General features: G+C 35.0%; 4 protein-coding genes and 1 pseudogene across 6 annotated transcripts; 3 read left to right on the top strand and 2 right to left on the bottom strand.

Moving 5' to 3' along the window:
• Positions 1–10,931: 10,931 nt before the first annotated feature.
• Positions 10,932–14,608, bottom strand: LOC141658978 (serine/arginine-rich splicing factor SR45a-like). The gene is made up of 7 exons (XM_074465686.1): positions 14,525–14,608; positions 14,173–14,205; positions 13,655–13,756; positions 13,458–13,560; positions 12,250–12,398; positions 11,409–11,475; positions 10,932–11,234 (listed from the first exon to the last, which is right to left on the bottom strand). Exons 2-6 carry the CDS (start codon positions 14,193–14,195, stop codon positions 11,424–11,426), a joined length of 429 nt encoding a protein of 142 aa, XP_074321787.1. The 5' UTR covers positions 14,196–14,205; positions 14,525–14,608; the 3' UTR covers positions 10,932–11,234; positions 11,409–11,423.
• A 2,563-nt stretch (positions 14,609–17,171) lies between these two features.
• On the top strand, positions 17,172–23,843 carry LOC141587246 (ferrochelatase-2, chloroplastic-like; annotated as a pseudogene).
• A 7,234-nt stretch (positions 23,844–31,077) lies between these two features.
• On the top strand, positions 31,078–39,106 carry LOC141587245 (uncharacterized). 3 transcript variants are annotated; one of them, XR_012519734.1, is made up of 8 exons: positions 31,078–31,248; positions 31,347–31,368; positions 34,416–34,472; positions 34,581–34,662; positions 36,178–36,273; positions 36,363–36,491; positions 38,232–38,548; positions 38,874–39,106. XR_012519734.1 is itself a non-coding variant. In XM_074408696.1 (8 exons), exons 1-8 carry the CDS (start codon positions 31,149–31,151, stop codon positions 38,516–38,518), a joined length of 771 nt encoding a protein of 256 aa, XP_074264797.1. In that variant the 5' UTR covers positions 31,078–31,148; the 3' UTR covers positions 38,519–38,586. The 3 variants fall into 3 exon arrangements, 2 of the variants coding, with proteins under 2 accessions (XP_074264797.1, XP_074264798.1); XM_074408696.1 differs by lacking the exon at positions 38,874–39,106 and adding an exon at positions 36,598–36,616 and having other exon boundaries at positions 36,363–36,487; positions 38,249–38,586; XM_074408697.1 differs by having other exon boundaries at positions 38,232–39,106.
• Positions 39,107–40,653: 1,547 nt separating this feature from the next.
• On the bottom strand, positions 40,654–41,472 carry LOC141658977 (brassinosteroid-responsive RING protein 1-like). Its single transcript, XM_074465685.1, has one exon. The coding sequence runs from the start codon at positions 41,356–41,358 to the stop codon at positions 40,831–40,833; it is 528 nt and encodes a 175-aa protein (XP_074321786.1). The 5' UTR covers positions 41,359–41,472; the 3' UTR covers positions 40,654–40,830.
• A 14,505-nt stretch (positions 41,473–55,977) lies between these two features.
• Positions 55,978–57,167, top strand: LOC141588645 (uncharacterized). Its single transcript, XM_074410078.1, has 2 exons — positions 55,978–55,998; positions 56,592–57,167. The coding sequence occupies exons 1-2, from the start codon at positions 55,978–55,980 to the stop codon at positions 57,165–57,167; spliced, it is 597 nt and encodes a 198-aa protein (XP_074266179.1).
• The last annotated feature ends 4,623 nt before the right edge of the window (positions 57,168–61,790 follow it).

Below are 61,790 nucleotides of genomic sequence, written 5' to 3'. Positions count from 1 at the left end.
TTATTTTTAAATTAAAAGTATTATTTTCATTATTCTACTACTCTACTCATCTCCATTTCCTAATATTATAAGTCATAACATAAGCAAGAAAGACAAAATAAAGAACAATAAAGAAAGCAACGCACATATTTACGTGGTTCACTAACGGTGTGTTAGCTACGTCCACAGGGTAGAAGGGAGAGAGTTTAATTAATGTATGAGGAGTTTTTATATTACAGATTCAGACGGTATGATAAGCATGAGTGAGTAGTGGCATAAGTCTAGGGGTGTAAACGAGCCGAGCCGAGCTCGAGCTCGGGTGGGCTCGAGCTCGGCTCGAATTTTTTAGCTCGAGCTCGGGCTCGGCTCGAAGCTCGTCGAGCCTAAAAAATTGAAGCTCGAACTCGGCTCGGGAAAAGCTCGAGCTCGGCTCGAGTTCGAATCGAGCTCGTTTTGTCATTATATATTTTCACTTTCTCACCATTTAAATTTAACAAAATATAAATATTTTTAAAAAACAAATAAAATTATAAAATACTAAAAATTATTATATTATAACATACTTATATAAATGTCTAAATAAAATATAATTTGAAATAATAATAATATTACAATATAAAGATTATACAAAAAAATTATAAACGAGCCCAAACGAGCTTTCGAGCCGAGCCTTGCTGAGCTCGGGCTCAGCTCGTATTTAACCGAGCTCGAGCTCGGTTTGACCGAGCACGAGCCGAGCTTTGACCGAGCCGGCTCATATCATTGACAGCCCTAAGCATGACTGTTAGGGAGAGGCTTATAGAGTTTATATAATACTCTATAAGACCTAATACAGAATGATCTAATAAGGCCCAACACAGATCCTAGCCCAATACAGAACGAGACCCCCGCATAATCGTTCGAAGTGGCGACTAACAGATTCAAGGCACAAACCTAACACCTTATACAAGTATTATTCTCACAATCTCAATATTATAGAATAATAAAACTAGTCAAATAACACCGCATTTGTATAGATGAGACAAATCTTTTGCTAATCTAATACGAAGTACATTTTATTTTTGTCTTATGTATAATATTTGATCCATCTTAAATGAGAATTTGTTTGACATACGAAAAAATCTTGAAAAATGGGAAGGATTGGCATTTAGAAGATGTTAAAGTATGGTACCTCTATTTCACAAGTTAACACGAGGCTTTGATGCGATGAATTGAATGAAATCAGACGTCTTTCAAATGAATTCACGTATTATATCATTTCCCTTTGAATTTAATGTGCTCCATCGACTGCTTTCGTTACTATAGTACTGTGTATTTTCGAGTCAAAGGGAGTAGCTTATATTGTACGAACAGGGGCGTCTTAAAACATAGGGAGTCCCGGTTTCCGCGCCCGTAGTCGCATGTGGCCTTAGACGCCCCTATGTACGAAGTACACGATTTATGATTATGGGTTAGCTTAACCATTGGTGGATGCTGATTGGTCAGCGCTCAATTTCGAGCTTGATGCCAATTTAGTGAAGTTGAACTCTCTTTCGTCTTCAAGTTACAATTTAATGAATCGGAATTAAATTGTACTCCGTATAAAGAAAATGAATCATGAAATGAGCTCAATAATCAAGTAGGTCTTGCATCATCTTAAACTGTCGTCTCTAAGGTAATTTAGGTGCTACTAAATATCAAGTCAAGTTATTAATATTTCTTTAACCATCGAACATTGATTACTAATAATAGTAGTAGTTAGAATAGCTAAGATCAATAGAAACGGTTGAAATTACTTCCAACTTTTTTTCGCTCCTATATTATCACATATGAAACTTCTTATTTCTCTCAATAATGAAAGTTCTGTTTTGCAACAAATTGATTTCATATGAGGAACTCAATATTTCGTAAGTCAATTGTAAGGAGTTCTTTGTATGACAAAATTACTAATTTTTGCATATTAGTATTTTTTTTTTTCACTTTTTATAGCATATTAGCATGGCTAAGCTAAAGAACAAGCCAACTTTAGAACGTAAATCTCGGAAATAGATTGGAGACTATTGCATGATACAATGTCACTTAAAGACCACAATATGATTAGAGATATTATAAATTCTCATTTAAGACGGTATTATCCGTCTTAAACTTCAGATATATCAAGTATCATATCACTTGTGTATATATATAAGACAAATATATTATTTTTCCCTATATATTTTAATATACACAAGTGATATGTATTTGACCTATTTTAAACTTAAGATAGATATTTCCGTCTTATTAAGGGAAACTTTATAAGGAAAGATAGTCAATCCCCTCCCGGCCCCCTCCAGTTACACAACTCTAACAAGTTAAATAATCATCCTCCTGCCCTAGGTAGCACACTAGCACGGACACTCATCCTAATTAGCCGTCCCGTGTTCGACACCCGGACACCCGACACTCGTCGGACACATGCCAAAAAAAAATGTTATAATTTAGACGAGGAATAAATTGTCAAAAGAGCTTGATTACAAGATTGGTTTGCTGAGAAATGAGAATTAGTTATAATTAAGATCGAATTTTACCTTCAGTTACCTAAATTTAGTATAAACTAGTTTGAATGCCCGTGCGTTGCAACGAGGTAATTAACTTATTTATAATGGAAAAAAAAAAACGTTATAAGGGTTTAATGTTTACATTCTATGTCTAATGATTTGTTTACATATTATTAAAATATCTCTTTCAAAAAAAATAAAAGATTAATATATACGTGGGTTAACTCTTATTTATAATCATATAATCACCTCACCTTATACTAATCTTTCGATGTGGGACAATTCTACTATTTATAAGTAATATATTCACCAAACTTGGATTTTTTTTCTGATGTGGGACAATTCTACTATTTATACGTAATATATATTCATCAAACCTGCATTGTTTTTCAATGTGGGACAAATAACATACCCAGAATTACACCATCTTTTTTGCACTTAGTTCGACATCCAACCAGATCTCTAATACCGAATACAGACAACTGCTACTCATTATATCTAATAGTTATATTTAAATTTAATAATATGATCAAATACTTTCCATTAATATTTGTACGTTGTTTTTCTTCAAAAAAAATTTAACATAATTTAGATACGGAAATTTTCCGTGGTACCCCTTAATTTTGTCAGATTTTCTATGTTACCCCTACTTTTAAGAATCTGCCTATGGTACCCTTGAGGTTCCATTTCTTTTGCCCATGGTACCCCTAATGTAAAGGCTGTTAAATGGACGTTAAGTTTGATGGCGTGGCAATAAAATAACAATTAAAAAATAATACCCTCTTTATTGTTTTATTGGTACGGATATCTCTCTCTTTTAAATGAAAATTTAATTAACTATATCATTATAATATTGAAAATTTCTCATGGTATCCTCTTTGATAGATTACACATGCTACCATGGACGTTTGTTTTCTATTTTTTTTATCATAATTAAAATATGTGCAAATGATAGGAACCTATACTCTAATGATAGAATATTTTTTAACACAATTCTAATTATATTATTTAAACGTGGTATATTTACCACACCTACATTATTTTTCAATATGGGACATATAAAATCTATAGGTAGAAAATATAATGATATGAACTTTTAAGAATTCTCCAAGACAATACTTCAGAGACTCAAAAGATTTTGGGTTGATGCCTAAGTTCCAAGGATGCCTCTTATTTATAATCATAGAATCACCCACCTTATGCTATATTTCGATGTGGGAAAATTCTATTTTTTTATATGTAGTAAATTTATCACACCTATTTTATTTTTCAATGTGGGACATATAACATACAATGAAATACACCATCTTTAATTTGTGCAAATTATATGAAATCTATATATACTCTAATGATAGCATTTCTTACCATGAATCTAGTAATATTATTTTCATAATTTTTTTACCGACATTATTTTGCCAAATGAAATGTAAAAGTTTTTATATAAAAATTAGAAACATCACTTGAATATAAAATAAGAAATACAGAGTATATATTATAATAACTAAAAGATTTTCCAAAGATTAACTTAGGTTAGTAATCATTATTGTAGAGACAGTAATACAAACTCTTTTAAGAGCTCTCTCTGACGACAATACTTAAGAGAATCAAAAGATTTTGGGTTATGACTTCTATTTATAATCATAAGATCACCCTGCCTTATGGTAATCTTCCGATGTGGGACAATTCTAATATTTATACATAGTATATTCACCAGACTTATATTACTTTTCAATGTAAGGCAAATAACATACTAAGTACACCATTTTTTTTTGCACCTACTTTGACATCAACCCGATTTAATAATGAGAAAATACAATACAATACAATCTACACTCTAATGATAGCATTTTTTTGTCACAATCTAATTATATGATTTTCATACGATACTTTTTTGTCAAATGAAATATAAAGTTTTTATATCAAAATTATAAACATCACTTTAATATAATATAGAAAATGTATATATATGGGACAGTTCTATTATTTATACATAATATATTAATCACACCTACATTATTTTTCAATGTGGGACATATAACATACTGTACTAAAAAGTACATATCTTTTATATGAAAAATTTTTGGGTTAATACCTAAGTTTCAAGGATGCCTCCTATTTATATTTATAGAATCTCCCTACCGTATACTATTATTTCAATGTGAGATACATAATTTAATTATTTAGACGTAGTATGTTCATCATGCCTACATTATTTTTCAATGTGAAAGATATAACGTACCAAGAAGTACATGTCTCTTCTTAAAAAAGCTACTATTGTATACATATTATTTTTCTTTGAAGGTAAAACCACTTAGTCTCGATTATTAGATAGGGATATCTACATCGTACATATAACGACTCATTAACGCTCTATTACTGCATTCAGAAGACAACCATAGTTTTGTACTGTGTCAGGAGACTACCATTAGTAAAACCTTTAGTTTTGTATTTTTTGATTTTCTTGTTCATGTTCTTAACTCTTTCCCGGGTAGTTCCCTACAACGATTTCCACTTTATTTTTTATATCATATCGTAGATAATGATAGAAAATCTTAAGAGCTCTTTAAAACAATATTTATGAGACTCAAAAAATTTTGGATAGATACATAAGTTCCAAATATGCCTCCTATTTATAATCATAGGATCACATCACCTAATACTAATCTTTCGATGTGGGACAATTCTACTATTTATATGTAGTATATTCACCACACCTACTTATTTTCCAATGTGGGACAAAACATATCAAAAAGTACACAATTTTACGTATTAAGAAGTACACCATCTTTAATATGTGCAAATAATATGAAATCTATACTCTAATGATAGCATTTTTTACCACAAAGCAAATTATATTATTTTCATAATTTTCTTAACGATATTTTTTTGCCAAATGAAATGTAAAAGTTTGATATAAAAATTGGAAATATCACTTGAATATAATTTAGGAAATATACATATACATATTATAATAATTAAAAGATTTTCCACTTTATTTTTACATGAAAAATTATACTTTCCTAAATTGATTTTTGATGATGTGGACGCTCTCAGATCGCTCGAAAAAACTCTCTTTTATATATATATACTAGATTTAATGCCCGTGCGATGCACGGACCAGTTTGTAATATATTTTAGTGTAAAACGTAGTACTTCGTGATTGTTAGATATCAAGGTGTATTATCGATTTATTAAGAAGATGACCTTGTATTCTGCAAATAGTTTTTTATAAAATTTAAAATCGAAACATAGTTCATCAAGCTCATTTTCTAAAATAAAAGCGTGCCTTACATTGTGTCCACACCTTCAAGGACTCTATATAACTATGGATGTATCACGTATATGATAATTAACTTATTATTGGTGATTGTAATTTTAGCAACCGATCCTACTGATTGTATACATAGGTTCAAGTGGAAGGAATCCTAGAGATTTTGTTTTATTGAAGTAAATAGTATACACACTATATACGTATATATTATCAACTTAAGAGTTTCATTTAAAAAAATCGGACTATCTCCCCTATATTGCAGTCGGTTAGCTATTAGTGATGTAATAAAAGTGTTATATTAGAAAGCTTATTATTAATTAGCTACTTATCCTAATAGCTAACTTGATACTTGGGGGTTGTTTGGTTACCCACTAAAAAACACAGGAAATACAATTCATGTGAATTGCAAAATGAGTGACTTGTTTGGTTACCTCAATTCACATGAATTGGAACTTCCCATGAATTCTAATTCCTCCATAATGGAGGAAGTTGCTTACCTAGGTCCCCCTAGGTAAGTGGGAATGCCTACATGAATTCCAATTCCTATATGCAACCAAACAACATTTTATAATTCACATGAATTCTAAAATCATGTGATTTATCACTTCCTAGACAATGAAAATTCCTACATGTAACCAAACGACTCCTTGGTGGCTTAGTACATTTAATTAAGCTAGAATAAAAAATATTTAATTAATTGTGATAATAAGTTACCCAAATCAAGTAAATTATTGGAATATTTTAATATATCACTTTTTATCTCCAAGTCCAAGTCCAACTCTTGTGATTTATTAAAATAAAACTTAAGAAATTTCAATAATATAGACTCTCTACTATTACGTGGATACCCAATTTTCAATGAGACCTAGAGCTCCCAAAAAATCATTTTTTAATGAGAATATGGATTATCTCTAATAAAAATAGTACAATTTTGCTCTTTGCAGCTTCAACACCCACCTAACCAGCCGCCAAAAAAACATCCATTTAACCAAACTCTTTCATATTTTCTTACTCAACCAGGTTAGTATATGGGAAAAATATACGAAAACTTGAACTATTAAACAAAAGGCCCTTATTGTTGAAGGATTCATCGAAGATCTTCAAAATTCTGATAAACAGAAACCAAATATATGGAATCCTTATTTCAAAAAAAAAAAAAAAAATTACATTTGAATTCACGCCCAAATTTCAACTTATTGATTAAATTAACATGTAACCAAAAAAATTACTCAAGCATATTCATGGATGTGAGTATGGGACATAACTGTACAAAAACTTATACTTCATATTGTACTTCGTATTCACCTTGTCCAGCAGACTCATAATTGCAAGGGTGTATTATAGCTTGCTAAATGCTAACAAAACCAAGCTTCACTTAGGCCAACTTTACGTAATAACTTGCGTCAATAAATTTGTAACGTCATATTAAACTTGTTTACAACACAAATCTACACTAATAAATAATTTAAATTAGAAGTTAATGACCTCCACACTTACCAGTACCGCAAATTCACAAATTCAGTGTGCACAATTTTGGCATCGTAATTTTGTAAATTGATTTATTGCTTATCTAGCCTTCAAAACAAAGTTTGAGTCAATAGAAAACAATCATAAAAACAAATTTAAGGCAATATAAACTTTATAAATTATACGGAGTATGAACAAATGCAGAATTAAGATCTGCATGTTAACATTACAAAGTACGTATAAACAAATTTAAATCATAGGTCTTTTACCTTATCTTTTTCATCTTATATGATAACGAAGTCTTTACTTGTCTCTTCAAACCCCATCCACACTAATTTTAGCGGCTTAACCAACCCACTTGTAGACAAATGAATTTCATGGGAATCAATCTAATGAGCGACATAATGAACCCAATGGAGTGAGGCTGAAGAAGACCATTGTGTTGTTTGCAATAGGCGCTTCGAATTTGACACGATGATGCGTCATTGGGCTTAGTTTATGGGGTAGGCCGATGGGTGAACAAAGGCTTCATTCTTCATAATGTTCTCAACACAATGTATCATCAACATGCAGTCATATACATACAATAACGTTTGTTAGTGAATACGATACGATAAAAAGTATAACAATAATAATTAATAATTAATTACTCATAAAAACAAGTTCTATAACATGTGGCTAAACGAACATGGTAAAAGAACACAACGAAAAGAAAATATTTGAATCATGGAATCACGTTTGATATCCATAATAAAAAGATGCTATATATATGTGTATTATGTATAAGTGTTCTAATTGTCTTGGAATTGGTCTGACATATGTATACACACAAGGTAGCAATAACCATAAGTATGTTAATTATAGGATTGTAGTAGTACTCAATTGCTTATTCGGTGGTCTACTAACAACCAAACAACTATTATTGAGTTTTCTATATTTAATAATTTATTTTAATCTATTTTAGGTAGTTCGTAAAGGTTGGAGACTCTATAATTGCTCGAAAAAAGCTTCCTTTATTAATATAGATAGATATAGATTCATTAAATTTAGGATCAAATCAATACTATATATTAATTCCAGAAACCAAGGGACTTCAATGTAATTAAAGAAAGTTATACAAATTAATTATACTATATAGTTTTAAATCACTAGCACCGTGTGATGGACCCGATTAAGGGATGTCAATGCAAATATTATATAGTCTGGGTTAAAATTAAATTATATAGAAGTTTGATAATTTTCCTAAACATTTATAAGAGACTAAAACATGGTCAATTTCCTTAAAATAAAATAATTAATTAAGATGGTCAATTTCAATGAGCCTAAAAGAAAGAAGATGCTTCGTAATTTTCATAAATATTTATAGAAGACTAGAAGATGGTAAATTTCTTAAAATAAAATAATTAATTAGTATAAATATGCACACTTATGATATTAATTATTATCATCATAAAATTATATATTAAATTTAAAATATATGCAATTTTATTAAACTTTATAGTTTATTAGATGTATAGAGATATTAATTATTTAACATACAAAAATATAATATAAGTAGGTTATAAATAATTCAAGTTAGATTTCATAATATAAGCTGGTTCGTTATTAGAAGGTATGATGCTTAGGTTGAATTTAATTGAGATTATTGATAGGATGAAGTGATTATTGCAGACCACCAATAGGATGGATTATTGTTATGAAATAACCCTATATAATATTGCATAATTTTTTCGATTTGATTTAATGCATATATGTAATATATTTATATAAATATATAATCCTCTTAAAATTGCATGCCTAAGTAGTAAAAGTAATTTCGTCAGTAAAGAAAAGAATTGTAGTAAAATTGGATATAGTTATATGATAGTAATCACTCATTTAAATAGTAAAAGTAACAATATTATCAGCGAGATTAGTGAAAGTGGTAGAAACAACGGGAGTAGTGAGATAATCAATATTAATGCGACAATAGTGGAAGTAACAATAATTACGGCGGGAGTAGTGAAATTATCAATATTAATGCGACAGTAGTGACAGTAACAATAATTACGTCGGGAGTAGTGAAAGTAACAATGATTACGAGCAAGTAGTGAAATGTTATAACTATTATTTTATTAATAAGAGTAAAATATTAATAGCGGGAGTAGTGAATTTGTCGTAAAATTTATTTCATCGTAATTTTAGGATATGTCATAGAAAAATATACGAGTATTAATGATAAATTTATGGGTTATGCAACTTTAAGTAATTTTATTTAATGAAAAAAAATTAATGGTAAGTAGAGGTATCCCGGGCGAAGCCGGGCACCAATACTAGTACATTATAAAAATAAAATCATACGTTATTTATAACCATAAAATATGTTTTTTTATTAAATATAAATAGCGTGTCCCGTGTCCTAAATTTCATGGAATGCCGTATCACGTGTCCGTGTCGTGTCCGTGTCCGTTTTGGTGCTACCTAACTCCTGCCTAGACATGTCAAACAACGAAACAAGTACGGAATAATGGGGGAGTCAAACTTTGCAAAAGTGTTGTCATTTTGGATATTAGTTTAATGGAGTTTTATTTCTCAAGCACAAGTTGAGTAAGGCTAAACTTATGCTCGGCTCGCTTCGTTATCACCCCTAAATAAGACCGGGCTGATATAGAAATTAGTGTATGAGGGGCCGAGAGGGTGCCATTAGTAATTATTAAGAACTATTTTGGTAATGTTAGTAGCTGTTTAGCAACAAAATTTTATCGAATCGAGTAAATTTGGCTATCTCGAGTCGAAATAGAATTTGATTCTAGTGTATATGAGAGGTACCATTACTCCATTAGTGATAGTAAAATTCTAAGTCAGTTAGGAACAGAATCCTATCGAATCAAGTAAATTTTAATTCGGATTAGTACAAAATTTAAATTATTGCATGTGTAACGGTGTAAAAAGATGATATCAAGACTTAGTACCATTTGATAACGGCATTTCATTTTCCCTTTTAAAAAGTTCAAATATCTTTTGTACTGGTCTTCAGTGTTCTGTAATCTACAGAAACGAGTGTCGGTCATTGGATTTTATCTTCTCTTGTTTGCCAATGAATGTCCTACAGGCTACATCCCTTGCAGAGTTGCAGTTATATCACAGAAGTTTATGGACATCAGCACATTAAAATCGTTAAGCACTACTGTTGCAAATTCTCATGTAAAACATTGTGCTATACATGCATATAAAAGTCAGATCGATTATACGAACACGACATTGCAAAAACATGCGAACATCAAAACGATCTAACACGAGAAATCAAAGTGAAGAACGCAAGGCTACACAACACAATCGAAACATCAGAGCATAACTCTGAAAGAAATTGTCATCGTACGAGTAATCCCGCAATCCCGACTAGGTTAAGTCATATTGAAAATCAACCAATTCCCCATAAGATAACATTGCTGGATAGTTAGCATTACAGCATACAAACTACATTCACTCTGAGGTGTTCGAGTGTTCAAACCTAAGGAACATTGTAGAAAACTAATTGTAGCACAATATCCGATGTGCAGGCAAATAAATTGCATGCTCAATATGGCTCGATACTCGATTTGATGTTCTAAAGAATAGCAACTAGCCACCATGACCTGCCGACAAGTATACGCGGATTATTTCTTTGTCGGGAGTGTCCCGGACTTTGTTGACTTTTAATATTCATATACAATCAGTACATAAATTAACAATTAACCCACCTCAGCTGAAGTCTGAAAGGTAGTGGTGAATATTCAAAACATGAGATCAAGGGTATAAACTCCAAACTCCACCAATGCGAACAAGCAACAGTCCCTAACGTCTCCTGTACGAGTCATAATGACCAGTAGCCCTCCCTCCATAATGATCGTCTACTCTCCTTCCATACGGAGATCGTGATCTCCTTCGCCTGTCTGGAGCATAAGGTACTCTTTCATAATGACCTCTGTCATAACGCTGCCGAGGGGGGTAATCACGAGATTGTCTACGTTCTTGACTTGGGCCTGTCAAAGGTTTAGACTTTAGATACAGTTTGCTACATCTCAGTAAAAATGATACGCGAGTCAACGGAGAATTACAAGCCTTTTCAGACACAGCCTGAACTGTATAACTCTATGACCACTCTATGCGATTAGTTCCAATTTCAAAGATATGAAAAATGAGCACAAGCCTTATACCTCCTCGCTTCTCTTTCAGACCCTGGTATCGACCAGGAGTTGGAGTCCTTCCACGAGACCTTTTTGCCTGAAAATGGAAAATGAAAATCTATCAGAACAAATATTATAGAGGAAGATGTTGCTATACAGCATAACCATTACTCTCTTACCGGTTTTCTATAGTTTACATTAGGAAAACCTAAAATACACATAAGCTCCTGAAAAAGTTTTTACAAAGATATTATTGTCAATGTCATAGAGACATGACTCCTTCACTCAAGTCTCCGTGTTTTGAGTTTTGACCTTTAGAAACAGAGGAAAAAAATAGAAATTCTTCTTAAGACGGGCATATCCCTCTTAAATTTATAACGGGTCAAATAGGACAAATGGGACAAAAGCAGAATGCCTCGGGAGTCGGGCCTAGCAAAAACCTTGTCCCACCTATCCAAGTAGGGTGTTATTTGACTCATTTTAATCTTAAGACGGATATTCGAGTCTAAAGAGAAACCAACTGAAAAACATATCAGCTACTAAAAGTAAGATTGCAAAACGAAGCTACTGGACTTTTTACCATTTTCATGTTTGTTGAAAATTAAAGCAAAAAAATCGATGATGTCGCCTGTAACACTGATGGAGAAATAGTGTTGAGGGCATAAACCCCTTGCAATCAGTTGATTTAAGTCGATAAGCAATGTCGATGGAGAGCTATAGTCACGAAAGATCAAATCCACTGTAAGAGCATGAATGAAATTTGATGGGGCTAGACCGACAAGACTGCTTTGCCGAAATTTATCAAAAAAAAAAACATTCTCGAAGAGGAAAAGCACGCAGTAAATCGATTTTATCAACTATGAAGAAAAACCTTCTCCACTTGTGATTAGTCGGCCTTGAAGAACAGAGCGATTGATTCTTCGGACATCTTTCCGCTCCTTCAACAGTCTCCATAGTGATGAAAGCAAAGCCACGAGATTCTTTGGTATGAGGATCCTTAACTAAATTGCATTCAAGGACCTGAAGATATGTCAATGAGTTATCACAGAGAGCTAATCCACATAGATAGACAAAACATGTAAAAGTAGGACATAGGTCTCAAGATACATTGGTTACGAATTTTTTTAAGCAGAAGTGTTCACAGAAAATGAAGGCATCAATTAGCTGGTGTCACCGTGTAATGAGACTGGTGGGTTTACGCTCCACCAGTCTTCCTTTCCACGATTTTTACATTTTCAGGAAGCATTATAACTCTGTAACTCACATCTAGTAGCTTAGTACTTAAATAGGGAGGAAAACATACTGAAGCCGAGAGATCTAAAGCTTTTAAGACCAATAAAGCCTCAATTTAAAAGTTGTGCCCAAGATTGCCACATAGCAGGGGGGATTATACCTCAAACGGATCACATAAACATAGATATGCCTGGGTGAAAATTATACCAAAACGCTGGTCTAAAATCTAAGCCTCAGAAAAAGACAAGCACCAAATGTTTTAAAGAGACACTTATATTAAGGCATTGTTTGGAAATGAAATTATGAGGGAGAGGAAGGGGAAGGAGGGGACATGCACCAGTGATGTTTTGCTCCCAAATCTTTCCTACGGAAAGATTTAAATTTGATTAACAGGGAGGAAAATAGAACCTCTGCCACCAACCACACACACACAAACACAACTCGTTAGCCATTGTGCATTTGTACCCCTTCTCAGTTCTCACTCCATTCAAAACGGGGTAACTGGGTAAGCAATTGTATGGAAACATAGCTTGGTAAAAATGGCACACATGTGATGGACTGTTGGTGATTGGTGATTTGCACTGAAAATGGAATGCATACATCATTAAACAGCTTAAAGCATCGACTAAAGAACTCAATATGATAAATGTCGATGTAGTTGCTCATGGGTTTGACATGGATGACAGCATATTCTCTGATACAATATCAGTTTAACCCAAGCAAGCAAAACAAGACGTAAGATTTACAATACCGCCATATGCAGGGCACTTTGTCTCATAAACAGGCGAATTCAGAACAATATTCATCTTAAACAAGACTGTTTCAACAATTAGAGCAAGGCCATACCTTCCCCTCCTTGCTAAAGAACTTCTCAAGATCATCGCTGGTAACCCTCATCGACAAACCAGTCACATACAAGTTATTTCCGGGATTCGAAACATCAACACTCCTAACAGTACAACAGAAACACCACAAAATTAAACCCTCAATTCTCAAATACCCTTGCCCAAAAAATAAAAATTGATTATGTTGCAAAGCAATACCTAGAACGACTGCGTCTGGGCAATGACTTTGACCTAGACCTAGACCGAGGTCGGTGACAGGTAGTGCCTGGGGAGGCAGACGCATCTGGTGAAGCTGACCTACTAAAATATTATTCATCCAAACAAATCAGTTTTAGAATCAATTCCAATACCAATCAAAAAGGAGAAATTATAGGGTACACCTGCTGTACCACGTCATCGTACACCTCTATTAGTCTATTATAATCCGTCTTGCTTGAGTAAAGCATTTTCCGCACGAGTGGGTCTTGCTTGAGACCCTCTTACCATAAGACATTTCACAACCTCCTTTTATTTCCACCTCTATTATAATCTGTTGTGAGAGTGGTATTTTAAGTTAAGACGGTCTTAAACAAGAATTGGTGGTTCCGCAAATACCCAAGTATATCGAAGGAGAATAAAAAAAAAGGAGAGATCTCATTCGTTAAGGTGTACGATAAAGTGGTACACTGGGTGCGATTTTGTTTCAACATTTAGTATAGTTTAAATCAAACACTAACCTTTCATCCCTTGAATGTGACATCTAGTCTACTCTACAAATCAACAAAACAAAACAAAACAAAAACAAATCATTTACTAAAAATATTCATAAGCTCTAAAATTTAACAGTAACACATTATATCACTAATATCACATACCGAAATTCACCCAATGGATTATTATTGTCTCTTATTGTATTTAAAGCAGGAGAAACAAAGTGAAGGTGATTACAAAATTCAGGAATTCCCAAAAAAAATAGAGTTAGGGTTCTGAATGAGCTCCGGATTTAAGCAAGAAATTACAATAAAAAGAGAAAAGAGGAAAATCATGGCAATAAAATCAATAGAAGAAGAGCAGAGTGAAGAAATTCACCAAAATGGAAGCTCACCGTGCACTGTTTGTATCCAGAAATCTGGGGAAGATGAAGGTTCAAAACTATTGTGGTATCTAACCATTTACTTTCTTTTAACATGTCTACAATTTTTTTTTTTTGGCCGGTCGGCCGGTCCGAGTGACAGGAGCTCTCATTTCTTAAATACGAGTTAGAAATTTGAAAGAGAGTCGGGTTAAAACACGGGTTAAACCAAATACCCCAGACCGTACAATAAGTTTTGGGTTTTTAATATCGTCTTCGATACGATTTTCAAAAGCGGACAGCTCGGAAGTCCGACAATTCTATTCCGTATTATTCAATGCTAGCGTTTTAAAACACGATAGTTAATTAGTAGTTAGGTGCAATAGTAGCAAAGAATCATATGAACATACGAGCACTTTCCCTATTGGACAGTACGTTTCGTAGCTACCAATACCAACTCCCCTCATTTTAATTAACTTCACTGACTTGAAACTACATTGGCGCGACCGTGATGATAATCGTTTCACGCTGGTAGTCTCCAAGGTTAACAATTAGCACCTGGACTCGACCAATCGTGTAAGGAAGGTTTGGAACGAATGGAAACAGGACCTAGAGAGGAAAAAAAAGAGATTATTTAAGATGGGCACAAGCTAGATCTAGCAAAAGCAATCCGATCCGAATAGGTTGATCCGAAACTGACCCGAACTATATCACCCGAATGTGATCTGAAAACCGAACAGACCCGACTCCACTCGAATATGACCTGAGTTTTATTGGCCCGATCCGAAACCATCGAACCCGAAAATGACCCAACAAAACATAACTCTAATTGAACTGAAAAGCTTAAAATGGCTTTTTCTCTCTTATTTATTGACCCGGAAATAACCCGACCCGAAACAACCCTACCTGTTTGACCCAAAACAGACCCAAAGCCTGAAATGACACGACCCAAATTAACCGACCTAAACTGGCCCAAACCGAATATAACCCGATTAACCCGTTTACCACATCTAGGCACAACTCATACCGCAGTTCGTAGGTGCTCTACCAAAGGCCAAACACAAAGAGTCCAAAACCCAAGCTGTATAGTTTTTTTTTTTTTTTTTTTTTTTTTTTCATTTTCCGTTCTATTTTCAAAAGCCCTACACCCGAGAGTCAGACACTTCTATTAAAATGTCTTGCTTGTGACGGACACTATTCGTCATAAGCTGAAGACGGATAGTTGCTCTCTCACAATAAGGCAAGTGGGAGGGCAAGTGGGGGAAATGGAGCACCCCATGGATAGTGTCACTTGCATATTATGAGAGGAGCACTATCCATCTTCAGCTTATGACGGATAGTGCCCGTCTTCAATGAGAATTTGTTCGATTCTATTTTGTAAGACAACAACTCTCCTATAGAACCGTCTTCTAACATAGGAGGGGCCCAACAGAAAAATTAACCCAAAATAAGGAAAGGTTAAAAACAAAATAAAAATTCCTTCAATTCTTCCCTACCTTTTCACGTTCTCATCACCTCCACCGCCTCCCCTACTGCCTCGTCAATCTGCGTCGTCCCAGCCTATACAACCGTCGTTCCCATCATGTTCCTTCGGCTCTCCCTCTGCTTCCATCAAGCAACTGAAACGAAAAAATGAAGATCGCCAATAATCAGAGTCGATAACAATCACCATCTATTAGGTTTGGGAATGATCTTCAAAGTTTCAAATTTTTGTAATTCATATTCAACACTTGAAAAGTTTAATTTATGGTTATAACTTGAATACTCATGGTTTTACTTTGAAAACTTTGAGTTTTAATTCCAAAGTTTTTATCTTCAATCATGATGTTTTTAAGTTAAAATCTTATGTTTTAGAGTTAAAAGGGATCAATTTTACGTTAGATTTTAAATTAAAATCACTTCAAAGTTTTCAAATTAGAACCATGATTTTTTAATTTAAAACCGAACAATTTCAAAGTCAGAATAACTACTCATTTGTCATTTAAAATTCAAAGTGTATAATACAATCTCCCTAGTTGTCTTATTAAAACCAAAAATTAGTATTGTTAATGGTGGTGGATAATATCATAATAAGTAGTAGAATTATGAAGAGGTGCTCTCGGTGGTTATCTAGCTGGGAAGTGGGAAGTTGCAGACTGCAGCAAGTAGTTTTTTTTTTTTTTTTTTTTTTTTTTTGGAGGGTGTAATTTATTTGGGCTTTTATTAGTGGGCTGGTCTTATAGTAAAAGACTGCCTTACTCAACAATTTGTGTTTGTAAGATATTCAATGGTAGCGTTTAATAAAAACACGTTTAATAAAAACACAATAGTAGTTAGGTGCAAATAGTAGCAAGGAATCAATATAAACTCGCACTTTCCCCTATTGAACGAACACGTACGTTTGGTAGCAGCTACCAACTCCCTTCCCTCATTTTACCAAAGAAAAGTCCCAATTTTTCGACACAAACACTACAACCATTAATTCTTCCCTTCCATTTTTTGATCTCTTTGTGTAGACGCCATGGATGCAACTTCTGTTACCATTTCCCAAATCACCGCCTTCACTAATTCCAGCCATAGATTTAATCGGTAACTATGTTTTTCATTTTTTATCATTGATCCTATACTTTTTTTTTTTTTTTTGTAAGTTTAATCATGTTCTTAATTGTGTGTTTAAATAATGGGGTTTCGCTAATTCATCTTTTCAAACCTGTTTTTCTGCATTTTATAGTAGATAGAAAACCCATTTGCCTAAACTGTTATTAAATCATGGGTTCACGTTAGTTTCTCATTTTAAGGTTGTTTTGTTGCTCAAATTTGTCTTAAAACTGTTGTAATCATATTTGTGAAGATGGGTTTTCGTTAGTTTCTGAGTATTTGTCTTTAAAGTTGTACCATGTAACTCCATTTCTGTTTTTTAGCAGCATTTTGGTGAATTCTTTGTAAAAATAATCATCATTCTATAGTAAATGGATCTAAATATTACTGCAGTTTACCGTTAGTTCAGATATAGTAGATGGAAGTTTCTGATTCATTAATTTCATCTTCAACTTCCGATTTTTGGTCCATGAATTTATCTCGCTAATCGTCTTTGTTTGGGTTAAATATGGAGCACAAGTAAGCAAGAGAAGCTTGTAACCTCTTATATCAATTCACTTGATTGATTCTCCCATTCTTTGATTCATTAGTATAGGGTTCATTAAGATGTAATTTCACTTCTCTACTGACCATTGATCAAGACTGACCAAAAATTTTGATCCCTGATTCATGTTTATTCACCAATTGCTTCCTATCAATAATGTCTAAACCGTAAATTTAGTGTTTGCCTCTCGAGTAGCTTTGGTTTCTGAGTCGAGTTATTGGGTCAAGCCTCCTCCATTTCAATAGTTTTGTCAATATAAAAAGAAAAGTCCCAATTTCTCTACACAAACACTACAACCCTTAATTCTTCCCTTCCATTTTTTGATCTCTTTGTGTAGACGCCATGGATGCAACTTTTGTTACCATTTCCCAAATCACCGCCTTTACTAATTCCAGGCATAGATTTAATCGGTAACTAAGCTTTTCATTTTTTATCACTGGTCCTATACTTTTTTTTTTTTTTGTAAGTTTAATCATGTTCTTAATTGTGTATTACTAGTCGGGTTGGTGTCCCAAGATCGATTTTATACTCTTAATAATTACCTATGTTGTATTAGTTGAATTGTGAGCCTGTTGAGTATTGTATACGTTATGAATTATGATCAATCACCAACCTTTTGCTGATTAATCGTTTCTTGATGATGGCCCTGTGCCCCTGGCCGTCTTTTGTTAGCTAGTTTAGCCGGTAAAGTCAAAAGCGGTTTTACTTATGACCTGGGTTCAGTCCTTTTAGTACCAAAACTGCCCTTATGGTTATGGCTCCCTTTACTAAAAAAAACTATGGATTTTCCGTTGGATCAGTCACGATCAAGCTGTCACAGATTGGTGGAGGGGGTGTTGGACTTGACGGAAATATCGAACTTGGGTTGGTGGTAGTTGTTATTTTTGTTCCAATTAGCCTGATGCTATCTGATCATTTTTGTGTTATTCTAACAATGGGTATTGTTTGAAGTATAATAAGAGTCATGGCCGTGTTTGATTCCCCGTGGTCCTGTAGGAAAATATGTTCTAGGATTGCAATTGCGAAAATATTAGATTCAAGCTGAACAAAGCCAGTTACATGCCGGATTTGTACTTACGAAATTTCTTTATAGTCTAAACCATCTAGGTTCTCATTCCTCGAATGTATCTGGGCCTCTTTTATAATTTCGACTAGGTTATAAGTAAACATTCAGTTTTGGGTATTTGTTTTGGACTAGCTGAACCAAATTAAGTATTCTATTCGATGACTTAATGACTCTATGATTTTTGTTTCAATGATAGCAAAATCATAAGGTTATAAATTTCTTAGCCATATTTCTGAAATTTGTTGTCTACATCGTGCTAATTATTCAGTCGGAGACAATTTTGCCATTAAAGGTGTGAAGTAGTTGTCTCCGGAGAGTCATTTGGGTGATTATGTAATGGTGCTTTGTGGGATTTTGTCTCCATGTGGCCCATGTAGGACGATTTAATGACTTATCACTCGGTTGATTAGTTATCAGTGGTAACTCACCTTTCTTGAACTTTGAGTTGTGGTTTCTAATCTACCTATCACACATTCACACCTTAAACTGAGATTCTTATTTGTTCATATCGGTTGATTACATTTTCAATACTCGCATTTCCTTACATGCTACATCCTGTCATTGCTGCTCTTAATTTTTTTTTGGTAAATAAGTTTCCAAGCATCATTTTTTTTTTGTTATAGCTATCAATGTTTCATCTACTGGCATGAATACAGAAATTTACCCAAAAATGAAGGCAAATGTACCATTCTTGATGACTCTGTTTAGCTAATTTTGTGCACGGTGAGACTTTTATAATTCGCAGTTTTCTGATCATCTTCACTAACCATTTACGTTTTCCCTTTTAGGTATACATGTAGCCATTGTTCAGATGGCGTGTCATTCGGTAGATCTTTCCGTTCCTGCAGTGTCCCTCCTTCTCGATCAGTCGATGGTCATATTAGAAATAGCATTGGATTATCTTCTTGCCAGCTAAAAATGAGAAGTGATAGAGTAGGGAATTCTTTTTGCTCTGCAACCACTTACACAGGCACATATGGTGAGGTGGAAGCTACTTCACAAATTGCAGAAGAGAAAATTGGTGTGCTTCTCCTGAATCTTGGTGGACCTGATACGCTTGATGACGTCCAACCGTTCTTGTACAATCTATTTGCTGATCCAGTATGCCTTTTTGACTCTGTTTGTCCGTCGATTCCATTTTTCATATATTGATTTGCTTTCTATCTCCCAAAACATATATACTGACTTTCTTATCAATCATAATTTTGAATTAGGACATCATTCGCCTACCCAGGTTGTTTCGCTTTGCAAAGACCTTTGGCTCAACTTATCTCTACACTTAGAGCTCCAAAAAGCAAGGAAGGGTATGCTTCCATTGGAGGGGGTTCACCACTACGAAAAATCACAGATGAGCAAGTTAGTCATTAGTGGTATTTTTTGTGTGTGTGTGTTTAGTATAATGCTTATCCATAGTTGTTTTTATTTCAGTTCATTATAATTAAACTCTACCATGCTGCCAATTCTAATGGTATTAACTGTCAAATTATGAAGGCAAATGCACTGAAGTTGGCGTTGGAAACAAAGCATAAGAATGTGTCCGTCTATGTTGGCATGCGATATTGGTACCGTTCATCAAGAGGCGCTTCATCGTGTTCGATTCAATTCAATTTTTCTCCTTTGTTACATTTAAATGAAATAAAAGATGCATCTGCTGTTTTATCGGAGGCTCAAATTAAATGTCATGTATTATACTCAGAAGAAAAATAAAATTCTTTCTAGTAGTAGCTTGCATGTTTGCTTGAACCTGTTGGCATAATACTTCCTCCTTTTTGGGTACTATATTTTCTATTCTCCCACTTCTCATGCTTTCCTTATAAGGTAACTATTTCAATTGTATTTACCAAAATTACCCCTGCGGCACCCTTTTTCACCTCATCCAACACTCGGGCCCCCAATCACCAATCCCAACCACCTCGATCCACCCTCAGACCTGGCCTTCCTTGAATCTCGACCCATCCGCCACCGACTCTCCAAAGCGATGACCCGCAAACCGCCACTCTAACAAAGACAAGTCCTAGCCGTTTCCACTGCTCCTCTTCACCAGATACCCAACCAGTGCAAAGCCCACCCAAAACCAGCCTCAGTATCTAACCCTCTATTACCCAAAAACCCACGTCGTTCCTGTCCTGTTCCCATCAATCATCACTATACCACCAACCTCCATCAAAGATATCACCCCTGTTCACCCCCTACCCTAGATCTAGGATTTGGTGGCTAGGTCATGGGATGGCGGTGGCAGTTGAGAGTTGATGCTCGGCGTATTGGGTGTTGAGGGTGGCCGGCGGTGATAGCGTTGATGGTTGGTATTTGTGTAGTGTCGGTGTGGTGGCTGGTCTTGGGGTGGGTATGTTGGGTAGATTGGATGAGGTTAATGTGAGACTGAGAGTAGAGCTAATGAAGGGTAATTGGGCAAACAAAGACCATTTCCTTAAAAAGGTTGACAAGTCAAATGGGAGAATAAAAAATGGAAGGAGTTTAATGTTGCCAACTTCATCTGTGTTAGGAGTAGCGTATTGTTGTTTCATGTAATTGGAGCATGCAATGAAATGGGGACTATTTTACTCTTTCTATGGTTAATTTGAATTGCAGTGCAAAAAACAGTGACTTTCTCTAGGAACTTAGCAGATATAATTTCTGTTTACTTAAAACATTCTTATTTCAAGAATTCGCATTGTCAAGCTTTCCTGTAAACAAAGAGGCAGTAGATCAGGTTCATTTTCAATTAGATTTTTCCCTGTCTGCTGTGTCTGAACAGGAATTGTACATGATATCAACAATAGAAGCTTAATCCTAATCAAAGTCCAAAAGGCGTTGTTATGTATAATGCTTGACTCTTTCCATGGTGTTAGTTTGAATTTTGAAATGAAATTCAAAAGGCATTTTCGAAACCTTTTAACTAGTAAAATTGCTACTACTCGACATTCTTCTTTCAAGCACTCAAATCTGTTGCTTTTATTTTGCATTTGGTCATATAGCTGAGTCGGCAAAGGGTCAATATTATATTTCTTTACCCTTGAAAGTTTTATATTTTGATTTTGCCAAGACAAGGTGGTTGAACTTGTATCATTTGCTCATATAGATTAAGAGTGACAAGATTACAAAGCTGGTTATTCTCCCTCTCTACCCCCAGTATTCTATATCTACAACTGGCTCCAGTCTTCGAATTCTGCAGAATATGTTCAGGTATCCTTGTTTCTAAATCAAGTCGTCGTTAACTTTTTTTTTTTGCTTACTCTAATTCAAGTCTGTTTCAGGGAGGATGCGTATCTTTCTAGTCTCCCTGTAGCTATCATTAGATCCTGGTATCAACGGGAAGGTTATGTAAGGTCTATGGCCGACCTGATTGAGAAAGAGCTACAATCTTTTTCCTCACCAGACGAGGTAGGCACTTTCATTGACTGGCAAAATTGGCCTTTTTTTTCCTGTTGTTAACTATTGTGTTAGATTTTTGTTTTGGATTGGAACTCTACAATAAGTTACATTAGACGGTCTTACATGTGAAGCCAATTCATTAACCATAAAATTAAATGAGGAATACTTTAACATTGTGGTTGGTTTCACATAAACTGTCTCAGACGAAACTCCATGTTGACACTAATTGTCATTGTTGAAATAAATGTTTAGGTTATGATATTCTTCAGTGCTCATGGAGTGCCAGTTAGCTATGTAGAGAATGCTGGCGATCCCTACAAAGACCAGATGGAGGATTGCATCTTTTTAATTATGAGAGAGTTGAAATCTAGAGGGATCAACAACGATCACACTCTTGCTTACCAGGTTTGAAACGAGAAAATCTTGTATACACATTGACTTTCTGAACATATGAACCTTCTTTATTGTAGTTTTGTAGTTACTTTTTCCTAGTCCTTTTGTCTGCATCGTTCTCTTGCCACTAATACTGCCGAGTATTTTTTTTGTTTCCTTTAATTCTTCTCTGTCGTAATTCTTTTCTTGATGCCCTAATGTTCAGAGTCGAGTTGGTCCAGTGCAATGGCTGAAACCGTATACTGATGAAGTTCTTGTTGAGCTTGGCAAGAAAGGAGTCAAGAATCTGCTAGCGGTGCCTGTGAGGTGAGATGTAGATTGATTGAGTTCATTTCCGTCTTTTGTTGTCCTAATGAATGATGATAGAGTAGTTCAATCAATTTTATTTGTCATTATTAATATCAGCTGAAATTTCAAGCATTTTACGTTGGTGCATATTATTATTGTTTCTGAAGATCATGAGGGATAAGATACGTCTTAACGGACAACATACTAGTATGAACTATGAGCCCTGCTGAAGAATTATATCCAATTTTAGAACTTTAATTGGGGTATGGACTACGGACTAAATCCCAAAGCTTTTACTTTGGCATCTTGTACTCCCTTTGTCCTAGCCAGTAGTTTACGTATTCCGTTTTGGTTCATCCCATCAAACAGTTCATGCTCGAACCCACTTGCTTGTTTACGCATAAAAAATTGATCCAAAAGCTAATGCTACTGGTGGTAAGATGAAATCTACTTGTTGGGTTGTATCTTGTATGTTATGAATCTGAAAGTTCTAAAATCGTATTTCTCTTGCAACTTAATGTAGCTTTGTGAGCGAGCACATAGAGACACTTGAAGAAATAGACATGGAATACAGGGAGTTAGCCCTCGAGTCAGGTGTTGAGAACTGGGGCCGTGTACCTGCCCTCAACTGCAACCCGTCTTTCATCAATGATCTAGCAGATGCTGTTACGGAAGCCCTACCTTTGGCCACTGCAATGTCTACAGGTGCATCTGAGGAAGGTGATAACGACCCAATCAAGTATTTTGTCAAGATTTTCTTTGGGTCCATACTCGCCTTTGTCTTGCTTTTGTCCCCTAAATTGGTCTCGGCGTTCAGGAGTAACCTTTTGTAGAGAGTAGCACGATATACCTACTAGATACTTGAAAGCTTACACTTAGAGTGCCTAAATATGTCAGGAGAACCACAATAGTGAGTAATTATGCCAAGTCCTATTCTTCTTTGTGACTAGTTTCGACACGGATAAAGAGTGGAGTTATATTTTGTAGCCTATCCTTTATGGCAATAGCACGTCTGATATAATACATAGAACATAGCATAGTTGCATTTTCTGCAACATCTGAACTCTTATTAATTGTTACGATATCTGCAATCTCCCATTGATCTTTTCTCATAGATTTGTTGGGTGTAAGAGAAGGCACGCGGCTAAGTATCTGGCTCATAAATTGTAGTGGTCTTTGATCATAACTTACAAATGTCTTCTTTAAAGTTCACAAATATAGACCTGGATCATTGCAGGTAGACCTGGTAAAGCTGACCCGATAACTGATTTGAGACCGAAAGTGACCTGACACGAGGAGACCCGAATTGAAGTGACCCAAAATGGCCTGATAAATCTAAAATGATCCGAAATGACTTAATTATGACAAAATCATGACCTGAGTGACCCAAATGATCAGACCCAAAATGACCCGAAAACAATTCGGCCCAAACGCGACCCGAATGACCAATTTACCAGGTCTAATTGCAAGTGTGGACTAAAAGGGGATTATTGATATTTTTTTTTTCGACAATTGTGGGATTATTGATATGTAGAAGTGTAGAACGAAGATGGGTGAAATCTCAACAATGTGCATGCTGTGAAAAGACCATCTTATACGGAGTACTTGTAGAGGTGCAATCGGGTCACTCGGGTCGGTTACGGGTCGGGTCATATCGGGTTCTGGTTGTGGCGGGTTAGCGACGGGTCGGGTCGGTTACGGGTCATGTCGGGTCATCTTCGGGTCGGGTCATCAACGGGTGGCAAGTCGGGTCGGGTCAGTATCGGGTCAGATTATAAGCATATATTTTATCTTATGTACTCCCTCCAATTTCATTTATTGTTCCTCTTTCCCTTTCCATCCATTTTCTTATTGTTCCCTCTTTCCTTTTTTGGACAATTTTGTGTGGTCCAAAATCAATTTGATGTGGGGTCATGTGTATTGTGTGGTCCAAATTGATTCCCTTATTTCTTATGCCAAAAAGAAAGGGGAACAATAAATGAAATTGGAGGGAGTATTTAGTTTTAGATGGGTAAATTTATGTTTAAACAACGTGTAGGTGTATTAGTTGTAATTTTAAGTGAAAATAATTAAGATTAATGTCAATTTGGTCTTATTTACACCATTATTAAGCTAATTCATTATCGGGTCATCTATCGGGTTGAGTCAATATCGGGTCACAGATCGGGTCGGGTCGGTTCAGGTCGGGTTGGAAAAAAATAAGGATGTTATCAGTTATCGAGTCGGGTCGGTTCGGTTTCGAGTCACCCAATTTTCGGGTTGTATCGGGTCGGGTTTCGGGCGGGTCGGATCAGCTTTTGCCAGCTCTAAGTACTTGGTAAAACAAGTTATATTCGTTGGATTTGATTAGAGTTTGGAGCAGTATCAATAGTTTAATTGACTTGTATTCTTGCGATGAGTTAACACCTCGAGTTATTACGTGCAAGCAAATAAGATGATAAATGTAGTGAAAGTCACCACCATAGTGGTAGTATTAAGAAATGGCAATAAGGTGTATTTTAAGCAATATAATCAAGTAGTAAATCAACCCATGTGCCCATATGTATATAATCCTAATATTACTCATCCACTAATAATCATTCATAGATGGTCAATTCCACATTTATTTATTTTTGGTTTTGTCTCAAAGTCCAAGAAAAGAAAAGTGGGTCAATTATTAGATGAGAAGTAAACCAAATTGATTGTGGATGATTATTTGCTGGCATTCCTAAAATAGAATGGCAAAACAATTGCTTGAGACACCCTGAAATGAAGAGTTGAGATCCTATGTCCCACGTTTGTGTCTCATCTCGTGTCCCATTTTCCTTATCTTACGACAAATCATCCCTCACATAATAATTGGGACGGAGGGAGTAGACCAACACAATAAGGAAGAAAGTGTAAGAATCATGAGTCAAACGGATTGTCTTATTATCATAAAGTACTAATATTTGAATTCATTTTACCCTTAAAATGGATATTGTCGTTTTTTTTTTTGAAAGAATTCCGAAGGCATTACTATAACAATGAAATGTCGAATACTACAACACTGTTTGCAAGAGGTGGTAAACTAGCCGCCTATACAACTCTACCAATAACCTTGGAACAATATGAGCTAACGCGTGTACAATATAATTGTTAACACGACTCGTATGCGACCAAATAATAGATTGGAAATTATTACAGAATATTGTCGTTGTAAGCAAGACTAGTTGTTCACCCTACATTAATCCATATATCCATATCATACCTAAATTCATATAAAAAGTATCATTCATATTTCACCCATTTAATTTAAGTATGCAGATATGAGGTGAATTGTCTACCATATGCCCTGCCATTGTCTTAAAAATATCATTTCATACAAATATGTGTGTAAGCCGCCTTATATAAGTTTATTGTAAAACAAATAAATTTGCTACTTTTACCCACTAATAATATAGTAACTAGGTAGTATTCCGCGCTTCGCGCGACTTGTTTTAAAATTTTATTATTATAATTGAAAAAAATAATATAATTGATATATAACCTTTAATATTTTTACTTGCAAATAAAAATATATTAATTTTTCTCAAATTTTATTTTTTTGGTTTAAGTTCAGTGTTTTAAAATAAAATACATATAATTTTGATAAAACTAATAAGTTATAGTTAATTACGCATGATCAACATTTTACAAATAGATTTGTGACTGACTAAATATCATATTAATTAAAATAAAATTTATTCGAATAATGCGACAATCAACATTAATTTCTCAAATTATATAATTTCACGGCATGTTATGTTCCAAATTAATTAATATTTGTTCAAAATGATGTGAATATAATTTTATGCAATTTTTATTTTTTTTACGTATAACGTGTGATATTATTTGAGAATATCTATAAGATTTATTCAAATGCTTTTGGTTGTGTCTTACTTGTGCTATGTGTCAAACAATATCTATAAGATTTTCAACTTTTGTTTTTTTTTAACAACTATAAATAATGATGTTTAAGAGTTTACCTGTAAATAAAATAAGTTGAACGTTCCAAATATCATTTTCATAAGATAACATATAAAATATTTAACTAAAAGTAATATCTAGTTAGTTATAATCAATGTTTTATTCTAGACGTATACATATTTAAATGAAGATATTAAAAAAAAATGTAATGTGTTTTCTACTTTACACGTGATTTGTAATATTATATTACTCCCTTTATTCTAAATAACTTTCCCTATTTCCTTTTTCGTCTATTCACAATACCTTCCCTATTTTCTTTTTTGGTAAATTTTATATTTATTTTAATCACCTCACCCACAATAATACCTACAATACTCATACTTTATGTTATTTTAATCATCTCATCCCACAACAATACCCCACAATATGCAGCAGGAGCTGAGGACCATGGCCTTGACTTTCTAAACAATGACCTAGCTCAGTCCAGCAATGACCAAGCCACAACAGGCCACTGCAACAAAGACCAAGCCAAGACCAGTCCCATTTCTGGAAGCAGACCTAACCAGCATCAGTAAAACCAGCAACAGCCACCCTGGCAAGCTGAATCCCTTTTTAATTAAGTCTAAATCAACCCAAGGAGCCAGGCCAGAAGATCAATGCCATCCACGGAAATTAAACTGAAGCCAAGCTGCAAATTGGGACAGGAAAGCATAAAGCATAAAGCAGCTTTCCATTTCTAACTAAACATTTGAAGATTGTCCTTAAAAGAACCTTTGCCTTGTCCCATACATTTTCAGATAGCACCTAGAGGAAGTTAAGGCTTCAACCAGTCTTTATGCAAGCAGCCAAAGTAGCCAACTGCCCAATGCAAAAAACCTGTCACTTTCACCTGCAGTTACCTTTTGTTTTCACTTCAGTTTACTTACTTTCACCTTGTATTCGTTTTTAATATATTTCCTTATGTTTGTTTGCTTCCTAAGAACATTTCCTGGCCCTTGGATGAGATATCTAGGGTTTATTTGTAAGATCAAGACAAGGAGATGCCTATATAAAGACCTCTACCTCCCACTGTTTCAGGTAGACTTTTGATAAATGAAAAACCTTGAGATTTCTCTCAACAAACCAAATTCTTATTAACTTTGCTGAGTCTTAATTATAAGTCAGGCTTAATAGTGTCTTGTGCTTGCTTAGATACTGATTAAGTACCTAGAGGTGTGTCTTGGACAATCCTGTGCTTGCTGTTGTTTAAGTCACATTGTGTTTGGATTTGTCATAACCTGTGCTTGTTGTGGTTGTGTCAAGTTCAAGTGTACAAATTGTTAAGCTAATCTCTCGTGCTTGCTGTGGTTATTAGTTTGATAATTATATCTGTAACACCCCCATACACCAAGTGCCTTACCAGGACCACATAATACATGGGAATGCAACCATGTCGGTTACCCAAGGCAATGACTATCAAATTAACCATAAAAAAACATACTTTAGATAAATAAGTTTAAAGTAATTACATCAAAACTAACTGTAAAGTAAAGTACAACTGTTCTAAAACCAAACTACCACTAAAGTAACAAAAGTATTATGATAACACAGCAGAAGACTACTATCAGACTCGTGGCGACTCCATCCCCAGCTAATCCCGCGCGCATCCATAGAATACCTGCTAGACAACTGCTCACCACCCCCGAATGGATCACCATAGTTTTTAAAACATTTAAACGGGGTCAGTTACTGATTACACAAAACACACTATATAAGATACAACACACACATTACCCAAACTCAGTCACAACTCCACACACCTGACTACACACTAAAGTGAAAACCCATCGCAACAGATATTCCACACCGCCAGTGGGGGACCGCAACCGTGCCCACCTAAGCCCCGCTCATCAATACCGAGCAAAAATCCAAGTTCCTTAATGTGTACATCCCCTCCTGTGGCGGGTTCCACAGAGGGCGAATCAAGGGCGTGAAGCCACTCCCGCAAGTGACTCCATTCAGCCGAGGACACACCTCGAGAACGACAGACAAACAACAACAACCAACAACAACATCAACAATTACCAATTAAAATACGATATAGATAAATGCCATTAACCATCAACAACCAATCAACCAACCAATTTACATGTAAACAATAACCAAGTAGGGAAACCCTACCTGGAAAAGCAATCACCAAGATCGTCACAATCAGCTAATCAAAATCGTTCTTCAACAAAATCACCTCCTATCAAACATACAATCATATAATTACCATCTAATAAACACAATACTCCCAAAACCCCCAATTTACCCAATTAGGGTTTCAACCAAAATCAATGAAACAACATAAAAACCATACTAGGATCTTACCCACATTACGACGGTCTCAACAGCGTAAAGAACACAACGATCCGACGACTCTAGCCCTTAAGATTTGATAGCAATGAGAGAGAGAGAAGCAACGTAACTTTGTTTTATCTTTGTGAAGTTTAGAAAAGTGTAAAAAAATGAAAAGAAACTGACGGATTAAGTTTATATATCTTTCTCACGTTGTTATCAAAACCCGTAAAAAACAACCAGTAAAACCAACTTACTCGATCAAGTAAGTAACTTACTCGATCGAGTGACCCTTACTCGATCGAGTCCCCAACTTGCTCGATCAAGTACCCATCAACAGAACACTGTTTCGTAAACCAAACTTACTTACTCGACAGAGTAAGCCCTACTCGATAGAGTACCCAAAGACATAGAAAACCGTAGTATTACAATATCCCTCTTTTATCCCAGAAATCAATCATAGTTTCAGTCAGGCAGTCTTCAGTATTGTGTCTGTCAGTCTGAGTTCTTCAATTAATTAAAATTACTTAGACTACTAGTAAAATCTTGAAATTTGGCTCAGTTTTAGTTCATAATTAGGATTAAATTGTCACCAAAATTCAGCATTTTAGAGGGTCATCTACTATTTTTACCAAATTACTGAAAGTCATTGCATTCCAAGCCGTGTTGGGGAATTTGTCAGAATTCTTCTTGAATTTTCTGATAGTCCCTATTGTTTACACTAAACAATACCCCCCTCCCCCCTCTCTCTCTCCCCCACAACAATATTTTATGCTTATTTAAATCAAACCCTTAAAACGTGTACCACCCATAATAAGAAAGATTATCAATACTAGGCGGAAGTACTTAATAACAATTACTTTTGTTTTAATTATTCAAACCCACCCGCGATCAGTGTGTACATACATACCCGTTATCAATTTATTTAAACCTCTCAAAATGTCATACGAAATATGTTATTTAATTTGTCTCACTACTCGTTAATTAAAGCCGTTTTATACACAAGCTAGTTGTCTCTCCCACTTAGGCCCTGTTCTTTTGGACTTAATTTCAGTTCTAATAAGTTCAATTCAGTTCAGTTCAGCTTTATTAAGTTCAGTTCAATTCATTTCAGCTCCATTCAGTTCAGTTCAGTTCAGTTCAGATCAGTTCAGTTCAGTTATTTCAACATTAATATTATTATTCTTATTTTATATTCCTATTGTTATCATTGTTATTATATTAATTTATTTACTATTGTTATTATTATATTAATATTTATTTTTAATATTTATTGTATTACTATTATATTTATTATTATTATTATTATTATTATTATTATTATTATTATTTTATTTATATTTAATATATTTATTTATTATTATATCATTATTATGATTAATAGCAATATTAGTAGTATTAATATTTATATTTATATTTATATTATTATTATATTATATTTATTATGTTATTAATATATTCATTTTTATTAATATTATTAATAACATATTTATTATTACTATTATACTAATAAATTATTAGATTACATCTATTATTATTATTATTTATATTAATTATACATCATGTTTATTTTTTAGTTATTATTATTAATATATTATATTTATTATTAATAATGTTATCATTTATATTACTAATATATTATTATTATTACTATACTATTTAGTATTATATTACTATTTTATTTTTTATATAACTTATTAGATTATTGTTATATTATATCAATATATTATTAATAATAATAATGAATAATATTATTATAATATTTATTATTATTGGTATTATTATTGTTATTATTATTATTATTATAATCTTTTTATTTTATTTCAGTTCAATTCAATTCATTTAAATTCAACTTTATTAAATTCAGTTCAAGTCAGACAATTTCAATTTAAAAAAATATGTACAAACTCGTGACAGATGAGAATTTGAGTAAATCCCGTCCGTGTCAAAATTCATCAAAATAAAGACAGGTCGAGTTTGTCAATTTCTCCCAATAATCAAATAGAGTCCCCCCCATCCTCGTCAAAAACCCCACCACCACTTTCAATTTTTCAACTTCCTTAACTTTGTTTCAAACTACTTTGTTTCAAACTCAAAAGACCCAAACGTTTGGTATTACTCCTCAACAACTTTTCTGCAAATCAAGCAAGCAAAAATGGTGTCAAAGGATTTCATTCAAAAAATGGAGACGAGACAGAACTATCGTAATCTTTGGCACACTGATCTCGTTAACGCTGTTCAAGCCGATACTCCCTGTACTTTTCTTTTTCCTTTTTTTTTTTTTCAATTTTTCTCCATTTTTTTGGTGAGAATTTGTGGTGTTATAATTAATTTTTTTGTTTGACTTTTTCAGATTGCTGCTTCGCGACCTTCTGGTAATTTTGATTCATTGAAGTTTAATTTTATTATGTTTTGCTTTCATTTTTCTTTATTTTTTGTGTTTGGGTGAATTCTTTGCTGTTTGACTTGGTTTACCTAGAGTTGACTTGCTGAGATTTATGATTCCGCTTGTTATTTTCCGGATTATTGGTGAAGAACATTGTACTAACAATTAAATTTAGGATTTTATAGTGATAATTTAGAATTTCCAGATTTTGCTTGTTATATTTTCTTCACAATTAAATTGTAATGTTAAAATTGTACTGACAATTAAATTTAGGATTTCCCGATTTTGCATGTTTTTTTTTTTTTTTTTCTGGTGTGTAATTAGGATTTTCTAATGTAAATGCATATAATGTTACGCAAAACCCTCTGGGAGACGGTATCTTACAATGTTACTAAAGGTTTCAGATCATCTTTTCTGTATCTCTTTGCAAAAACACAATCGTTATTGTAAAACCAGCTTAATTTACTTAATTACCCCAACAAAAATAACCTTCCATTATTTACCATGTTTGGTCGTGAAAGGCATAAAAGTATTTTGTAACTTGTTTTACAATGTCTTATCGTAAGGTGGTTTTACAAGAGACTTACTCTCGTTATTACGCCTACATATTCTCTCATAAATTGCGTCTATTTTTATTAATAAACCATTTTATATTATACGTCCTCATTTGATTACTTTTGGTTTGAGTTAAGGTGATGACAAGGACCTAAACTTTACCATTTTTTTTTACCATCAAGGACCTATACTTTCAAATGTTCCAGTTAAGGTCTTCACACTTAACTGAGTTAACTCCATTATGCATCTCATTAATAAAAAAACAAATTAACATTTTTAAACCTTACTTAGTTCATAACAAAAGAAAAAATACCCAGCAAAAGAGCGATAAATTAACACTTTTAACATTAATTAGGCTCCAATCAGCGGATGAATATAGCCCAGGAAGTTATATTATTGTTCTTTTGAATTTTAATGCTAGGTGAATAATGTTTATGGAAAATTGTTGCTGAAGTTAATCTGTCATGTTTACTCAGGTGGGTAGTGACTGAGGGTTGTAACTTGTAACCACTACGTCTGATTTCGAAAAATGGTGATAGATGAATTCATTCATCAATTAGTAATTTAGTATAGTTCATCATGAATAAAGAGTTTACAGAAGATACTGGATTTGGATGGTGTAGATTTCTATCATGAAGCAGATAAATATTGACCTTGCTTAGGATATTTTTTTGAAAGAATAAACAGTGAAAGTAAGAGAAAGACATGAAATAATTTAGGAGGGGTAGTTATTGACTCGAACTGAAAATTACGACACGAACCTGACAAAAAGTTAGCGGGTTATAGCTTAGGTGGTATTTATTGACTCGTATGATTGTATGTAGTTAGGCCGGGTTCAGTTTGAGATGATAACAAATCATATAAAGTTAATATGTGCATGTAACCGACACAACACTACTTATTAAACAACTCTACGACATATAACGTACCGTCAGTATTTTAAATGACAACATTTCAATCAACAAATATAATCAAGTAATCAAGGAGAGTTGAAGGGAGATCCTCGAAATTAGGTAAAAGAAAATTGCTCTAACTGCTTGCATACTAGATACTCCACTTTTTTTAGATTGCCAATGTTTGTTTTACCGTTAAAGTTAACGAAATTCACATAGGAGTCCCTTAACTGTAAACTTAAAATGTTTAGGTCCTTACCTGTAAAAAAATGCATAGTATAGGTCCTTATATTACCCTTTACCCCTTTTGGTTTCATATTTTAATTGTAAAATGGTCCTACAATAAGTTTATTGTGAGACTGGCTCTCAGAAATCTACCCATAATGTTAAGGTGTAGTTTTAAATTGCTCGAAGTTTTTTAGAGAAATAGAAACATGTCCGTAAAAGCTAATCCAATGGTCAATTTTTTCGCGTATATGTTGAAACATTTTAAGGTACATCCGCTGTACCACATTTCCACACATCCCAGCAAATGAAAAGACTCGTTTATTTCACTTAAAAGTTAAAATCACGTTGTTAATTGTGAGAATTGTTGTAAATCGCAATTGTTTTTTCATTGGCTAAAGGTGTACAATGAAATGGTACTCGAGGTGTAGCTAGAATTTATCATATATGTAATATCTTTCTTAGTCTTTGATGATATGACAATGCTCCTTCCCGCATTTTGGAACATCACTATTGGTTTCTCTTAGTTCTGAGCATTCAATTGCTCTTATATATATGGAGTAAATGTTGTACTATTTCACAGAATGATTTTCCCCAACTTTGATTTGCTAAAGTGTTTTCATTATCTAGTTGTGGATAAAGGGAGTGAGTGAGATTTTCAAAGGGAGGAGATAAGGAAGGTGATTGCTGTCTACCAACAGTTGCATTGTACTGTTTTCTAATGTTGAGTATAAAGGCGAGGCTTTGTGGGAGGAAAGTGGAACACCTACCAAATATCTATAAGCTTCACCACAAGAGCAACATTCGCATGTATGCTGGTGTTGAAGAGATAAATTGAGTGTTATGTAATTGTCAACATAGGGTATCCTATCCATTGAACTCTTAACAGTTTTTGCTTTTATAAGCTTTGTGTTAAATAATTACTAATTACTAATTACTAGTAACTTGTTTATCAATCGTTTAAAAAATGATAATGTAGATGTCTTTCCATTAAAACCAGTCATGTATTTAAACAAAATGGAGGCGTACATCTGGTCTCATTTCCATGATGAGGGAATGAGGGTGGACACTTTATTTGTCATCTTGAATAATTATGACCGTACATTTGTTATATGCTCTCTGGTATCAAGAATTTTAGTCCGTTTCTTCACTTGTTTTCATTTATGTTCTCTTTATAGCATTTCACTTAAGAGTGGAAACACGATATTAATTTTTGTCGTTTGTCTTGATATAAATGTTGCTATTATTATTCTATAGGCTCCTACAGCTGTTTGTTTCCGGAACACCATCATAATTGTTCATGTTTTTTTTTTTGTTTTGTTTTGGTGATACCACCGCTAAAGTTCTCTTTCTTCATTTTCAGTTCACCATGTGCATCATATCTGCTTCGGAAACGCGCTCTTTATAATGATATGACAAGGTGAATGTCCATAGCGAATCTTGATGTATGCTTGGGAACATCAAGTAGAAATTATGGGAAATTTTATGACATGAAGTGAGATTCACTATACTTCTCTTCAATGTGTAGATATGTGTGCTGTGGAGGTTATATGCCTTGCAGTGGGCGGTGTGGAGAGAGTCGCTGCCCTGAATTTTGTCTTGCTACTGAGGTATAATTACTTTTTTTTTTTTTTTTTTTACAAAGACTCATATTGAATGAACAACCATGGTCCTTTCATTTGTTGATATACTAGCTGAGATGCCATGACATATGCATATCGTTGCCCGACTTAATTCAGTCTATTTGGTATTTTGTTTCTTAGAACCAACGGATCCTTGTAGGAACGTGTCAAAATTCAAACTACCTGTTGTTATTAAGGAATTTAAACAAAAAATCCTTTTTCCCTAAATATACAGTATTGTCATATGCGAGGTACTAGGGAGTAGACCCGACAAATGGGTCATTTATGGTATGTGTCACTTCTTGTTGGGTCATTTTTAATTCCGTAGTTAAAAAGGGGTTAATTAGAAAAATATTGACTAAAATTGCAAGGTAATATTTAGGCCCTGTTTGGTGCTCAACAGATTAATATTAGCAGAAGCAGATTAATATTATAAATGACAGATTTGATTGACAGGTTTGACTAGTATATTTCAATTAGTAGATTCAATACAAGTGTTTGGTAATTAGCGGGTTTAGGTTAATAGATTGTTGTATTTATGTATAAATGGTTGACAGATTCATTTTTCACAATCTACTAATGTGAATATGCTGGGGGAGCAGCATATTGGAAAACAGTAGATTGGGCTCCAATCTAGTGTTTCAATATGCCGGTTGCCAAACACTCAAATTAGTAGATTGTTAAGTCAAACATGCTAAAAGCCTTGACTATGCTGAAAATTTACCAATCCGCCGTTTACCAAACGCCCTCTTAGTGTGATATAAAATTAGCTATTTTGGGTCATTTTAGATTGGGCCAGGTGATTTTAGGTCATTTTAGGCTGTGTCAATTTTGAGTCCAACAAAGTATGGATCAGTTTTTAATATATCTTGTTATTTGCCAAAAGACACTACTTTCGACGTTGCTGTGATTTGGTTTTTATATCTTGTTCTTATAGTAGATACATATGTTGTGTGTAAGCACGGTGGGAGGCTGTTAATCTGTTATATCGACGGTCCGAATTTATTGTATTTCTGATTTTTTTTGTTTATTGCTCCATCCTGCTCAACAAAATTGATCACTTTCATTTGCAAATCACAACTCCACGTTAAGAAATTAGTGGAAATAGCCTAAAAATTGGCCTTCAACAAGTGAAGTTTCACTTCCATTTGATCTGCCACACTTTGCTTATATGTCTAGAGGGTACTATAGGAAGATTATAATATAGTTATATGGTGTGGTGAGTGATTAGTTGTTTGACATGCATCAAATGGAGGATGATCATTCAATAACTTTTCCTTTAATGCCTCTTCTAGGGTAATGTTGTGGTTGAGGCTGAGGTCACATATTCTCAATTATGTGAAATCGTACTTAACATTAGAGAACTGACATTGTTTTTGTCATTGTTGTCTTTTCATGTGATTATCCGAGTCATTGATTGTTTCCTTGTGTCTGTTGCTCTTTTCTAATAATGCTAAACATTTCATCTTGGTTCCTGATTATCATATATTTTGTGATCAACAGGTTTTCTGCTGCTTTGCAAATTCTGTGGCCTCTACCCGTTTTATGTTGCAGGATGAGTTCAACATTCAGACAACACAGTGTGACAACTGCATCATTGTATTTCTTCTCTCCTTGTGACTTATCCGTGAGATTACCATGCAGTTTGCTGTTTTTATTTTTCTCAAATCGTTTTCCTTTGATGACAGGGTTTCATGTTCTGCCTGAACCAAGTTGCATGTATATTTTCTATTGTTGCTATGATTGTTGGGAGTGAAGAAATTTCACAAGCATCTCACATATTGAACCTCCTTTCTGATGTAGTTTACTGCTCGTATGTAACATTTCTTTGTCATTTATTCCATCTTTCTTTAGGAGGGAGGGGGCCTTGGCTTCTTCATTTGCTTTGATGTCCATCTGATAAGTGGTTTTCTGGTTTTGCAGGGTCTGCGCGTGCATGCAGGTTTGGCTTCCTCCCACGCTTTTAGTTTGTGAAACGAATTATGTGTGGTTAATGTAGTGAAGAGTCAAGATGCAAGTGCACGATCTCGATCAATTACAATGAGTTAAACTAGGCAAAAGAATTTTGTGTATATCTACAGTTCACACAGTTGGCTGTTTCAATATTCGTACTCCCTCTACTCAACTTTCTTCTTCCCATTTATTATTATTCTCCTCGCGTATTTTGGAAAAATGGGATGAACAAAGCCGAGTGGAGGGAGTATGACAAATCTGCCTCTCAATATTCACGCCAACAAAAAAATTGCCAATATACACGGTTAACCTGTTTTTACTTTTCAATCATTTCTTAGGCGCTATGAAATTTCACCATTCTATGTACCTCTGTTTTCAGCCACTGTTTCCTTTGTCATATATCCCTGAAACATTTGATCTCAATTTGACACAAAAGCCAATCTCCATTGAATTGCAACTACAAGTTTACAACAGAAAAACTCTGATGCACTTCTTGTCTCATGTCTCCGTTTTCACTTTTCTTATTTTCTTGTTATTTCATTGCTCTTTTTCTTTTTGCATTTTTGCATTTTTACATTTTCTTTCGCTTACTCTTTATCTTTCCAAATTTCATTTTCTCTCTTCATTCCCCTTGTCTGTCGTGCTATGTTCCTGACACCAAGTATTATCTAATTTGTTCTTGTACCCTGTAAATTTGGGCCTTGTTTGGATCGGATGATTTGGAGGGAAAGGGAGGAGGCATACATCCTTTGATTGGTTAGCTACTAGGATAGGAGGGAAATGAAGGGGAGGCCTCTGAGGCAAATTAAAATCCTTCCAACAAAGGACATATTTAGAAGGAGATTGTATCCCACCCCTGTCCCGTTACCCCTCCCCTTCCTTTCCTTTCCCGTGCTTTCCTTCTACCCCCTCCCTTCCTTGCCTTCCTTAACTTGTGTCCACACAAGGCCTTAAGAGTAGTGGAGGTAACAAGTTTACCGTATCAGTTAAGTGTGTGAGTGAGTACTACCTTTTCATTTTTTTGGAATTCCGTCTTCTTTAGTTTAGTTGTGCTACACTGCTAATGCTTACTTGGTTGAGTTGCTCTGTTTACTAAACTGAAAATAGTCCTTAATATGAGTTGTGATAGTTAAATAGCATTTGTTGCTTAATATAGACCAGCTGATGTTATAAATGGACTAGTACTCTGGCGGAGAGCCAGCTCAACAAAGTAATCAATTAAGTAATTCAGCTCTAAATTTGAGACAACATTTCCGTACATACTCATATTTTGAGTACCTATACAACCGTTGTTGAAAAACATGGGACTCTTGTGACTTTTCCATGTTGCCATAGTTGAGTCCAGTTGCTTATGCAGACGTGGCGTGATGTTCTGTTCGTAGTTGAGACTTCATGGACGTCCTCATTTTAGCAATGAGAGTGGTTTTTTTTTTTTTTTTTGTTATTATAACATTTTGCATCTTCAGCCAAGTGCCATGGCTTTGTTGATTATTTGTACAAATTGGTTTGCCAATGTGATCGTTTGTTTAGCATTTAATCACTGACAGATAATTTCTGATGAAAACCAGAAGTTAAGTCCGGTTAATTTGGATTAGTAATGGTAGATTGCCAAATGTTGCAGACACAACACAAGGTTGAAATGGACAAACGTGATGGCATGTTTGGTTCACAGCCAATGGCAGTGCCTCCAGTTCAAGGGATGTCTCGGATTGATCAGCCCTATCCTCCCACTGTAGGGTATCCTCCCGCTCAACCTCAACCAGCCTACGGGTATCCTCCAGCTCAACCCCAACCAGTCTATGGGTATCCTCCTCCTGGGGCGGCTCCACCTCAAGGATATCCACCAGCTTATCCTCCTCAAGGCTACCCCCCATCTGGGTACCCCAAGTGATGTTACTTCGGGAGTGAACCTCTTTCCAAGGCATGATTCATACGGAGTAATTTTTTGGAAAAATTACCGGAGAATAATCTGAAGTTTGAGTATCTGACATAATTAATCCCAAGTTTGCTTCACTATCCTGGTTTTGCTCTATCTTTTTTATTGGAAATGAATACCCTAAGTAAGCTTTCATATTTCATCGGAGATCCTTTTTCCGGCAAAGAAAGTAAGCGCAAAATCAGAGTAATGAAATGAACTTGAGTTTATTTGTGGAAGACTTAAACTCATGTGACACTTGAGACAAACTTCAGACTATCCCTTGTCAAATTTTCCCAATTTTCTGAGCTTGTTTATTCTTTGTGAACAGTATATGGTTTTACCCTGGTATATATATATTCCTGGTGCAACTCGGCTTGTTGCGAGTCTTGTGACAACTCGGTGACCTATTTTCTTCTTGTAGTTTCCTAATATACTCTCTGTCGATGTCTGTAAAACATTGCTGTAAGTGTGTTTGTGGATCGAAGAATGATGGGTTGATTTAGCGCTCATTGATGATACTCTAATTGTTTGCTAGTTTATCGTAAATCCTGATTTATTGCAGCGCTATAATTGAGTAATTTACATGAAAAGATAGTGTTTAATCAGGACCCAAGATCCAAACTTGATATTGACAAGGATGGATTCGTTTAGGGGTTTTGACATTGCTATGTTCGGGTGAATCGACTTGAACATGTGGTTAGACTAGATTAACTCCGTATCATTTGATTACTTTTCTTCCATCTTCGTTCGAAAGTACGATATTGAACTTAACCACTTAACCGAACTGTAAAAAGAATTACGAATTACAAACAAACTAATTTTATCACAGTTTCGATTCAACAAAGTTTCGAGTACAAAAAGGAACAAGCATTGAAATGCTCTTCATATTGAAGTTCATCCGTCTCATTCCCTTCTTGTATTTGCACACATACATGTATTGTAGCAAGTCTGTCTCAAGACGGTTGCAAAATTAGATCTGTTACACGCAGGGCCGGCCCAGAGGGTTGTTTACTGGGTTAAATGACAAGGGCCCAACAACAGAGGGGGCCCAATATGAAGAAAAAAAAAAAAAAAAAAAAAAAACTCAAAAATCAAAACGCACTGATTCTTCTCAGTAAACAAAGAGGGAAAAAGTAAAGTAACATTACTTTTACATTTTCTAATTTGACTCTTTCCTTTTAAATCTATCACTCACTCTCTCTCTCATTTGCATCTACCAAAATCAATTTTTCCCCAAATTTTCTAGGGTTCTTCAAAAATCTGCTCCACAGTTTACATTTTCATTCCTTCAAAATTGGAATATTGAAAAGGAGTAAAAAATTTGGGTGATTGTGTCTCTACCGCTCCTCGACCTCCGTTCGCCTCTTCCTTGGTTATCTATCCGCCTCGTGGCCTTAGTCAGCCAAGAATTCAGAAATTTAGGGGTGTTCTAAATCATTTTTTTTTTTCGTAATCTTCAATTTTATCAATTTAAATTGTTGATTCATTGATTTATAAGTTGTACTGTTGTGGGTGTTTTAGGCTGCGGATCTAGTGACCTGCTATATCGTTTTTTTTTTGTTCGGATTTTCAGCATGTATGGTTGTTTTGTTGTCTTTGTTTGTGAACTGTGATTCTGAATTTATTATTGAATTATTGAATTTCTAAGTCTTAAAGTCTCTTATTGAATTCCAATTATCAATATTGCCTTAAAAAAATACGAGGAACTTACGAAGGAGTTACAAATTTGTTTAAAATATTGTCAATGCAAATTTAATTCACTCAAATGATAGTTTACATGATTCTATATTTCTATTAATGAAATTACTGGGGGAAGCACTAAAGGGGCCTTTTTTTTTTTTTTTTTTTTTTTTTTTTTTTTTTTTTTTGATGTACCAAAAAAAAGGGGCCTTTTTTTACGATTTTGCCAAGGGCCTCAATACTTTCAGGACCGGCCTTGGTTACACGTTTTTAACTGTCTCAAATAAGATTTGTATGAAACATATAACATTTAACTATCATTATATGAAAATGAATGAAAGATCATAGACATAAATAAAATAGAAAAATGTGTAAATAAACACGAAATTTCTTTGAAATTCTTATTTTCACTTCTGTTTTTCCTTCAACATACTTCTGTCAGTATTTTCACTAATATCTACATCTCATTATGCAAATAATGAGCCAAAACTAACCAAAAAAAAAGGGATGCATTACAATTTTCTGTTTCATCTCCCCAAAGCTAAGCTAAAGTGAAAAAATTGCCCCACTATAAACATTACGAGTAATTATTATGTAAGACGGTGCTATAAAAAAGGAGTAATGTGAGAATAATCAGAATATAAATCAGGAATAGTAGCTACTTCAGAAGCAACCCAAAGTTTGTGATTGAAGTAACCTTCCAACTCTTTTGGCACTAATCCCTTCCTACACAATGGGCACGTCTTTCTATCACAGTCAATCCAACTGTCCACACAGCTCCTGTGGAACACGTGTCGACAGTTCCGCATCCGTCGGATCTCCTCCCCTTCCTCGTACTCACACAGGCACACCGCGCAGCAGCTGTCCTCCTCCTGGGCCCGGCCCGGCCCGGTGCAGACCGTCTCCGCGGGCAGCATTGTCCGGATCAGGGCGGCCGAGGCAGATGCTATGGCGGGCCGGGTCGACACGGGTTCAGGATGGGCCGAGAGCCCGGGTTCGGGCTCAACGAGGCTCGACAGCCCGAGACAGGAGAGGAGGGCGAGGGTGAAGGTGCGGATGAAGCCTAAGAGGGAGAGGAAGTTGATGAGGAGGTTTGGGAGGAGTACATCTGTGTAGCCAGCTGGGAAACCCATGGCGGCAATGTATCGATGATTCTTATATGAGACGGTCTTACATGAAAATTATGAGATGAGAACAAATGAGAATTGGTGATTGATGAATGGTAGTAATTGGAGTGACGGTTGGAGAGGAATGTAGGAAGTGTATATATAGAGTGAAAGAGTGGGAAATGGTGGGCTACTAAAAGTAGAGTAGAAGTTGTGTAAGAGTGACATAACATTAAAGGGTAAGTAAGTAAAGTAGGGTCCTAACTCCCAAATATTAAGGTCATGTCCATCATTCTTTTCTCATACAAGTACTAATCATTCTTTTTAAGTAAAAGGAGTATACTTATTAATATTTCTCACTTTAACTACCACTTAATTCAGATTGGTTAAGTGACTAACTAATAATAGGATTTCTTTTAGGTACTAGATTGTTAAAATCTATAGTAGATCTTATCAAAGGTTCATTTTTAATGTTTTTTTCAACCTATATTTTGGGGTATTATGTCATAATTGTTTGTATGTTATTTAAGCAAATTGCTTTGCTGGGTTTTCTTCGGATGTTAACTAATTTAATTGGTAAAACTTATAGAAAGAGGTATTTATAATCTGAGTTCAAATTCTGTCATCATCAAAATTGTTCTTGTGGCTCTCTTTAAACCTAAAAAAAATTAGAACTCGTGTTTCTTAGGTGACAAATGACAGGGCAAAACGAGGATACACATATTCTCAAGTGTCTATGCTTTATAAATTCTATGAGATTAGAAGCACAAAATGAAGCTCAACTATCACAATAATTCATATGGGTTAGTTCAAATTATGAAATAATCAAGTGAGTATTATTAGATTCTTTATTGTATTAGTATTAGCTAATCCCTCCAAATAGACGTCAACAAGCAAAGTTAACAATGGATCATTGTAGGGTGATATGTATTATTGTTAGCTTGGCGGTTGTGCGACTAATACATACCAGTTGGTCTTCCTTCAAACGGACCATTTTGATCTGAAACAATAAGAGGATTTTGTTACCAGTTGACAACCAAATGTGACGATTTGTGAAAAACTAGTTACCATAAGCTGTAACACTGACTAAACCATTGAAGTTATATTTAACCATAAAATGATTACAAAATCTCATCTTATTATTACAGACCAAAATAACCTCTAAAACAAGAATTTGTGAATACATACATTAGGTGGTGGTCCTTTTTTCATACTTTGTTTTTTCTTGTTTTTCTTGGTGGTTTCCTCATAAGTTATGCCTAATGGACCAGACACGCCTTCTCTCCTTCCAAGAAAATATGTTCAAGCCGCCAACTCGTCGACCATTATTCAACACAAGTCCTAGCTAGACCGGAATTCCGATTATCTCGTCGCATTTATATTGTCCCTATTTAATTGTGTTTCTAGTTGATAAGTATATATTATATGAAAAATTCTTAGGTCCTTCGACCATTCTAGATATTATAGAAATTTTGAACAATAATCTGAAAATGGTATAGAGAGGACATTGAAAGCAAAGGTGTATGTTATATTATATGTATGGCAAAGAAGTGTTGGAGAAACAAGATGAAATTATTAAAGCAAAGGGATGGAGCCATGGAAGACATGAAGGTGTGGTAATTGGTAAATAGTAACCCCACTTATAATATAGGCAACGTCCCTCTGAAGGCATTGCCTTACAACGACAAGACACACTGCCACCCACCACGCACTGCACATACCTGACTACAGTACTACACCCATATGCATTATATGTTTACACCTAATGTTGACATCTTGTGTTACACTTCACACTTCACCCTTCACACCACAATAGCCATGAGAACTTAAATAAATCAACTGATAACAATTGTTTGAATTGTGTTTTATCAAAGGCCTTGAATTCGACCCTTAAAAATACAGTAGTATTAAAACTTAGGGTTTTTTGTCAAACGCAACCTTTAAAATTTTTTTTTTTTTCCAAACACCACCTTTAAAAAAAAAGTTTGTAAAACATAACTTTTATTAATTTTTTTGTTGTCAAACACGACTTTTTGGCCGAAGGACTTCACATTTTGCAATGGGGTAACTTTCAGTCGATGTTTGAGATAACAAAAGATGTCGGTTTGAGGTGTTCTTGGACTCGCTGGAAAGGTGGAAATACAAGCTTTCCAGGGGTTATCAATACGATGTCAAAGGTGGCCTTATATGGGGTCTATTAATGTGTAAAGTAAGGTTGGTTGGAGAGGCTAGCTCTAAAGCAAGTGGTCATAGGGTTTTTCGTGGGTCTTTTAATGGGGTTAAGATGTTTTATTTGGTCTGAAATTTGGTATATAGATAGAAGAGAGTGTAAGATAGGTCGTAGTTGTGTTGTTTTTGGTGGTTGTTTGTTGTAAGTGCTGGTTTGAGGTGGGTGAATTGACCCACAAAAAAAATCCTACTTTGACATTTTTTTGAATGTTTTTTACCTCCAAATTAACTCCCCTCGAACCACCACTTATAACCAACAACCACCACAAACAACACAACTAAGACCTACCTTGCACTCCCCGCTACCAACATACCAAATTTCAGACCAAACAAAGCATCCTAACCTCATTAAAAGACCCACTAAAAATCTCCGACCATCCGCTAATCTCTCCGACCAGCCTTACTTTACATAGCTATAGACCCCACATAAGGCCACATTTGACCATCGTGTTAATAACCCATGGAAAGCTTGTATTTCCACCTTTCCAACGAGTCCAAGAACACCTCAAACAGACATCGTTTGCTATCCCAAACATCGATTGAAAGTTACCCTATTGCAAAATGTTAAGTCCTTTAGCCAAAAAGTCGTGTTTGACAACAAAAAATTTATTAAAGGTTGTGTTTTACAAACTTTTTTTTTAAAGGTGGTGTTTGGCAAAAAAAAAAATTTAAAGGTTGTGTTTGACAAAAAACCCTAAAACTTATGAGGAATAACATTATTGTCTTAATGGTTGTATTTGCCTCAAATCCGGACTAAAGCAAATGGTATACACCGATACATCAAACACTTCACACCGCAATATTAGATATAACAAATTACAAGTTACTCCTTAACAGGGGCGAGGCCAGGAATTCTATAATGGTGTAGCAAAATTAAGTCGCTACTATATATACAAAATTTGATTATTATCGATATGGTTGTCTGAAACGTATAACATATAATTTTGGTCAATGTATTCTTATATATGTCGAAATTTTTTACAAGTGTATAATTTTCCTTCTAAAGAAGAGTTGCAATAAGAAATAAAGAATTTAACTCATTTTTTACTTAAAAAAATAAATAATTGAGAACAAAATTAAGTTCTTCAAAGAAGAAAGGAAGTAATAACTTCAAAATAAATTATAAATGGAAATAAACAATAAAATAAGGTAACTGAAAATTGACTCAAAAACTAACCGTTCTCAATTAATTGCACTACTCCCCCTTTTTAGTCAGTAGTTTACACTTGTTTTATTTCTCCTCACAAAATAAAGCAAGTGTAAACTATTCATTGGGATAGAGAGGGTAATACTTTTTCTTTTCTAGGAGTAATTCCGTTTTTATAATGTAAATTTTTTAAATATAAAAAAAAGAAACAATTTGACTTCAATTTGTCTTTCGGCTTCTACTACGCGCTTTACATTTTTGTTACTTATTTTTTTTAGAATTGTTATTGGGAGTTATTTCAGCTACAATTAATAGGATTTATGGACTTATAGGACTTTAGTGCACCTAAATAAGTACGGAGTAATTGTTTACTTTGAGAATCAACATAAGATTAAGGCCCTAAGATTAAAGACATAGCATTAGTTAGTCTATTTGAATGAACAAAATGAAATAATGGTGCAGCAAATCAACAACATAAGATTAAAGACAAAGCATTAATTAGTCTATTTGAATGAAATAATGGTGTAGCAAATGAAAAAATTCTCATTAACTTTTTGGATAATGGTGTAGCAAATGCATCACCATTGTAATGCATGGCCTCGCCCCTGCTCCTTAACAAAGGTATTTATTTACAAGGCTGAGATTGAGTATTTGAGTTCCTCACTTTTATCTATTTCATTTTAAGATGTCTCCTTCGTTTGTTTACATTTCTATTTTAAGAAGGTTTTTAATAGGAAATTTGAACCCCTAATGGGACAATTATTCACTTGTCATCCATCAAGTACAATAACAAATAGTCCCCTCCTCTTTCCTAATTTGTATGTCAAAAGCAAAGATAATTAGGTAAACAAAAGACCGGGACGTAGGGAGTACCCGTGAAGAAACTATATGTTCCCACATCACCACATGTGACATGAATAGAAGATGAGGGAGTTCATCACTATGCCGCTTCACACAAATGCCCTTTGGGGTTGAAGTGTGGATGCAATTGCAAGTCTCTCCATAGCTGGTGCGAATATTCCACTTCAGAACCTTTTGATCATACTGACTTTGATACCATGTTAAGAAACTATCTCAATCAAAAGATTAAATTGGTGGTTGGAATTCCAAAATCGATTTTATACTATATCACTTTATTTGGGTGTGACCCTTTTAGGAACAAGGTATTACAATAGATAGTCCGTACTACTTATTTGCAATTTTTCCAAGGTTTAACGAGCTGAGGGCAAAAGATTCCCAAAAACCCTTTTCACACGTTTGAACAAGCTATACTGACAAGATACTGGTGTTTGGTTTTAGATCAGTGTGCAATTAGAGACATTGCCAACTAAATCTTCTTTGATTAACAGCTTTTAACCTTTAATTAGTTATTTGCTTTATTATGCTAATAAGCTTTTGTCTTATAATAACTGTCATCCCCTTCATTTCCTAGTCATTTCGTACCCCCCATCTATGTCCTTATTGCCAATTTGCAAAAGTAACGATTCACTAAAAGGGAGGAGAACAGAGAAAGACCATGATTTGCTAGTGATTAGTGATTACGACTCGGTGGAATTAAGACATTGTCTATGCTCGCAAAAAGTTCAAGTTACATAAGAGTTTTTAGTCTAGTGATTTGAGGTATTGTAATAAGCCAGGTTCAAATCAGTGATTATGACTTGGTGGAATTAGACCTGTACTTGGGGCGGGCCGGGCTGGTCGTGGGCGGGCCGGGCTCTCCTAGTCGAACCCGGGCCAGGCCAGGGTGAGGGGCGGGCTGGGATATGCTTGACCCGGGCCAGGGCCCGAGGCGGGCCAAGGGCAGGTCGGCTGACGGGCCTTACCAATTTTTTTTTTTTTTTTTTTATTTTTGCTTAAATGACGGGCCAAGGGCGGGCCGGGCTGAAATTTTAGGACCCGGGCCAGGCCCGGGTAAACGGCGGGCCAAGGCCGGGTCGGACCAGGTTGCATAAAATAACGGGCTAAGGCGGGCCGGGTCAGCCCGTGCTGATGGCCAGCTCTAGGTGGAATTATTACATTGTCTATGCTTGCAAATAATTCAAGTTATGTAAAAGCCTTTAGCTTAGTGATTAGAGGTATTGTGGATAATAGGTCAGATTTAAATAAGTGATTAAGGCTTAGTGGAATTAAGACATTGTCTATGCTCACAAACAAACAATTCAAGTTACATAAGAGCTTTTAGCCTATTGATTAGAGATATTGTGGGTAATAGGTCAGATTCGAATCTCCTTATTGTATTGCCACCGTTGTACTCATTTGACACCAAATCAACACAATCACAAGACCTAAGAATTAAATTAAATATGACAAATAAAGTAAGTTTAATTTCATCACAAGGCGTACACACATATCACTTATGGATATATGGAGTACATAGTATTAATAAATGTTTTTTTTTTTAAATTTGTTTGGGTATTGAAGTGGTCGTATGTAATATCTATGTTAAGTGAATATGTTTTTCAGGTAGGGTATCCTATTGACAAGCTAAGTCATTGTAAGCTCATATTTAGTACTTAATTAAAGAGAATTAGAATATTAGTCATATAAACAAAATGCACTTTCTTTTCTGAAACTCTATGACAAAATTTTGCTCTATAGTTAAGTATGCTTATTTGGGGGTAATTTTAGATCGAATGTGTGACTTTCTTAGCAGGTTTCCAGGACGCGCATAAATAAGGCCCAAATACGCTAAAAAAGATCCGTATTAACTCATAGGTAAGTACACATTTTAATAAGTCACCGTGAATAACCGCTCCTAACTCTAAGTTCAGGTCAAGGTGTCACATATGATGGATATGAATATGAATTTAGAAGACCTTTTTTTTGTGTGAACAAGTTTGCTAAAATAAATTCTCTATGAACCACGTTGGTCATCAAATCATTATGGAGATAATATAATCTCGGAGAAAATGGGGTCTTTGGAATCACGAGAACACTTTTTCTTGTAAAACTTTATTGACTCTTTTGACATATCTTTGGAGAAACAACGAAGCATGTCCTTTTGCCAACTTATTTTGACGTCACATGTGACATGTTCTGTCTGCAAGGACTCTTACCAGATGTTAAGGTTTTGGAAATGTCGATGTTGCCGTAACCGTTAAAATTGCCATTACAAACTTGTAAACATGAAACAATCAAAACAACTCTTCGAAAGTGAAATAATAGTCTCTCCATTCCGGTTATTTGCTTACCTTTAATTTGGCGTAAAGATCAAGGAAAAAAAAAGTCAATTTTAAGATGATAATTGAATCAACTTGAGTGTGGAGAATCAAATGACTCATTAAAGACATTCCTATAAATAGAATGTAAACAATTGATGACTGAGACACCTCAAAATAGAATAGGTAAACAGATAAACGGGACGGAGGGAGTAGTAAGCAATAACCTAACTTTGAATCGAGATATATGATTCGCTATCCTCCTTACCCGTCCTTTGAATCGCTATCCTAGCTCAACCCTAGTCTTCCTTCCATAGGGATGGCCTTGGCCAATTGGTTATACAAACGTTTTTCCAATAGTGAAGATTTAGTCGACTTATCCCGTATAGATTGATGAGATCGAAACTAAGACACATAAAATATATAGTTGTTCAATTATAAAAATTGATAGACTATTTCAATAATAAAATTGTAGTAAATAATCACCTTGATTCCATTCGATATATGCAACAAATATCATACATTCATTTTTTTTAAATTTTTAGATAATAAGCATACATGAAATGAGGCAAGTTTTTAGATAGTAAATCCATAAATGAAAAATACAATAGAAAGTTTAAATAAACTTGTATGGGCCATTTGGCGTGTATCATGGATTTTAACTTTTTCTTTGAGTGAAAAATTCAAGAGGGCGAATAAGTGATAATAAAGTTTGATAATTTTAATTGAAAAGTTCGATAATTTTAATGGAAAATTTTGAAAATTTATCGTTCAGCAAGGACGAGCGCCTTGTATCTCAATCACTATCTTGAACTTTTGCTTAGAACAATCTTTTACATGATATCAGAGTTTGATGGCTCTAAATCACCAAGTTCAATTCCTTTGGAGAAATCTATTGTCACCGATGAAATTCCAGCATAAGAAATGAGTAGACATTTGCATTATACACTCTTCAAGCAAAACGAACTTTTATATGGATGAGTGTATTCAGGAGCGATTATGGAGGGGGTGCACAAGGTTCATCTGCACCCCAAAACCCAGAAATATTTGCTATGTTGTTTAATAAAAAATCAGTGTAAATTAGTTAGCTCAGTGGTCAGATACATGATTAGTGTGCCAGAGGTTTTGTGGTCGACTACTACTACAAGCAACTTGTAATTTTTTTTTCCCATACGTAATAAGTTATTATAAAATTAGCCCAATGAAAATATAATCTCTTTATTTTTTGCCTTATTGACCCATTAGATTGGCTATGTCATTAAATTTCATTTTAAAAGTAAAAATTCAAATCTAGGTTATTTAAATATTTTGTTTTTCAAGTTCTTTTTGTTAAAACTATTTATTAAAAGATATACCTTATTCTTAAGAATTGCCTCCATTTGTTAAAATAGTACTCAAAAAATCTTAAAGATTGGGGACATTCGAAAGAATTGGAGGTATTAAATAGTATCTACTTTTTTGTTAAGTTTTATTATTGTCACTTATATTGTTTTAAGGCTAGAATTTTGTTTGTGTTTAAACTCAAATTCGGCTGGCGGAGTTCTTAATCCCCCATTAACCTTATACCATATGCGTAATTGTCCAATTTCCGCACCTCTTATATTGAATTCCAAGAGCCGCCCCTGAGTATATTAGAACATTAAATTACTGACTGAGACTCAACTTTACCAACTTTACGAAAAAAAAAACTGGGATACGATAGAAAATGAGACAAAACAAAGCAAAGAATCCGCCCGTGGATTCGATAAGTAAGACATGTTCTTTTGGACTTAAAGTCACTCATATCAAGTCCAGTTTAACTCTTTTGAGTTCAGTTAAAAAAAGTTAAACTTCTATAAGTTCAGTTCCTATAAATTCAGTTAAACTCGTATAAGATCGGTTCAATCCTATAAGTGTAGTTTAGCATTTTTCTATAAGTTAAGCCCTATAAATCTATAAGTTTAGTTCAGCTCCTATATATAAACTCAGTTCAATTCACATAAGCTCATATATTAAGTTCAGAAAATTTAAGCTCCTATAAATACACTACAGTTCAGTTTAACAAATTTACTTCGTATGTCTTAAATAACAGGCCTAAGTATTCTTTCTTTGTCATTGAACCCAATTTTGGGCCTAACAAAAGAATTAACGACAAGAAAAGCCCGATGCGAATCAAATTCATGGAATGCATTAAATAGCAATGTCCTGCCTCATTAAATGTAGAGGAGACCTAGTCACAATTATAGGTGTAGGTCATACCACTCAAATCCAACTACCATGCTCCTACCCACCTTTGACGTTCCGCTCGGGAAAAGATCCTCTCCATTTCCTTAAAAGAAATCGAACATCTAATTTTGTAACAATCTAATAATTGTAATAGTTTTTTAAAAGTAATGTTTAGTGGATAAAAAAAAATATATTAAAATATAAGTGTATTAGAGAGGAAATTGAGAGAAACAAATGAAGACGGTCCAAATGTTCCGCTCATAAATCTCCGATTGGGACTGCATCCCATTTTTCTGGTCTATTAAGACTTCTGTTAACATCCTTAACGATTACGATAGGATAGGATGGTCCGATATACTTGTCTTATATGCGTCGAAAACTAAAGCTTTTTGGTTTCGAAACATTTATATTAAAATTGAAAAACAGGTGACATTTTCAGAGGACGTAAAAGTAAATGTTAATGTTGACGTTGAATTTTATTCTAGATTTCTAGAAACGTACGTGATTTATGCGTTATTTTTTCTACATTGTAAATGTGTCATGTGGGAAAAGGTGATTTATAAAAATGCCACAAATAAGATTCCATCACCCACGGCATGGGTTACAAATGTGACCATTCCTCAACCGTAAACATTTTTTAACACGTCGCGAAATGGAATGAACTTTTTGGCCAGCTATTTAGCCTTCGTAAAAACACCCTTAATAAAGTAATTATGTATTGTTGTCGACGTGAACACCTCTATATACAAATAAAAAGAATTGTAATGTATTATTAGCGACGATTAAAAAAAATACTACTCCGTAGATAATTAGTCATATATTGAGATGTTTTAATGTGATCATAAGTCAATGTTTAAATTAGTATATCTAGTAATCAAAGTGCAGATTACGATAAGGAGAGTTATGGCGTAGATATTAAGTACTCTGTACTCCGTCCGTCCCCGTAATTAGTAAACCTATTTTAATTATATGCATTTCAGATTCTCAGTCATTTGTTTTACCGAACGGATGGAGTATATCTACGGGAAACAGAGGATCGAAAAAAAATAGACGATGCGTTGACTGGTCAATTGGAAAGAAATTAACCTCATTTGGCACTTCCCGACAATAGGGGATAACCATGGGCATCGTATTATAGAAGTAATTAATTAACAAACTACAATATACAAACGTGTAGAAATTGAATGAAAACAATACATGAACAAGTCGTGAATTGTAATTTTGTGTTCAACTATGATGTGCACCTAAAGAGATCTTAAAACAAGGTCAAGTTATCTTTGAATGTTTTGTAGAAATACAAACATTGAAATGTTGACTAGCCTACTCAAAATTCTTTATGGATAGAGAGTAGAGACTAACTAACATTATTTAAAATGTAGAATTAACGTAGAATTGTAGAGTTATAGACACCGCCTTAAAAAAGTGATAACGTCATTTTAAAATTTTATAAAGTACAGAGTAGTTTTTATACTTAATGCAAATTTTCTTTCGATCACATTTTATGTCTCGTCTCATGTTCTATTATTTCTCCTCCTAACACAGATATTAAGGCGGTGAAATAGAATATAACACAAAAAAAAAATGGAACAGATTAATGTCGACTCATTACACTTTGCTAAATAAAGAGTACTACTCATCCCCTTAAAAGAGTTATCTTGAGCTAGAGAAACTTTTGCTAAGATTATTAAAGGTTACAAACTTACAATAGAGGAACATATTATGTGATACGGAGTACTAAGTAATTAATCTTTCTCATTTTCCTAAAAGGAATGACAAGGTCCATCCTCTATGACTGACTAATCTAGATTTTGTCCTCGACCAATGATAGAAAATAGAGAGGATCCTGACTTGAAAATACGGATGATGAATTTTTTTTTGCAATGATTCTATGAAAGTAGAAAAAAAAATTAATTAATAGTTTTATTCTCAACTAGATAATTACGAAGTATAATTTTATCAAAGCGTCTTGCTTGTGACGGGCTAATCCCGTCACAAGCTTGTGACCTCTCACAAAAAGGGAGAGGGGACAAGGTGGGGCACCCCCTTATAACTACCTGCCCATTTATTCTAGTTCGCCCGTTAAAATCCAATCCTATCAATAAATATTCTGATTTCAAACAAACAGTTAGATATAAGATGGTTGTACAATGCTACAAGTATTGTACAACTATTTGTGTCAAATCAGCCTTAAATAGAAGATAAGATATGTAACTATATTTTCATTGCGATTACCATTCTTGACGACTAAACAAACAAACCAACTAAATTTTCCATTATTAAGTCATTTACATTGCCAAATTGTATCGTCGACAACAATTTAAAACGTAAAATAAATCAATTAAATGAGATACTCGTATAAGATAATAAGACCATAGACTAACACAAATAAGACGACTTGCTTGCATTTTCATTTAGATTTCGAGTCCCTGAACACCCAAAATATTTGGGTTCGAGACGGTTTGCTTGCATTTTCATTTAAATTTCGAGCCTGTCATCCTTGTACAATGCTAGTCAACCTAGTATATGCGATTTGCAGACTATTACGTATGGCTAAGACTCTGGGAATTTACCCAGTGCGTATTAGACTAAATTATAAAAAAGTATTAATAATAGAAAATTCCGAACCAAATTCAGGAAATGAAGAAGAAGCAGCCTCGAGTCTTTGATTAAACACCTCAACCAAATGATCCGGTACAAGCGAGGTCCGACACAACGGGCAACTCCGCTGATCTTGCTCCATCCAACGGTCCACACACCCTCTATGAAATACATGCTTACAATTTATCAACCGTCGAATTTCGTCATGAACTCGAAACTCATACAAGCACACCGCGCAGCTCTCGTGCGGGTCTAACCCAAACCCGGAACCAAACTTGGTGGAGGGAAGCATTTCCTGGATGAGCGCAGCGGATATGGATTTGAATTCGGGTCTGAGTTCGGGCCAGTTGAATTCGGGTTCGACAAAGCGGGTTAGGCCTAGTTGTTTGAGAATGGTTTGTATGAATATTTTTAACAAAGTTAAGAATGAGACTATTTTTGCAAACAAATTTGGAAGAAATTCTTGGGTACATCCTGAGGGAAATCCCATTTTATTTTATTTTTTTGGGTTAGTTATAAAGAAGAAAAAGAGGGTTGATTTAATTTATATGAATGAAAATAAAAATGAAATGAATAGTAGTGTGTGATGAAATGCAACAAGTGTGTATGTGTGTAGGAGAAAATTGATACGTCAACGATAGTGAGTGGGAGGGGTTGGAGTTTTAAATAGGGTTGATTGAAATTTAAATAATTGAAAAGGTAGACTACGACTATGTTTAGTAAACACAAAATCTCATTTGTGACGGCACGTATCCGTCACATTGGAGTGACGGATACCATTTTCACTCACAAATGGCCCAAATAGAGGAGAGAGGGAAGCACAAGGGGGTGCCCCCACCTTGTCCCCCTATTCGTTTTGTGAGTGACATTATCCGTCACTTGCTCCGACCCGTCTTCAGCAAGACTAATTGTTTAGTAAATAGTAGTATATCGGTTGAAATTAGTAAATTTTGATCTAAATAGTGTGTTGATAAATCAATCTACTAATTTGATGTGTTTGGTAAATGATATATTTGATAGCATATTAATCAAAATCTACTGTTTTTTAAATAGAGAAATAATTTATTAATAGAACGCATAAATAATGACTTACAAAGGATATCTCAGAATCGAAAAAACGAATCTATAAGAAATCAAAGAAAAATAATTTTCTTGTAAACTAGGGATCTCAAACCATGATTTGACAATTCGGCTCGGCCTCGTATCACTATCTTCATGCAACTAGAAATCTACTGTTTTTGAATATGATGTTGGCGCTGTTTGGTAAACGGCATATTGGCCAATTTTTAGTATATTCAAAGGTTTTAGCATGTTTGACCAATCAATATGCTAATTTTAGTGTTTGATAAACAACATATTGAAACAACATATTTGGGGTCAATATGCTTTGTTTTACAATATCTTTACTCCAAAGATATTGTAAAATAGGAAATTTTTCTCCATTTTACAAAGAAAACTAACAATCTACTAATCGTAATCTGCCAATTACCAAAAACTCAAATTAATTCTGCTAATTATAATATGCTAGTCAAACCTTCTGATAAAATCTGTCATTTATAATCTGCTTTTGCAATCTGCTTATGCTGAAATTAATCCGCTGTTTACCAAACATGACCGTCATTAGCAGCATATTGCAATAGCATATTCATGCCATGTTTGGTAAACAACGGATTAATATTGGCAGAAGCAGATTGTGAAAGCAAATTATAATTAGCAGAATTTATTGTCAGGTTTGACTAGCATATTCGACTAGCAGATTTTGTTAAAGGCGTTTGGTAATTAGCATATTTAAAATAACAGATCATCTTAATCCTCTGTAAAATGACAAATAAGGACATAAATAAATTATTTACTAAATTATTTACTCTATGAAGAAGGTAGGGTCAATTTTTTTCAAGGGGTAAATGGGTGAACATACTTTTTTTTTTCTAATCTACTATTTCAATACGTTGTTTACCAAACACCTCAAATAGAATATTGATTGGTCAAATAAATATGCTAAACGTCCCAAATATGCTAATTTTATTTCCAATCTACTGTTTACAAAACACCCTTCAATCTATACATGAAAATGGTATAATTGGCCTATAATTTGCTAATTACCAAACACCTTTTCTGAAATCTGCTAAATTAGTTTGCTAATCAAACATGCTACTACAATCTACTAACCGTGTTCTGCTAACGTTATCCGCTATTATAAATCCGCTTCTGCTATTTGTCAAACATGGCCTACCTTTTTTTTATTACTGTCTTAAAATAAATAATGGGAATTTGTTAAATGTTTACGAATGAAATAAAATAATTTCTTATACGATGTAACCGAATAAAAAAATGTTCAAATATATACTTAGTAATTTACCCAGTACACCGCAAGTATAAAGTTTGTAATTGTAATTCTCTGGTTATCTAAGGAAAAGGTCATCACCAACAAAATAAAAGTTGTTAACACAAAAGAGTTGTTAACACTATACAAATTAAATGAATACTCCCTCCTATTCTACATAACCGTCCCATTGTGAAAATGGCGCAAGAATTAAGAAAGTGAGTTTAGACCACACAAAACGGACAATGGGACAGTTATGTGAATAGACGGAAATGGAATTAAATTTGGACCACACAACACTTACCAAAAATAGACAATGAGACAGTTACCCGACTAGACGGAAATGGACAATGGGACGATTATCTGGAATAGGAGGGAGTATAAGATAAAAGGTAATTGATAATCACAAATTCTTGTTTACATCCGTTGTAAACAAGAATAATTTACAACGGAGGTATAAATCCATCCCAACCAACACTTTTTTTCGGGGTGATAGGGTGATACACCCTTTCGTTATAATTTACAACGGTTATAAGCAAGACTAATTGATTAATAATAAATCAATTACTAAAATCACATGATTTTTTAACAAGGGGCTATTAATCATCAATTTTGATAGTGATAAGTTTTAATTTCTTTTTCTAAACTCTAGTTTAAATTTACAATGTACGCAAAAAAGTTATTGTCCTTTCGTTAGCAGAGTTTTTGTTTTTTTCATTAGGAGAGTTTTGGTCCCCATCAATTGATGAGTTTTTTTATTTTGATGTCATCATTGCGAAGGCATGGGGAGATCTGTACCATAATTATTTATTGAGGGCTGATTTATATCGACGACGTTTTAGTAAATATCGACGACGTTTTTCAAAAAAAAAGACGATAACTGCCCTTCCACTCATCCAACACTTTCTCTCTCTAAAAAATTTCCTCTCAAATTCAACTAAAAATCAACTAAATTAAAAAAAAAACCAACAACAACAATTAACAACATGGCGGATCCTGAATCACCGGTACGTAAACAACTTAATCGCTTCATTATTTGCTTAATTTTCATTTTTTTGCGCATCGTTAATTCTATTCGATAGTTGATTTACGTCACATATTAACTTAGTAGTAGCGAAATTGCGATTTTTCTGCGTAAATCTGAAATTTGTCCCCCGAAGGTTGAACCATGGACCAAAGTTGAGATCCAACGTTCAGCCCATGGTCCAAACGTTGGAAACCAACGTTCACCATGGTCCAAACGTTGGCATGGTCCAAACGTTGGAAACCAACGTTTACCATGGTCCAAACGTTGGATTTCCACGTTTGCCATGGTCCAAACGTTGGAATCCACTGGTTGGCCATGGTTGAACGTTGGAAACCAATGTTTGGCCATGGTTGGACGTTGAGTTTCCTTGTTTGGCCATGGTTGAACGTTGGTTTTCCATGTTTGGCCATGGTTGAACGTTGGAAACTAATGTTTGGCCATGGTCGATTGTTGAGTCTTGTGTTTTTGCCATGAATTACTCGTTTTATCTTGTTTTTCTTTCGTTTTACGCAATTTATTTAGGTTATGAATCTTTTTTTATTGTCTTACTATAGTCCGTATTGCTTGTAACAGGATTCATGGGAGACTTTTGGCGAGAATTCAATTGATTATGACCCAATGTTCGAGACTACTATAGATTTTGAAACGCGTGACGATGCTTTCAATTGGGCTAACAAAGTCGCATTCGAGAATGGGTTTGCTTTGGTTAAAGCAAATAACGGAGCTAAAAACAGAAAAAAGAACGGGTTGTTGGCAATTTATTTTCGATGTAAAAGACATGGGTTACCAAAACGATCGGATGATCTTGAAAAGCCAAGGAGGTCGCAGAAGTGTTCATGCAAGTTTCGTATTCGTGTCGTTCAAAATTTCGTGTCTAAAAATGATCAAGTGACGATAGTGTGGAACATTGTAACCTCCGAGGGTGGTGGACTACACAACCACAACATAACCGTTTATAAGGATGGGGATCGACACTTTGCGGGATTGGACGCGGAAGAGAAGGCATATGTTAGGCAACAAACTATGGCCGGGGTTCTACCGAGGGATATTAAAAATGCTCTTCATTTGAAAACCCCAGAAAAACCTCAACCTTCAAGCACCCAGCTATATAATGAAACAAGGAAAATTAGGAAAGAAGTTAGGGGGTGAAAGAAAAACCGCTCAACAAATGTTGGCTCTAGCGGTAGAAGCGAAATACGTCCATTGGCACGAGATTAATTCCGAGTCAAAAGAGTTGACTCACATTTTCATGGCACATCCTGATTCCGTGAAGTTGTTCCGGGCTTATCCTTACGTGGTTATCATGGATTCGACGTATAAAACCAACACTTACAAGAATCCAGTCATTGAGATGGTTGGTGTCACACCCACCGGATCGTCCTTCTTAATTGCATGTTCGATGATTCCTACCGAGTTTGAGGAGAATTAAGAGTGGCTGTTGAAGAAGTTAGCTGACATTTTAGATGTCACGGGAGCGTCCCCTTGTGTTTTTGTCACCGACCGTGAATTGGGTTTGATCAACGCTCTTGGGGCAGTATTTCCCGGGGTTGATCATTTGTTGTGTCGATGGCACGTGAACAAAGCCATAAATCATAAAGCCTTGTAATTCTACCGTACTGAGAGTATGAAGTCATTTATCATCAAAAATCCAGAAGACGGTTGGAATAAGGTGATCAATGCACTTACCGAGGAAGCGTTTCAGCACGCTTGGGTGTGTTTCAGTCGTAAGTGGAGACGTATGTCCGATTATATACAGAGAGCTTGGGGTGAACACGCAGGGAAGTTTGTTTTATGCTATACAAACGAGGTCTTCCATCTTGGTAACACGGCAACTTCCCGTGTTGAGTCAGCACATTCTCTATTGAAGGCTCGGTTGAAATCTAGTCATCTCACACTTAATACCATGTGGTCCCGTATCCACGGCTTGCTAGAAGGCCAACACTCCAAGATTAAGAAAGAACTCGAAGATGCAATGAGTAAACCAAGTATAACATCCCGTACTTTCTCCTTATTGCAAGGGAACGTGTCTACTAAGGCCATAGAGTTAATGGATAAATAACTTTTGAGAGGCCTTGGATTGGGTATCGGGTTAGAGGATGGATGCCGACACGTGCTACGAACGACTCATGGATTACCTTGTGCATGCAATTTGGTATCTTTGCACAAAAGAGGTATGAGGGTCCATCTCGAGGATATTCATGTCTTTTGGAAGACATTGGTGTATGATATTCCTCAACAAATGCCGAAAAATGATGGTGATTTGTTTGAGCAATTAGTTGACGGTGTGAGAAAAGGTGACCCGGTTAAACTAAGGGCAGTCATAGACTTGTTGCGTGATTTCTCCCACCCGGAGGACCAAGAGATTTTGCCACCCCTTATTAATGAGCAACCTAAAGGCCATCCGAGCAGTTCTACAACTAGAAACAAATCGGGTTTCGAGCATGCAGAAAGGAAGTTCGGGACACCAAGTACTCACGGTTCAACAAATGCAGATCAATCACAACAAAGACTTGGTGATTTTGAATCAGGACCTTGTAGATACCTCATTTCTGCACCTCTTGCAAACCACCCGGTGATGATTGGGCCGCATGTTTGGTACGCGGAACGATTTGTGACAGTTCGTAAGTTTATCGTCAAGTGATTGCTCAAATATTAATGTCTACCTCTTAGTTGTCATCTACGTGCCGATACGGTCGTTTTGACAGTAATTAGAGTACATTTGGAGTCCGGGCCTAAAACCGTCTTCATTTTCTGATAGCCGTTAAATCCCGAGTCCGAATGTTCTGGAATGTTCCGGATATTTCTATTCCATATTTCATAAATATTTCACAATCTTTATTCTTTGGTAAGCAATTTCCCGTAATATTCATACAAAATATTAAGGACAACCGAATTATTTCTTTATTCCATAAGTTAAACACGGAAATCTTTCTTTCGCAGGAGGAAACCACTTGGGAACAGACGCAGCAGGTGCTGCGCCTCTTCCAAGAGACGCAGTGGTTGCTGCGCCTCTTCCCAGGTCCTTTTCTGCGTATTTCTCGTATCTTTTTCATATCTTTCCGAGATTCACTTCCAAAGACTCTCCGAAACCCTAATTCCTTCACGTGATTAGTATAAAAAGGAGCCTTCGCTCCTCATATTTCTCACGCGAGTGTCTGCCCTTCTCTTCTCCCTTTGCATTCTAGACCTTTGTTCTTACCTTTTGGCGTCTACGTGCTTGAACATTCGACCACGTAAGCTCGGATCCTTCTGAGTACCAGCCTCGTTGCATGACCGACCAATTTGACCAACTCCACAATCAATCAATTTAATTAATCTAATCGTTTTCCTCTTACGAGGGCACTTTCATTACATTCGCGTCGAGCATAACTAATCGATAACTTAGTCCTTCTCGTTTCGTCAAACATGTAAGTCTGAGGGTGTATATTCCTTCTTTATTATTGTTATTTACTTTTTTTGTACCAATTAATGTATGGTTTATGTCGAAAATATCATTAAAATCGATTTCTAAAACCCTTTGTTTAAAACCCTTTTTACGGATTTTCAGAAGATAAACCGTCGAGAAAGGACGCAGCAACTGCTGCGCCTCATCGTGAGGCTGCCGCAGTTCCTGCTTCCTTTCTTCTTCCTTCGTCCTCTGTAATTCGTCATTGTTTTATTTGTTTCATTTGCTTTCCGTTAATTCTTTGATACGATAGCACAATAATTTCACATGTATATTGTTCATTATTCATTAGCACATAATTTGTCATAAATTCGACTTAGATCCCAAGTAATCAATATTTGCGGGTTCATTAAATTCAATCCGGGTTGTAGAAATTCGATTCATTCATATTGAGTTTCTGGAATTCGATCCTTTGATATATTTTTTCATCTGTTTATTCTCATCCATGTTTTATTGCTTTATGACCCATCATTCATATGTAAATAATCCATTAATCACTTTCATCCGAGTAAATAATTTAATCAATCATTAAATTCACCAACGAGTATTAAGAACACGCAATTAAACTTCACGACGGATTCGGTCGAACAGACGCAAAGAATCGCTGCGCCTATTCCAAAGGACGCGGCTACTTTGACTCTGCTTTATTCGGTTGAATTCTGTCTCTGAACTCCGTTGTTGTTTGTCCTAGTTTAATTAGCTTACGTATAATTAGCTATTATTCGTATTATCACCTTCTGTTTGGTTCGTTAACTTATTCTTTTATTCTTTTTCTCAAATTATCCGTTTTAAAGGTATTTTCGACATAAATCGCATATTCCATTGTAATTATTGTAATTTTCATTATTGTAGTTTTCCTTTATTGTATTTATTGTATTTCTTTTATTATTTGTATGTTTTCACATGTAATTGAACATTAAATCCTACTTCGACATTAATTGTATGCTAATTAATTGTTCACCGACTTAGCCTAATTCTCACATGTTAGGATTAAAACTTGGATGTTGCATTGCATGCATATAATCGACGATATATCCAAAGATTGAATAACTTCCCTAATCATTAGTAGAGGCCGCTATCGAGGCGGGCGGGATTAGGTGTTCGATCAAAAGAGCTTCCTAATACGTACCCTCACCCCTTACTCCAGATCTCCGTGAACACCCGTGTTCATTGACATCCACGAGAGTCATTCTAGACATAGAATGCTAAGGGTAACGATTGCTTAGTGTTCATGTCTTTACTTTGTGTCTTGACATGACACGAGGTATTCGAACGGTTCCAATTTCCCATAAAAATTGGTGACGACTCCAACAAAAATGCAAACGCTTGTTCTTTCTTCCTCCCAAGCGCCCCCGTGGGCCCCCGCTGTCCACAGACCTTCCGGTGCTCCTTTGGGAAGGAACTTTACCATAGGCCTTATATCATCATGGGCCAAACGGTGGGGTGTTCCTGAGGTTCTTTGGGGCCACTTCGATGGTTGGGTGGATGTTGGAGATGACGGTCATTGTGGGTTCCGGGTAGTATCTCACGCTCAGCGGGGCCAAGAGACAGATTATATAGTTATGCGGGAATGGTGTGCGAGGGAGATGAGGAGCGACGATATATACAGAGAGTTGTTCGGAATTTATCGATCACCGACCACCGACCACCGACCACCGGTATGACAGGGTTTGAGGAAGCACTTCGACGAGTTGAGTTTTTTGAGCAGATTAGTTGTGGGTCGACTTACTGGATGTGTAGTGACAATTTGCTAGTCTTTGCAACGCTTTTCAACTGGACGATATGTGTGATTGGTCATACACGAGGGGAAGATGGGAAGAATGTTTGGGACGGAAGTTGCAACACTATCATGCCTTTGAAGACCCGAACGGAAGGCCAACTACCGTATGGTATTTTGTGGATTGTCCTACACCATAGCCATTGGATGCGGTTGAATTCTAGAGGTCCCCCTGAGAGTCTGCCTATATCGCCACTTGACCCAGCTTGGTTGACCTACCGAGATGCTAGTGTTGCTCACCTAGATACGTTGTACCAACAGAACATTGAGAATTGGCAAGCATTCATGGGAGAGACACCGAGAAGACGTCGTAGAAGCCGAAATTCTGATACTGCGACAGTTATCTCAATTGATAGTTATTCGGATTGAAAAAATGTAACCGTTACTGACGATTTAAATAAAAAATTATTGAGTTCACTTGTGTAATATATTTAAGGGTTTTTCTCTTGTATACCCCTGTGTTTTTTGTTTACGTTTTTCTCTTGTATACCCCTGAAATTTCTAGAAAACCATACAAACGCATAACAATCATATTACTAATTCTGAAATT

The sequence above is a fragment of the Silene latifolia genome, chromosome 6 (genome assembly GCF_048544455.1).
Source record: "Silene latifolia isolate original U9 population chromosome 6, ASM4854445v1, whole genome shotgun sequence".
NCBI lineage: Eukaryota > Viridiplantae > Streptophyta > Magnoliopsida > Caryophyllales > Caryophyllaceae > Silene > Silene latifolia.
This window is presented reverse-complemented; position numbering and strand designations above follow the sequence as displayed.

Bases quoted from the DNA above. Each gene is read 5' to 3' on its own strand.
- LOC141658978 (XM_074465686.1), bottom strand. From the start codon at position 14,195: ATGTCACATTCAAGGGATGAAAG. The intron at 13,757-14,172 runs GTTAGTGTTTGA...ATAATATTTTAG, and splicing joins TCACATTCAAGGGATGAAAG to TAGGTCAGCTTCACCAGATG. The intron at 11,476-12,249 runs GTTTTTCTTCAT...TTCCATTTTCAG, and splicing joins ACTAATCACAAGTGGAGAAG to GCAAAAAGGTCTCGTGGAAG.
- LOC141587245 (XM_074408696.1), top strand. From the start codon at position 31,149: ATGGTGTCAAAGGATTTCATTCAAAAAATGGAGACGAGACAGAACTAT. The intron at 31,249-31,346 runs GTACTTTTCTTT...TGACTTTTTCAG, and splicing joins TGTTCAAGCCGATACTCCCT to ATTGCTGCTTCGCGACCTTC. The intron at 31,369-34,415 runs GTAATTTTGATT...CTTCATTTTCAG, and splicing joins TGCTGCTTCGCGACCTTCTG to TTCACCATGTGCATCATATC.
- LOC141658977 (XM_074465685.1), bottom strand. From the start codon at position 41,358: ATGGGTTTCCCAGCTGGCTACACAGATGTACTCCTCCCAAACCTCCTC.
- LOC141588645 (XM_074410078.1), top strand. From the start codon at position 55,978: ATGGCGGATCCTGAATCACCG. The intron at 55,999-56,591 runs GTACGTAAACAA...TGCTTGTAACAG, and splicing joins TGGCGGATCCTGAATCACCG to GATTCATGGGAGACTTTTGG.